General features: G+C 41.3%; 3 protein-coding genes across 3 annotated transcripts; all 3 read right to left on the bottom strand.

The window, feature by feature from the left end:
• Window positions 1-47449: 47449 nt before the first annotated feature.
• LOC108037361 (AT-rich binding protein) lies at window positions 47450-48066 on the bottom strand. Its single transcript, XM_017113912.2, is given in 4 exon segments — window positions 47450-47773; window positions 47775-47907; window positions 47952-48042; window positions 48045-48066. Coding segments are annotated over 4 exon segments (570 nt in total).
• Window positions 48067-52705: 4639 nt separating this feature from the next.
• On the bottom strand, window positions 52706-53431 carry LOC123037518. The gene is made up of 4 exons (XM_044458574.1): window positions 53326-53431; window positions 52997-53115; window positions 52860-52941; window positions 52706-52800 (listed from the first exon to the last, which is right to left on the bottom strand). Exons 1-4 carry the CDS (start codon window positions 53429-53431, stop codon window positions 52706-52708), a joined length of 402 nt encoding a protein of 133 aa, XP_044314509.1.
• Window positions 53432-69942: 16511 nt separating this feature from the next.
• LOC108037360 lies at window positions 69943-71482 on the bottom strand. The gene is made up of 3 exons (XM_017113911.2): window positions 71181-71482; window positions 70343-70503; window positions 69943-70204 (listed from the first exon to the last, which is right to left on the bottom strand). The coding sequence occupies exons 1-3, from the start codon at window positions 71272-71274 to the stop codon at window positions 70142-70144; spliced, it is 318 nt and encodes a 105-aa protein (XP_016969400.2). The 5' UTR covers window positions 71275-71482; the 3' UTR covers window positions 69943-70141.
• Between the last annotated feature and the right edge of the window lie 607 nt (window positions 71483-72089).

Genomic DNA, 72089 nt, shown 5'->3' with positions numbered 1-72089 from the left:
CAGCACATTCGATTCGCATTAATCTTCATTTGTTTTAGAATAGACTGGCGCTGCTGGTCGGGTCCGCTGCTCCCCTCCCCCGGCATCCCCCTTCCTTGGCCGCCCTCCTGGCGAGCTGCTCCTTGCTGCAAAAAGGACAAATACAAATCTAAAGCAGAAATGTCTGCGGAATCGATGGACGACGACATGGTCGAAGGAGGAGATGGGGAGCTGGGAAAACGCAACGAACAGAAAGCCATAGGTCATAAATTAGATTTTCCATTAAGCATATAAAAGCACCTTTTGGTTATCCTCAAATGCGTTCGCCCTCCCCATGCCCCCCAATACCCCCCTCACCTCCCGGCCGACAAAAGGCGAAATCCAACTTTGCTGCAGAATCGAAGAAAAGCATTGAATAAACGAGTGAGCTGGCATGCGACAAGCGGCAGCAGGCAGCCTAAGATTGTCCGCAGGAGGTGCTCCTGCCTCGAACCTCCTCCATCTCACCTCGTTCTCCGCCGGATGCCCTTTCCTAGTCGAAGCTGTTAGCCGGAGTCGCAGCCGGAGAAAGGCCACACAGGAAAAAAACAATAGTAATTATATAGAAATTTAAAAAATATAACGTTTACGGTTCCAATAACCAAAAGAATTTGTTATTTTAAGTTACATTTTAAAATGTATTTATTAACATTCAGAAAAATATTTCTTTATTGTCAAATCATTATTTTTAGACTTTTGACCTTTTAAGAATTTTAAGCTTTATATCTAAATAAAAATGAGCCTTTTCTTTGTGTTGTTAAAATAAATTCCTAAGAAAACAACTCAAAGAAATAAAATGAATACCACAGTTACAATAAAATACAAAAAGAAAAGTCAGACGATATTTTCTTTAACAGGAAAAAGAGGGAAAAGAAAATTTCTAAGAAGAAGCAACACCATTTAAAGGCCCCAAACCAAACAGTCGATGATAAGATACAACACACCTTTTTTTTTTCTGTGCAGTGGCAGTGGCAAAGGCAGCCATATTGAATGGATTTGCACAAACGTGCTGAAAAAACTTTTGCTGACACAAAGGATGCAAAAAGGTGAAAGACGCAGCGCAGTTTCCCCCAAGGAAACTTGGACAAAGTAAATTTAATGCAATATTTTTACATACCTATACATACAGTCGCTTGAAGTTGGCAATAAGGGAATTTTTCGCACTTTTCTTTTGCGCAGACTTATTGATGCGAATTAGTTTAATCAGTGCTTGGCGCTCCATTGAAATCCCGTTAACGTAATGGGCCTTTTCGGCAGGCCATAAAAAGTCATATAAACATTTCAATTAACGAGTCGCCCACGTCCCAGTTGGCCACGTTTCATCCACGACATCCACGAATCCCCATACTCATTCCCATCCTTTATCCACCTCCATATCCTACCTGACAGGCATCGACGAATGAGCCGTGGCTTTGATAAATTGAAGGCAATACCAGACTATGCCGGCCATCAGCAGTTAGTGAGCCATCCCCAGAAATCAGAGAATCGCAGCTAGCCCGTTGCTCGTTTCAATTCATGCCATTGCCTGGCTAATTTAGTGAGGAAATGGACACGAGGGCGCCGAAAACTGGGGGATCGAAGGACTCCAGGACACCGACGACGACACAAAAGTGTCGTATTCAAGGTCATAAAACGTGCGTCATGGCCGGTAATCAAAGCATGAAATTAATTTCCAATTGATTTTGGCCCCAGTCGCCGGGCCAATCGCTGCAGGAAGTTGACCAGCGGAAGTGCGAAACGATAAACAGCAACGGCAGTCGGGGTCGAAAGGAAGCCACCCAAAAACGGGTGACATCCTTCAAAGGACCAAAGAGCGAAGGAGCAGCTGGTGCAGCCTGGCCGGGCAATGAATAGTGGGTGGCTGGCCGGGAATGTGCTGAGGGGGCATTAAACGATCAGGCATTTAATGACACCCGGTCAGCCATTGATTTGCCAAATACATGTTCGAAGTACGAAGGACTCTCGCCACCCAGTTCTCAAGGGGATGAGGTGGTGGTGGGAGGGGAACCACTGGTGACGACTTGGACTCCGTTTGAGTCAACACAGCCGCAGGGATTGTCAATACCAAAAAGCCGGTCGAGCATGGCACATAGTTCACCAGCGAGGGCTGACACACTTTAATTTGAGCTGAGCTACATTTATTGTTCCCAAATTACCAGACAGTCTCAAGGGAAATTTAAATGTGTTTTTTTGAATTTTTATAAATTATAAATCAATGAAACACAACTTTTAAAAGTTTTTTCGCCGTAGCTCGGTCAAAATAAGACGCACATCCGAAAGACTGATCCCTATTGATTTGGCGTTCCAAATTGTGAGGATTTAGTTAAAATTTAATTAAAAAATCTAAAAAGAATTCAAACTTTTTTTTAGGTATATCTCTTGATGACTATTTTATTTGATTTACTTTCTTAAAACAAATATAAGAAGCATTTCCATAACAAGTTCCGTAGAATATCGCTTGCAAGAAACATATTTCTTATATATGTTAAGGGGAGGCCTTACAGTAAATTCCAAGATTTTATTTTTATTGGTTTTATTTGTATTGATTCTAGAAAACATATACAGTGCCGGTTTTATTTTGCAAAACTAAATATTTGATTTTGGCTTCATGTTTTGACTTTCATGTATTTATTTTGAGGAATTTATGTATGTTTTGCCAACTTGTTGTTGTTGGAAGGTGTATTTTTTCGAAAATGGAGTTTAATTATAATTTTGTGTTTTTGTTTGGTGAACTCAGGGAGCTGCCCTCGCTCGGCCGTAAAACTGGAGACCAATAGCGCAGAGTCAGAGGCTGGCATTTTTGGGAGGCGCCATGACCATCAATATGAGCGGAATGCGAGGTGAGGGGCGGATGGACGGCAGATGGCCAACTGACAGACCGTGCTCCTCCGCCCCAAAAACTGCTGCTCTGCATCTCCATCTCCATCGCCATCGCCAGCGCCATCTCCATTTTCGTTTTCATTTCTCAGGCCTAGACCACAAAGCGCAAACAACTGAAGCGGGGCATTTAATGTCGCTCTGGCTGTCATCGCCAAAATCGAATAACCAAAAACAGAAAAGGCAAAAAGGAGCAGGCAAAAAAGAAAAAGGCCAAGTAGTGGAAATGGTCGGAATGGCAGGCAAAACGAAAGCGAGTGCCTGACGAAAAAATATGCACAGCATCCTTGACGTTTGTTCGCTCGTTGACGCCCAAGCTGCTGCAGCATGGGGCAGCTGATGTTGTCCCGTTCCCGCTTTTCCTCACGCTTTTCCTCCCGCTTTTCCCTGCCTTTCCTCCACCGCCACCGCCTCCGCTGCCACAACCACCAGCGGTCCGCTCCCCAGAGCTGTCACTGTCGCTGTGGCTCAGGCATAGGCTGTTGCTTGTGCTCAACTAGCCACTCAGAAAAACGAACATTATGCTAACAATAAATAAAGAATATTAATACAATGTAAGATTGTGTTTTATTAAATTTTTGACCTTTAATAGACCTCTTCAAAGAAAATCAAACTTCAAACTGCAGTTCCAAGCCATTATTAAACATTTAGATCAAATTAGTTATATTTATTTAAATAAAATTCTTTACCTAGAGCCATCCCGAGCAATAGTTTGTTCAAGACATATTCAATTTTCCGACAATGAAAATTAAAAATGAAATGTATCATATTTTGTAACATTTAGCTTTGGCCAAGCTTAAACGAAAAACAAATAATTTATTCAAAACAAATTCAAATCCTTTAATTGATTCAATTTAATTAAATTTTGCTATTTAAGAGGTATTTAAAAATATAATCGTTTTATAGTTAAAAGTTGTATTTCCCCTTCAGCTTTTTATAGGAATTAAAACTGACTTTCAAAATTCATGAGCAATTCTTTTTTAAGTGTGGACTCTGGCCGAGATGTGTTCATGTCTAATGTCGAAATGGTTAGTTTCACTTTTTGCGTCAGAAATCGTAAAATTGGATATAAAATTTTACGAGCGTGTGGCTGGGCCTCGTCCCGAATCCCGAATCCCCAGTCAGCAGACCCCGATCCCCAGTCCCCAATCCCCAATCCCGACTTCCGAATCTCGAGTGTTCTGTTAGCTCTCTCGTCCTGCGTGGGCCTCACACAGATACGAATTTTCACACACAGAGGAGCACAGGGGGAAATTTGTCCTGCAAACGGCCGACTGTTTTTGGTCACGGCACAAATTTTGACGCTTGACTAGCAGTGGCAGCTGAAGCTGAAGCCCGAGTTGAAGTGGCAGAAGCAGCCAAAGACGAAAACCGACGACGGCACTTTGTTTGCGGCTATAAATCATTTATGCAAGTTGCTCTGCCTGTTTGCGTTGAAATAAAAATTTAACAGAAATTTGTTTAGCAATTTTGCTGGTTAAAAATTTAGTAGCCACTGGCTTGGACGCCCCTCCGTCTTGGTGCTTGCCTTTTGTTCGAACTTTGAATTGTTGCATTGAGATGGGCTATAATATGCAATAATCTCACATCACACACACACACAGCTGGGGAAACCCCTGCGGAATCGGGGCAACCAGCCAGCTCCGGCAGGATACATATGTCTATATGTATATTCATGAGCAATATATTTTATAAGCATCATTGTGCATATTGGATAAAAATAAGCTTAAAATACAAAAATATTCCCTCGCAGGCAGAAGGCAGCAGGCAGCAGGCAAGTAAAAGCAATCAGACGCCTAGCCAGCCAGTTTGCTCCCCCGTCCGACCATTTTTCTTCTATGAGAACTTCACCATTGTGGGAAATGCTGTGCAGGGCCTCAAACATCCTTTTCCCAGCCGAAACCGAATACGGAATACCCAGAGAGAGAGGAAGGATGTGCCGAGTTTGGAATGTGTTTGTAAGTCTATTGTAACAGCAATATAAGTGCGAGGATGTGGGGGCGACTAAGAGCTCCAAGTCTACAGAAGCACCAGCAGCAACAAAATATTTACAAAATTGTAATGGAATATCAACAGATCATAAAATCATGCACATTTTATTTGTCGTAGTCGTAAAATGTAAAAAAACATCTACCCACCCAACACACACACACACTCGCCAAAAACACCCACTTGGAAATCCTGGCTGGGAATGGATAAAGTATATTGAAAATAAAATGAAAATATTTTATGTGCATTACAATGGCAGCGTGTGGCAATATCTCGAATACAAGTACAAGTAGGACGGATAGAAAATTGTGGCATTTATTAAATGGCTTTGGCTTTGGCTTTGGCTCTAGATGTGCCTTTTCCTTCCCTTTTCATCCGACTCGGCTTATTTCATTTTACTACCGCTCAGGGCGGGCTGCTTAGCTGCATTATCCTGCGGATGCCACGCCCCCTTTCACGGCAATTACTTGATTGGGCGGAATACAGAGCCGAGCTTTAAATTGAATTAGGAAAAGTGCAGTACGGTGCAGGGGAATAAGACGAAAATAAAATCCAAGCCACAACATAAGATGTACACGGAGAATAATATTGCCATTCTACATATTTTGTACCTGTTTAAGCCTTAATAATATTATATTATTAGATAAAACATTTGTAGTTAAAAGAAAGATAGCATTTTGGTATTTTATAAAATATTTTTAAAGATAAAAATTATCGAAATTTGTTATCCAATATGTGAAATTGGTATAAAAGGAGTTACTTGAGTTAGTAAAATTGGTAATATCTAAACTTTGTGAATAAATATTCTTAGTGTAGCAATACTGACGCAATAACAGACAGGGGCCGAACGACTTTAACAAGTGTCGCCTTTCGAAACTTTTTAGTTAATTTCCGATCTTAGCGAAGAATTTGTAAGCATCAGCCACGCCCAGTTTCTGGACAGCATCAAAATCACTTGGGTGCTCGCAGTTAACGAGAAAATGTCTGGCAAACACTTAAACTTTTACGATGAGATGCAGTCAACACGGGCCGCACAGTGGTCTAAATGGAAGAACCTTATCCTAGTTCTTAAATATATTACTGGATGGCCTAGATGGGTATCACAAAAATCAAGAATAAAAGTAGAAGTCTAGTTTATTTAAAGTTTGTTTCTACTAGCATAGTCCAGAAATAGTTTTAATTACATATAAACAAAGTTAAGCAATAAAACCCACTCCAAACATTCATGTGAATGCAAATGCTTAACCCCCATTTTATCATGATTTTTATGTAGGATAATCAAAATTAAAAGAGAGATATACAAACGTAGCTCATTTATAATCCAGAAACAATCTTCTGTGAAAATCTCATAAAAATTGGTTTTATAGTTTAGACAACCATTTCAGAAACACATAAACAGTTTAACATTTATATACCTATACTTATCTTAATAAGTGCATAGATGGCTTAAATGAAATTCCGATATGAAAATCTGGTTGTAACCATTCAAACGACACTTTGACTGATGTTGATTGATTGCCTAACATAATGGGTTGCAGGTGCATTTATATGCGGCGTGGTCGATGGACTGTAAAATGTGAACACTAATCCATCGCATCGCTGATTCAATGACAATTGATTGGTGAACAAGAGGCGTCATGAGGGAAATCAATTTAGTGGGAATACATGTTAAGCAGCCAGTCGCCATTAGCAGTTAACAAAGTATCGAACACCGAAAGGGATTTATACAAATTAGGTTCCTTAATAAGGAAGGTAAAATGAGGGTAATATATCCAGATCATGCTGCGATATGACATCAATTACGTTAACCGCAGATAGTAAATTATGCATTAAACGTAATTCGAGTCCAAGTGCGGCACCACAGTTCGTTTTTCATTTGCTGGCCCGACACCTTTTTAACCAGTTTCCATTCAGGAATACTCCCTGTCATAAAACCGTTGGCCCAGAGAGTGAGTTGACGGCTTGAAGAAGCTTTCAGAGGCTTATCCCAAACCAAAACTATTAACTGAATGCTAATTATTGGCAGCACCTGAGCTGGACGTGTCGAGTGTCCCAGGCAAAAGGATAAACCTATTTTTAGGCCATTGTCAGAACTGACAATTTCACTTTAGTGCCCGTTTTATGTGCGGCCACGCCAAAGAAAACAAAACCTGGACAAGTGCAGAAACGGAAACCTACGTAATTGAACACGACTGACACTAAAAATAACCAACGGGCCAACTAACCGAGTAACCAGGCTTTCGACCAGCTCGAAAACATCAAGCAGAACGCCAGCTAAAAAAGCGATAAAAAGGAGATAAAATGTCCAAAAATCCGGGAGTGAGAGATAGAGGACAGAGACTATCCCCCCCCGATTCCCCGATCTGGTCCGATACTGTAGTTATGGCCACAACGCAACTGAAGTAAATAGTCTTGTTTTATGGTTTATTTAAAAGTCAGCCGCCGGGTGGCCAGCAAAGCGATAAACAAGCAAGTCACTCCCAGCTAGACTCGACTTTACTCCACTCCGTTTGACAATTGAACACTCGGAGCCGGTTGACCTGCAATTCCAGCCAGGAAGAGCAGCCGGACCAACCAACCTGCCGAACGCCTGTCAGACAGTTTCCTCTGCCCCTCTGCCCCTCTGCTCCAAAAGCCAAAAATTCATTTGCCCGAAATTACAAATTACGGCACTTGCAGCCACTGCCACTATCGTCGGGCCATGGCTCAGACACCTCAGACAGACAGACTCTGAACGTTCACAGGGAGAAAATTTACATCACAAACTGGGCCACTAAATACGGTTCAAACTTCTATCCCCAGACTAACCACAGAAAATATTTACTGCCAAATATATGGATTACTCTAATTTAGACTTTATTTCAGGGAATTGATTTTAAACTGACTGAGGAGAATGAGGGGGAGATTTACTTAAAGAACTAGGCCACTATATGACTTAATCTTCTCCTTTCAGACTGGCCACAGAAAGTATGTATGGATAATTTTTAACTGAAACTAAAAATTAACTCTTAATATAGGAATATCCCAAGTGAGCTTAAGTCCTCCTCTTGCTATAGTTCATAAAACTCACTTTTAGCTTAAAGTTTTAACTATAAGATAGCATTATATAGTGCTAATAAAAATAATAATGATAAGTGAAGCGTTTTAAATATAGCTCAAGCTATCCTAACAGTCTGACTTATTATAAGTGAAACTTTTTTCTGATATTTAATACTCGTTTTTCTCCCTGTTTGTTAGTGATTGTGGGTTTGGGGGAGAAGAACGCACTGAGAGCGGTAGTTGGCAAGCAACTATTAACTCAACAAGCATAAAATGAAGCAGTCCCAGTCGAAGAGGATGCCCAGGTCTGATTGCGGTGGGTTGGCTTGTCCCCGGTTGATTTCTGGGGGCAAAGGTCACAGCTTTGGGGGCGACGGCGACTGAGCCGGCAAATAAGCCGACAGGAGCGGCAGATATCGCTGACGGGCGACCCAGTGACAGGAGCCAGGAGATCAGGGTGCAGACAACTGGAGAAAACTGGAGCCAATGCCAGGGTTATTACATTTGCATGCGGACACCCTCTGCCGGCAGCCAACTTACTTTGGCCCATATTTCAAAACTGTCGACACAAAGTGCGGGTGTTTGAAAAAAAAAAAAAATACAAAAAGTGGAGAAGGCAAGGCAAGCGCACAAGTCAAAAGGAGGCGCAATTATGACAAAAGTATGCCTGGCATAAATTTCCCAACAACCTCGTTTCGCACTTGTTAGTGCTGGTGTTGATGCTGATGCTGATGGCCTTGCGCCAGCGCCACCCAAAACCACTCCAGGCCACCCAGCGCCACCCACTCGAGGATGTTGTTATGACATTTGTTTGCTGCTAAATAAAGCGAGGCATTAAAGTTAATGACGCCCGGGCAGGTTGCTTAAAGTGCCAACCACCCGCGGCCAGCCACCATATATATATATATATATATACACACACTTAACCCACAACCGCCGGGCAGGAAAGACACTCACCCAAAGGCACCCCGTGGGCGTGGCACCACCCACTGGCAGGGCGGAAATTAGAAATTAAGTCGCGCGCTGTTTGAATATAAATTTAATTAATGTTACACAAATGCTTAAAAGCTGTAGTTTGTTTGCCCTAGACCGCCGACACGACAGCTCCACTAGCACCACTAGCACCACCCAGCAGCAACAACAACAACAACAGTGGCATAACAACAACAACAACAGTGGCATAACAACAACAGCTACTGGGGACCCACCAGCAGTCAACTCTGACAGGCAACAGCACGCGCCTTCCGCCTTCCGTTTTCCATTTTCCATTTTCCGCCCGGGTTCTGTGAACTTTGGACGCTGTTTAATAGTTTTCAAACGCTTGTCTAACTGACGCCTTCCGTCACTAATATGTAACCGCAGGGCGAGGGTCGATCCACCAATTAGGCTGGCAAAAAAACGGAATTAGTACAGCCCAGCTACAAAATATAACCACAAACGGCATATTGTGTTACATTAAATATAAGTTTATACTTCAAAAATTATTTTATGTTAATTATAAGGCTTTTAAATTGCATTTTAGTTTTGGACAATACAAATATAAATAGTAATTAATATCAATTTTACAGCTATTGGCATAAGTTTTACTTTAATTAAACAATGACCAAGATAAAACTGAAATAAGAAGTTTCTCTCGTGATTTGCCTTTCTTAAACCAATCTTTAAAATTAGAAATACTCTGATTACCTTAATCAGAAATTAGATAAATGCACTAAAATTCAGTAAGATTTATTGAGTAATGTGAAGTTTCAAGAAACTTGACGCCAATTAAGGATTATTTGAAATATTGCAAGCTGGTGAAATACGACGATTGTTTACTCAGGCCCAATTATCTGCAAAGCTTTCCTTGAAACCCTAGAAATGCATTACATTCAATTATGCATATCGTTTTCATTATGATGTATTCTTTGGCCGCAATATGTAAACCTGGAAAGTTAATGGGACAACCCTCTGCCAATTTGGACGGACTCCCAGGGAAAACCCCATCGGAGTGGTCATCGCATTTCGGGAGTTGTGTGGGAAATGGGGAAGATAGAGTGGGTTTATTTGTACTGAACTTCCGTTTGCGTCATGTGTAAGTTGCTCCACCTCCCGCTGATGCAGTTCATTAATTATTTGGCCGAAAGACCAGCGGGTTGTCACTGCTAGTCGCTTTTCCTACTCTCGATTTTCTCCTTTTTTCACAGTTTTTCCCTGGCTCAGTTGTTCGTGTGTGTGAATCGCTTTGGCCAGCGCAAAGTCGCTTAATTAGTTTCAGTTGAAGTTTATTATTAGCGCAAACTTTGACATCGATAACAACGTAAAGTCATTAGCATTTACAGCCACAGTTAGTCACAGTCACTTTTGGTAGTTCTTCTTCAGCGGGGAGTGATAGACTGGGGATTGGTAATGGGAGTGGAAATGGAAATGGGAGTGGATGTGAATGTGGATGTATATCGGAGCTGTTGGCCACTACACGACAAAGCTTTCAATGCCACTTGCTGTTTCTTCGCCCAACTTTGCATACAATCCAAATTACATTTCAGTTTCTGCCCGCTGCACTCCGCAGATTTCAGCCATTTGCATCTTACAACAGGACGCCGCTGGCCCGCAGAGCGTTTCATTAGATTCCGATCTGGATCCGGATTTGGATTCGGATTCGGACGCTATATGTCGTCCTCCCCTCCCCTCCCCTCCCTTCCTCTTTCTCCCCAGAGCGGTGTCATTAAATCATGCTAAATGTCAGTGACTGTTGCCGTCACTCCGAGTTGCGCTGCGCCAATTGCCACGGGCGTAGCATGCACCGACACCCTGGTACCCACGCTTCGGATGCGGATTCTGATTCTGCTGCGGTTTCAAATGCAAATAGCAGTCGCGCAACAGCATTTCCATGGAATTAGTTAACGTTTACCATCGCCATGTTGCTGTTGTAGCCGACGACAATAACCACTAGGCACACCTAGAGAATTTTAGTGCTACGAAGGCAAAAAAAAATTATCCAATCTAAAAATATTTGCAAAATGGCAATCCTTTCTAAAAACTATGACTATGATTAAAATACATTTTTTTGACTCAAATACTAAACTGTTTCTTGTTATTTATTTATTTATCTTAAATATGCCATACTATTTGAATTTTTAATTGCATTTGTAATAATTGGTCTTAGTTTTTCAAAACATCGTTGAAGATAACACATTTTATTAGAGATTTAGTGAGTATAATAAAATATGCTTAAGTCTCGTTCGAATTTAAAGGCTGCAAATAAAGACAAAATATAAAGTAACTTGATCTTGATTCGTTGACAAGTAAAGGACTAATTTGTAAAACTGGGAAAACAACTTTTCCCAACACATTCCAGGGAAAGCTTTTAACGTGTTAAATGACACTCGTGAACCAAAAAGCTCTTAAAAGGATTTAAGTAAGGAAAAGTTTAAAGCTTGTAAATAAATAATGTTTGGAAAATTAGGGGATGTACTTTTTGGCAACTATTAACATTCCAATCTAGTACAACAAAATATATATTTAGAGGCCAACTCAAATCTGTCCAGAGTTTTTTAAGTGGAGACGAGTCCTCGGCTGCATGTCGCCGCTGTAAGCCGGACAACAAATTGACAGTGTTAAATTAATTTGAAAATACATGCAAGTGCTTGATGGTCCGCCGTTGCTGTATTTCAACTGCCTGCTCAATTTCTGGGCCACTTCCATAGGTGGATCCGCAGCAATGTGGGCCAGAGCAGACTAACTGGCAGGCCCTGATGTCAGTTAGATGCTTTCCACTGATTTTAATTAATTCATCTGTCAAATGAGATTAGTTTTATGGTTTACATTGTACACACGGACGGGCACACATGGAAATGGCAATACTGTTGGTAGCTGGCTTGTGGCTTTTGTGTTTTGGGTTTTTGGTTATTTGGTCAGACGGATTGTATGGGAACCTCTGATCCTAGGGTTTTCCGTTTTTGAGACCGCCTTATTGGATTTCCATAAAAATGGCTTTAATTAACGACTAATTGATGTGTGACTAGGCTATCGCTCCATTTGGCTAACAAGCTGCAAATGTCACTAATAAAGTTTCACCGAACAAACACAATCCCCTTGAGGCCAGTTTTGGGGGTCAGGTGCCCTTGTCCCGAAACTGCATTTCAGCAGGCCCATTAATGAGCTATAATAATTCAATAAGCTGAAGGCAATATAAATTAACCTGTTGCTGTGCGTTGTTGTTTCGCCCATTCAATTCGTACCACCCCCTTCCCACCCCCTGGTAAAATACACAAATTTCATTTTGACATGCATTGCAGACCACCTACACACACACACACACACACACACGACCGGGTAAATATCCAGTACGACCGCAAATTTCGGCCCAGGGAGATAGCCATGGGTATTTATACACAGTCATATGGCCCATTAGCCACAGATTTTGTAAATTATGTCAATAATTCAATACAGATATGCCAGCGCCGCTGACATTTGTCAACCACCCATCCTGCACGACCCACCAGCCACCCACACAAAACCACCCACCGCCCACCACCCCTCGCTTTTCCTTAACGACAGAAGCAGCCGTAGTCGTGTCAAATTTGTGCGCCGCTCATTGTTAATCGCTGGGCCATAAGCCCGAAAACAATTAAGTTAATCAAATGCAATTGAGCAATGTCATTTATGATTGTTCTGCCACTTGCCCTCGCCGGGAAGCGATCCCTTTCCTCTTATTATCCCCATATCTTGTCGAAGGATATAGAGCTTCTACTATTCAGTTTGTAACGTAACTTGGCTAGTTTGAAAACTACAAGGGGAATTATTATTCTATATTAATTTTAGTGTCATATACTTGCTTACATAAAAATACTTAATATCTTTTCAAATTTAAGAAACTAACATTTTCTATGATTTATTGATTTCCTATTATTGATTTACTGGTGCAAAAAGTATTTACGTCCAATTATAAGAGCAGTAATTCATTTTAAGTTTAATTATATTGAATTTTATGACTTTAGGGTTAAATTAATCATACAAATTTTTAGTTTGTCTTAGTCTAACCAAAAATTCAATTCGTATTAAATCTATTAAAGACATCAAGAGTTTCTCCTTAATTAATTGTTAAAAGTAAATCATACAAAACTGGGTATTTATAAATTTCTGGAAAATCCCATCTGTTAATTGCTGAAGCACCTTGTTGACTTTGGGCGAAACTCAGGTGAGCCTGCGAATAATTCTGCTTAACGAGATCATACACACTTCGGTATGCAGGATATACATTTACCATCTTGTTTATTTATGCCAGCAAGCTGAACTATGAATGCTGCCCGGAGTTTCTGGCTGCTCTTGTTATTAATAGGATTGTCAATCGCAAATTGTGGCTCTGTCTCTGTGCTAGATTCCCCATATACTTGAAAGGCCCTGGATTCGGCTGGGTACCAGGTCTTTTGAGCCCCGTCGTCGGCGCCATCATCATCATCAAGAACATTGTCAGCATTGTTGTTCCCAGCTCGATTTTCGGGGGCCTGCTGTTGCCAGGCTTTGGCGTTGTGGCTGAAAATTATTATAGCGGTTATTATTCACAGTCAATTACATTGCCACACAAACACAAGGGAATCCGGAGAAGGAGGAGGGCAATCCGGAGACGGAGGCGGAGACATAGAAGTCTTGTGAAACCCGGAGGGTAGATGCCAAAGGAACCGCAGCAATCGCGTGGCCGTCGGTAGGACAGCGAGTGACGTTTTGACAGGCACCACTATCCATTGTATTGTACATAATGACAATTATAATGGCAACCACAATTATGGATGCCAGTCGATTAATAACGCCAACTCGACTCCCGATTCCTGGCTGCCGCTCCCGGCATCTCAACTGCGCTAAATAGCGACGACAAAGCACGGCCAATTTATGGCTTCTGCCGCCTGGAGAAAATATTTTCAAGTGTATTAATATTGTCCCAGTTTGTGAGGTTGCTCAGCCAGGAGGTGTGGAAATAGAGCTCAATCTTCTGTCAATTTTACCTTACTTAATTTCGCATTTCGTGTGACGCAAATGGGGTGAAAGATGGGCTCCAGCTTATCACTTCTGGGATTTGGGTTAAGCTTGGAGAGATTTTAAGTCATGTCCATTAACAATTCATAATGATTGTATTTATTTCACTGTAATTGATGGAGATATTAAACTAACACTGTATTTTACTAAAAGTTAAATTATGGAAAACGAGAGTCGGATTTGTAATACCCTTGCAGTCACACTGAAAATGAGGGCAGCGTGTACTTATTTATATGACAGCTATTCACTATAGTAAGCTTAAGGGCTATATCCGAAATGATATAAAATATACGCATAATTCACTAAAACAACCCAATTTAGCAAATTTCACACAGCCCCAAAAAAAATGGAAATAATCAAACAGCAAATGGAAACCGATATCATAGCTTATTTCTGACCAACATTGTAAAGCCCTCTGCAAGGGTATACAAATTATTAAATCAAATTATTGGCCAACATTTTGCTGGTAATTTTTAACATTAAAAGCCCGCATTCACATTAGGAAATTTATTTTACGAGCAAAAATGTGTAAAGTGATTTAAGTCCCTCGTAATACATATCCTTTCAGCGCACAGCAAAAAGTTTGATTGATGGCGAGTGGCTAAAAGTTCACTTAATTGGACTTTAAAGTTTAAACTGTTTTCCATTCATCAGCGAATTAGGGTGAAGATCTAATTTCGAATATATTGTGCAGCTTTAAAGTTGAATTGATTTATAAGCGCACTGAAGTGCCCAGTGTCTTGTTTGTTGCGATAAAGTCGCCATCGCAACGGGCAGCTCAAAGCTATCGACGTAATTTCAATGGCAATTATTTTAATAGATATTTCAGGGGATTACATCTCCATCATCAGGACCCAAAACTTTCTGTGCCGTTTCGTTCCCATTGTGGCTGATTATTTATTTCGCCGAAACATTTCTTGAGCGACAGGCGAGCTTAAGTTGTAGCTGAGGACTTTGAGTTCGCATTGCTGATGTAGATGTTGCTGCTGCTGTTGTTGCTGCTGCTGCTGTTGTTGTTGCTGTTGCTGCTGCTGCTGTTGAGCGCCAAATCGTTAGCGCATTTTAATTAAACTCTAAATTAGTCATTTTCATTGCCTTTTGGCACAAAGTAAAAGTGCCCTTCCGCTTTCTCCGCGGCATCCCTTTTTGCCATCAGTTGGTCCTTGCAATTCGTTTGAAAGAGTGAAGATGGCGCCGCATTGCGTGTATGTGTGTATCTGTGTGCGTATCTGTGTTTGCCCTCCTTGTATTTGTATGTTTATTGCTGCGCTTTTGCTGCTGCTGCTGCTGCTGCTGATTCCGCTGCTGCCGCTGGTACTGCTTCTGCATTTTCATTTTCATTTATTTCAGACGACAGATTCCATGGCGGGCTCTTGAGTCTCGCAACTAAATTAAGGTTAAGATTGCAAATAAAATGTATTACCCAGCTCCGAACCCCCGGCTCACGCCTCATTTGAAATGCATAAACAACTTACAAAGCAAAAAGTTCAACGACTGTCGCCATTTATCTCTTTTAGCTTGTCTCCTTGTCTAATGACACGCCCACTGGCAGGGGAGGGGAAATTGGGCGGTTTCATGGAAATTCATGGCAAGTCAGCGCCGGAGACCGCAATTTAAGCCTAAATGCTGTGCGTTTAAATAACATCCAGCCAACGGCTGCGGACATGCACTGGAGCTCCGTCAAATTCAAGACAAACCAAAGAGCAAATTTGCCGCCGGGCCAAAACTCTTGGCCGCTCCCCACTCCCCACTCTGCTATCCCGCCCAGATATCCAGTATATGTGTATCTCTCTGGCTGCCAGATGCTGTCAGCACGCCCCGGGCCCAGACCAATGCGGCGTATGCGCAATGTGAGCCCCCCTCTCAACGGCAAATGGCAATGGGAAGCTGCAAAACTGCAACTGCAACTGCAGGCTACTAAATTTAACTACAGTTAAATAAATTCCCTGAAATTAGTAATATTTATGTTACATTATTACACCGACGGCGACTACAAATAGGAGTGAAGGGGCGAAGAGTTAGTGGGGCACAAGAGCAGTAACAAAGGAACGGCGTCGTGCGGTTAAGTAACCGCTCTTTATCTCTTTCAATAACAAGTCCAACGACAACAGCAGCCACATCAGCAGCAGCAACTAGAACCAGAACTATGCGGTGCTACTATCCCCATCGTTGCCATTGTTGTGCCCCTGCTGGAACTGGGTACTCCTCTGCCGACACGAATGAATGACATAATGGTGGAAGACCACAATTTCAAAAGCATACTTAACAAATATTACGAAATACTACGGAGAAAAGTGCACGCAACAAAAGAATAACAGATCAAGCCAAAGAATCGCAGACGGGCGACATGGTTGCGGGTAAAGAGATGCACAGCAGCAGCATCACCAGCAACAACAACAGCAACAGCAGCAACAGCAGCAACATCAGCAGCAGCAACAACCGCCTAGGTGAGCTAGACAAAAAGCGCAAAACAATGCAAACGACACGCAGTGGACAAGAGGCCACAATAGACTTTTGAGGACCAGAGGTCCGGAGATGTTGGCGTGAGTTCATTGCTCGTGAAGAATGGCATTTCTCCAAAATTCATTCTCACGACTCCTCAGGAAATACCTTTTAAAGTTAATGCTCGTACTGAAAAGAATGAAAAATCATTTTCATTATAATTTAAGAATAGTTAATTTACTTCCTTAAAGAAAATCTAAAAAAATAAATCACTATTAGTCGCAAAAAAAAAAAACTTAAAACTTATACAACTTAATTGATCAGAAATAATTAGATTTAATAATAATTTAAAATATTTGATAATTCATTTAAAATTACTGAAAATGGAAGTTAATAAAGTTAATCAAAATAGATATAAAATATATTGAATAGCATAGACTCTCAAGCTATTCCAAAGATCAGATATTTTATATCAAGTGTATTACCCACAATTTAACGTTTCCTTTTCCGATCACGAAAGGTGAGTTTCCTTCCGCAGCCATCTCCAATCCGAAGCGGGACAATGGAGTAACTGTTGCTGTTGCTGCATTAAATAATAATCATAATAAGTAATGTGGGGAGACAACGCTCTCGGCCTGTAACAAAGTGGGGTAAAGTTGATGAGAAGGTGGGTGGTGCAGCGGACAACGGACAACGGACAACGGACAACGGACGGTACTCAGGCCAGCTAAACGTCATGCAAAGTGCGGCAAAAGGACACTACAGGATGCCAGCGCTGATGTTACACTTCCTGGTTGCTGGCAGCCAGTCAGAGTGGCAGCCAGGACCTGCCTGTTCATTTGCCAGCCGCCTTTGTTGCTGCGAAAATACCTTATAGTTGCATGTAGCTGTTGTCGCAGTTGTGTGTGTAGTGTCTCCACTCATCACCGCTGTTGTTCTCAGGCTCGACTTCAGCTTCTGGCCAGGTTCTCATCCCCATTCTCATCGTCGTCCTCGTTCTCGTCCTCATCCTTTTGCCTGTCATCGTGGCGCGACCCCTTGTTAAATCCTTTACCAGGCTCTGCATTGTTGCTCACTTTTTGCCTGCCAGCCGAGCCATTGTTCATATAGACAAGTTGGCCTGGCCCGGCGTGGCCCGCACTGTCTTCTAATAGCTTACCCCCTGCACAGAAAACAATAATTTATTTAGTGAAAGTATACAAGGAAAAGGAGCTTTTTCAAAAATACAAGCTAGCATTATTATGTTTTCCAGTTCCCTAGCAATACTATCTTTTAAAAAAATATTCAAAATGTTTCCGTATTGAAAAAATATTAGATCTTTCTTGTGTAAATAATTTTCTTCCCAATGAAAAAGGTCATGTGAATTTGTTTAGTATTTTAATGATTAGAATTGAACTATATCTTGAATCATACGCTTTTTTATGCTTAAAAAATCTAATCAATGGTTTTAAATAAATAATAGATTTTTATAGTTGCAATGTTAAGTGTTGATTTCTGATTGGAAACAAGTAAGTAAGTAAAAGAGAGGACGCGAAACTTAAAACAACATGTCCAAAATACATTTGCTTAATAGAGAGCCTGTAATATCCATTTACCATCCCATTTTTCTCTGTGTATTGTATAGCTCTGTGCGGTTTATATTCGCACAGGTAGTAGCTTTTGCACAGGAGCAGCGGTAACAATACCTTGGCACACATTTCGCATCCGCCTTTACCGTATTAAGCTCAAATGATTTAATGAGCATGTTTTACCCAAAATGTAGTAATTGTCACGTATTACGTGCTCAGCCTGAAGATTGCGCATGCAGAGCTGACAAATAGCTAAATCTTTGGACTGCTCGGCTGCCTATTCGCCTGGTTTTTCAGCTCGGCGCAAGCCAACAACTCGAAATATGTGTATTTGCATATGTAATTTTATGGTAATACTCGTTAAAAATATATATATATAAGTATATCTGCGTATCCCCGTTTGTGGGTAAACAAACAGGGCCAAGTACGTGGGCTTAGTCGAGTTAGTTGTTCGCATACAGCATTCTGCATATGGGAGCATAAAGCTCAGCATACTTACCCGGCTTCATCTTGTTCTTCGTTTCGGTTCCCATGCTCCCACAAAAATCCAAATTAGAACTCTGGGAGCAGCACGTGGCAGAGATGTGGTGATGGCAGCTACTCCTGCTGCCACTGTTGTTGTGGCAAAACTCTTGACGAAACAAATTTTCATGTTGAGTGCATAAAAACTCTAAAAAATTCATATAAAACCGAAGAACGCACTTTACACGCTCTTCCGCAGACCCCCTCATGCTCATAACATAGATACAAATAACCACAAAGGGAGAAGCGATGACGTCCACGTCTGAGTGACATGTAATAAAAACGAAACAATATTGTATGATAAAGTATACGCCCAGTGGGCAAACAGTTCCACTCACACACACACACACACATGCAGCAGGGACATGTGTATATGAAAACTGAATTAAACGAACTACGAATGGGAAATAATAACAGCAGCAGCAGAAGCAGCATCACCAGTTCCAACAACAAAGCCCAACTGAAGAACAAGACAAGCAATAGCGGCACAAGACAAAAGATAATGGCAGTAGCAAAAAAGCAAGAAAAAAAAATAAAAAGTCGACCAAGAAGGGTCAGCAAAAGCAGCAGCATCAAGCGAAAAGTAGCAACAACATGAATTCGCAGCGTAAACAGGAAGCACACAATGGAGTCAACTCTCAACTGTCGTCGGGGTCACCAACGAGCAACGACCAAACAGGGCGAACAACAACAATGATTGCAGGTCTTTCGGTCGGTCACTTAACAGTTCTGCTTCACTTTTGAGCTGCTTTCGTTACGTTGCTACTGCCTTTGCCAGCAAGCAGCATACTTTATTTGATGGTCATAACTTTTTCATTAGAACAAAAATATATATTCGAGCACAATATGTCCCGCAGCGCCGTAAACTATAAGTATATAAATAAGTACGGCTCCACGAGTGCCACAAGCAGTTCATATAGAGCTCTCCCCCCCACACACCACACACTCATACTATATGTATGTTTGGATGTTATGAGTGCCGGTCGGGCATTGTGTTTACTGTGGGCTGTAAGGGTCCTGAACAACAGGAGCAGTATTGCCGGGTTGTCATACTTTTTGGATGACCATAAAAGTCGCTGTGAAGTAGGACGCTTTACGCTGCTCGGCGGAGTCTGACCCACGGCTCAAAGCCCAGCGCGCCGGGCGATGAAAGTTTAAGTTTAACTCCAAGTCGCCCACAGGGGAGCGAGCATGGGCGCTAAAAGTCTTGAGAGCCAAACGAGTTTAAAGATAAACAAAGATGCACAAGCCTGCCCCTTTTGCCCGCCAACCATCTCCTCGCAGGCTATTCTTAAAGTCGCTCTTCACGAATCGGATCAAGCTGAGACAGTGGGATAAATTCTGCTTAAGTAGTAATGGGCTTAGAGTAGGACCAATGTGAAGATTGTCGGGATTGCAATAAAAAATAGTGCACATAAAAGCAATAGAAAGTTTGGCAGAATTAATGACTACAATGAAGTCTAAAGGGGTATAATTCATTGCGCTTTCAAGGCTCTAAAATTGATAACAAGAGGAAATAATATACCTTCGAAGCCCCTTAGTTCATTTGAATTATCACAAATGGACAAAATTGTATGCCCTATTGCTGCTTAAATGAAAATACAAAATTACAAACGAATATTTAAGATTTTTAATTGAAATTCATGAATGCGGTTTTGCGAATGGCAAGACAGTCAAATAACACTTGTTGTAATGGAACTTTGTCACATGGCAGCGATGCCTTTATCCAGCGAGCCAGGCGATTCTTAATTATTCCAATACCAATTGCCGATTCCACCATCGTTCTCTTGTTCAATCCTCTGACTGTTGGCTTTACGTCGATAGGGCATGCAATTTTCAGATTAAACAGCAACTAAGGGAAAATGTCTTGTGCTAACGCTGCAGTGGCATGCAACATCGCTGCCGCTTTCCCGTTTTCCCGTCCGCCCACTTTTCCACTCCCCAGGTGAGCTGCAGGAACATCTAAGCGGCACATTCCGTTGCATGGGGAACTTTTTGCATTCGAATATCAAAATCAACAACCAGTTTTGTTGTCAGCCCTCGCTGCTGTTTCATACAACGTATAAGGACCATCGCTACATACAGCCATCTTCAAAATAATAAAAGTGTGTGCTTGAACTGGCTTATCAAGCGTATTTAATAGATCTCGAAATCATATTGAAATCCTAGAATAGACGGACTGTCATGGCAATTGGATGTAAGGGCTGTTCAAAATTAAAAAAAAAAAAAACAAATATTAAAAGTCTAGGAACTTAAGCCATAAACAATAATCCAAAAAAAAAACATTGCAGCAAACAAAAATTGTATTCTATAAATACAGGGCACTTAAAGAAAAACTTATATAAAAAATCTATAATTAGTGGGCTATAAAATAAGAAAAAAAATTACTTTTAAAGAAAAAATTGAAAATTCTAAAACAAAATAGAGTAATAAATAAGAAGGTCCTAATTATTTGAGTTGTATATTTCCAGACATGCTGTTATTATTTTGAACCCTGCTGTGTGTGCCGCATTTCCCTGTGTCTCTGCAATCGGCTTGTATTTGCTTGTTGATGCTGTAAAGCCAAGGAAACTTTTGTCCTCAGTTGCCCAAATAAGACTGTGTACACAATGTGGAAAGCGGGTGGATGGGTGGCTTGGGTGGTTTCTTGGCTTGGCGGATGGGTTGATGGGTGCAAACACAAGTGTACAAACACTCGTGGCGAAAGATTGTCCTGGGAAATACAGACATCGTCTCTGTCTCCGTCTCCGACTCCGACTCCAAGTCCTGCGACTCGGCGCAAGTCGCATATAGTTGAATGCCCCAGAGGGAGCTTACAAAACTATTATGCTCTCGCGCAGCAGTGCCAAACCGAAACAACAACTAGAACCAGAACTAGCAGTGCAACAACAAAGGCAACCACAACAAGTGTACTAATAACGCCAGAAACAACAATGCCATACCGCCCGACAACGACAACGACAACGAAAACATGGCCATAACGGTGGTAGGTAGTAACTAAAGAAACTGGAAACAGAAACAGGGACTCGCATATCAGCTTACAAATGCAATGAGAAACTGCAAATGCAAAATATCAGCGCGACTGCAGCCCAAGGATATGATATGGAAGGAGTGAGGTCCTGGACCAGGTGGGTGGTGGGCAGAAGCTTCAACTGTCCGCTTAAACCGAGGGGAGCAAACACACTCAGAGACACACACCAAACAACATACACACACACACACACACACACACTCACGTGGAGAAGACAAAAAGTCAGAGTACTACAAAAATCAAGCCCTAAGTATACCCTCAAGATATTTTTTCAGCTTGTACTTTTTAATTTGGTTGTTTTGTTTGTCATTCCCGGTTTTGTTTATTGTTTTTGTTGCATATGCTGCTGGGCGCTGTTACTTTGTAGTTGACAAATACATTCATATGGCTGTATGACTAGCATGGATTTGCTGAAATGGACATGAAAATGAGAAATACGTTCAACGAACCAGCAAAGCGGCTAAGCACAAAACAGTGTGGAAAATGTGGGAAATGCAGCAGGATTTGACGGAACGGCAGGGGGTCCAAGCCTTATCTTTACGCTTAATGCCGTCTCACTGACAAGAAAGTATCCGGGAACGTCTGGGCCAGGCTTCATCTGCAGTTACGCATTCAAAACTCATCAGCGACAATGCAACAGCGTCATCAGTCTGAGTTCTCAACAGCATTTCTGCATTTCTGGCTATGTCAGGCGGTGGCATTCGTATTGTTTCCCGTCCCAGACCAATTCTATTTTTATCCGCCTCTGTCCCCTGGAAATTCTGGCATTCAGGCAACTGCATTCCATCAAGCCTGATTAATGCCCATTTGACGCACAACGCTGCGTATACTTAATAATGTGCAAAATGTATAGCGAACGAGAATCACTATTCCCAAGTAAAGTTCCAATCGAACGTTGATAGATCCTATAAAATATTTTTTAATTAATGTTAACAAAAAAATGTAAGCTGAAATGCTTTTGTGTTAAAATAAAAGTTTAAATTTTGTAAAAATAATTTAAGTAATGCATAATGAAATCATTGATTTTATTAATTAACAAGGGCAATTCCAATTTTAAAATGCGAGTGAGGGAACTTTACTGTTGTTGTTTTGCATTAAGCTTGTCCTGCAATAACTGTAATATATCCCTAACAAGATACCGAGATGAAGAGTTTTTCCGCAGGGGGATAAACAGCTCTCGCTGCTCAGTCAACTTTTCGGATTTTCCCTTTTTTTAGGGTCGGCAAGCTAAGTAGAAAATATTACGTATACGCACTGTTATGCTTTTCGTCCAAGACAAATAAGGGGGCGAACAGAAATCACAATGTGCATTGTGTTATATGGCACACAAAAATTGTATTTCCATCGGAGCAGGGGCTTGTGCATGTGCGTGTCGTTATTAGAGTCAAAATTGTATGACATACAAGTTGAGGCCAAATGCACGCATAAACAGGGAAGATTAGGGCAGGGGCGGAATCAAAAAAATTTAGGTTTGACAGGGGTTTTTTAAAAATATTTTTTAAAATGATTTCGAAAACGTAATATTACCAATGATATTATCTAATTTCTCTAAATTTTTTAATTAACTTGAATGTCTGAAACAAATATATAATAAATTATTACAAATTATAAAACAAATTCAAACATTAAATGCGGGATTTGGTAATTCTATATATATGCTATTACACCAATCCAATTCTGGAAAATGTAAAAACCAAATTCACCTTTGATTTTTGTAGTTTGCTGCATGTACTCTAAAATATTTCGTGATAATTAGCTTACCATTAAATATTGCAAGACCCTTTCAAAGCTCTTCATCTTCCCATCAACTTCTGGGGGGACTTGAGCCCCATTTTCTTGAGCCCGCCACTGGACTACGAGTGTTTAGGGGGTTGGGTAGCCAAAAGACAAGACAAGGCCATGGACAGCCAACAGAACAAAAATCTCATATCTAATGGATGTGCTCGCTCATGTGTGCGTGTGGCTCTGCAGGCATCACGTAATCATTGCACAACTAAAAGGCAGCCATTATTATTTGAATGAGAATGCGAATGCGAGTGCGAGTGCGAGTGTGTTGGGAGCGTAACAGAAAATTACAAGCAAAAGATGTTGGCATTTACGATAAAAGCCCTGGTAATGTTCTCCTTACGACACACACACACAAAGTCCCTAAGCCGGTCCGATTTGGCTCTGCTTGTTAGCCGAGTTTCAAGCAACCAGCTACCAACTTCCAGCTTACAGCTCCCAGCTACAGGTTACCATTTGGTGGGGGAAACATACTCCCTTTGAATCTGGACGATTTTTCAATACTGCGAAACAAACACGTACACATGCGTGTGTAATTGCTCTTTGTCTGCATTTGTCTGCAATTAATTTCGTTAATGAATGCATAATCGCATTTTTGTGCACGCCTCGAAGCCATTTGGGCCCGCGGCTGTCTGAAATTATTGCAAAAGAATTCAAATGAAAATAAATTTACGTAAAGGAAAAACTCATTAAAATGAGCCCAGACGTAAGGAGGAAGAAGGAAAAAAAATAACAACTCCCAACTGAGAGCTCCCTGCATATGTACACACACAAATATGTGCATTATTTTATTTCATTCGTTTGTTTGTTTTCGCTCCGTTCCGTTTCGCTTTTTTCCGATTTGATTATTACTTTTTTTTTTCGCAGGCGTACGAATAATGAATTTAATGAACCATTAAGATGCTTGCCCAGTGATAAATTTCAATGCGGCGCATAAATTAAATGGACCCTGGAACCGGCAACTTTTGATTGGAACTCCCAGTCGACAGTCTCCATTTTCACGTTTCAATATTTGTGTTTGCCTGACGCACACTCTCGTGTGAAATATATTTTTAAACTCTGGGGGCCAGCAGCCACGTGTTTGAATTTTTTAATTTTGATAATTGCACCACAAATAAGCGCCACCCTCTGCGCCCGAACTTTTTGCCAACTTTTAAATGCGACTTAAGTCTGCAACTTGCTGCTGCTGCTGCTGCTGCTGCTGCTATTACTGCTGCTGCTGCAGGGGCAACAATAAGTCGAGCAAATTTTTTTTGACAAATTGCTGCAACAATATATTTTACTTTTTTCCCCTTGGTTATTCGCTCTGGCTTTGGGCGTAACAAAAGTGTTTTACATGCCAACAGATTCATGGTATTTACACGCACGCAGCATTAATGTCGCAGCTTCCCAGGCACCACCCCACTGTATTTTGCACATGGAAGTCTCACGTTGTCTGTTTGTCTGGGTCTGTGGTAAAACTTTTCCTTACATGCAAATACAAGGGCCCGAGGGAGGAGGGCGGGCGGGGGGCGTTTGGGGGGCAGCCTGTATTTGTTCAACCCCTCCTTAGCGCTCCCCCTTTTTACGCCCATAACAAACTCTGTACATTTTGCATTGCATACTTTTCAGGTTGCGTGTGTGAAAAAAGAAGAAAAACGAATTTTTAAGCTGCTTTAATGCGTTCGGTGCGTACGGCGAAGGTACGGGGGGCGGGCAGGGAGGGGGTAAAAAATGGGGAAAGAGGTAGGGGATTGCGGTCGCCAGAGCTAACGTGAGCCACCTTAGCCAAGTTCAAGCCGTTGAAAGTGCTTTTAAAGTCGCAATTTACATAAACAAAGAAAGAGGCGCATGTCGACTAGGGGATACCTCATACATGGAGGAACGAAAAAATTATCAACTATATGGTTGTTATTTCCAGTTCTTGATTTGTGATACATTTTATGGGGTTTTTAAAATGAGTTTTATTTTTAATAACCATATGATATAATGTTCAAAAAAGAACTTATTAATATTAGCATTGTTCCAAAATTTATTTTAAAAGTAATTATCTTATCAAAGACGTTCTATCCGACCAAATATTTTTATTTGTTTCACCTTTAAATATCTTTTCTTTTTACCTTTTTATGTTTTTATCAAGAATGTATATAATATTTTTTTTAACTTTTATTATTTTCAGTGAACCAATTTTTCAAGTGCCAGTCTAATACACCCACTTAAACTTTGGGAATTAAAATGAATAAATAAATAAGAATAAAAGCAAAAGTTGCCAACTCAACTTTAATTACATTCTGCACTCCTGTGTGCTGGTGTATGGGTTTTTAGTGAGTGTGTTCTCGGCATTTTCAAGTCAATGCTTATTTAGACGCTTTCATTGTTACTGCCCTGGCAATAAAGTACGTGAAGCAGGCAAACCAACGAACAAATAAGCACCGAAAAAATGTAAGCAGGCCCACTCGCTTTTATATTGTTACAAATACACAGTTGGGTACAAAATATTAATAGCAGTTGTATTGTTAAGTTTTACGACATTTAAAAAATCACAACAGTAAATTTAGTTTTTAATTATAATTTTAATATCAAGCAATGACTTAGTGAATGTGTATAACAACTTAAAAAGTGGCTTACCTGTTAAAAGTATTTTATATTTTTTTTTGCTGTGCGGTACTATAATTTTGAGCCAAGTTGTGTGCATATAGTGGCTGACTCTTACTCTTTCTGGCTGCCACCTTCGTAATGACTTCATTCAAATGCCAACCAACTTGAAATGCCAAATGAAATAACTTCTGCCGGGTAGCACAAGCAGCAGCAGAGGCAGCAGTGGAGGCATGCTGCAACAACAAGCTGAGTTATGAGTTGGCATATGACTTTCATTTTGAAAACCCACACACACACTCTAGAAACGCACACACTCAAGCATACACACACACACACAGAGGCAGAAGCGGAAGCGGATGAGATGGAAACGTTGTTGCTATTTGCAAGAGCAGGGACCAAAGTCAAAGTCGGAGCGGAACAGCGTTCACACATAAAGTGTGAGCCTGCTGCTGAGTCCATATCCTTGTCCAGGACCCCCCATTCCACCCCCTCTCCTCCCCTTAACCATCATTCTCTGCCCGCAAATGTTTGCATTTTTGCACATTTCTCCTGTCTCATTATGCTAAATACATTTGCATTGTTTGCCCGTTGTTTTTCTAGCTCTTTTGATGCATATGTGTTGCCTCTGCTGTCCTGCCACGCCCCCTTCTGCCCTCGACCTTCCCTCCCCAGTGGTAGTGCGTGCCCCCCGCCTTGACTTTATAGTTGTTTGCTTCCGCTTTTGGTTATTACGCATTCATGTCTTGCCAAGTGCGCTTCAGAAGTTTGCGCCAGTAGACGTTTGCGAAAGTATATGTGTGCTGGCTAAAAAGTCAAAAGCAGCAAATGCCAGATTTTCAGCATCGCACACACATAACACACAGTTGCCATTGCAGCTCAGTCGGTTCGGTTTTGCATATGAAGTGCCGACTCAACAATCGAAAATTTGCGCAACAGACTCGCTAAGTGGGAGCCAAACTGTAGCATACTTTCCAGTCAAGTTTATGCAGTGCCATTGCCAGTGGCTTAATGAGGCACAGCGGCATCTGGCTTTAACCCATCAAATACCGCTCTCAAAACAATGGACGATAATCACAAACACTTCATAGAGTTGCTGTATGTATGTTGTATACTTACCTAAATATTTAAAAAATATTTAAACTTTGCGAAAATAGAAACATTGAGCATTTTAATACATTTCATTTCCTTTTAAATCTTTTATCTTGTTATTTGGGAAACTTTTATTAATTAATGACAAAAAAAAAACATAAATTCTTAGATTCGATTTTTGATAATACCAGTTTGCTGAAATAGAAACGTTGAGGCCCATTTCCTTTATATTGATTCATTTTAGCTTTTTGTCTTTCAATCTCTATTTATATATAAACCTTTAAACAAGCTCCTTTAATAATACAACGTATGATAGTATCGCTAGTATAACTTTAACTTAACTTTTAACTATTTTGTAAACTAGCCTCAGAAAATGGGTTAAAATAAGACTGTCAAACGGCAAAGGAACGGACCAAGGACAGACAGCAAAAAGATGAGGGGTTTGAAAAGGACACTGAAGGACACTGGGCAACCGCACAAACGCAGGCAAATTAAAAGCGCCCAGGCCACAACTGCACCTCTCTGTCTCTTCCGTTTTCTCGTTATCATCTATGACTTTGTAAAAGGCTAATTTATGCATTACAGTTATAAGGGCAAGCCAGAAATTTTTAAGCCACACACACACACACTATAACACGTGGCTCCATTTTCCAGACAATGGTGGCAGAGCGGCTTTTGGGGGGACATTGGCATTAGCCAGGACAATCTACATAACAATAAGCGACGATTAAAAGCTTTACGGCTTCAGCACAGCCCACTTCACATGCCCTCCGCACATTATCTATTAAAAATTTATAGCCAGACAACAGAAATGCCGCCGAAATGTCGGCGCCTGCCTGCAGCCAAAATTCGGAGCCGAAGCCGAAGCCAAACAAAAGCCAACAAGTATGCACAAATTTAAAATGCTGTCCCCAAAAAAAAAAGGAATACGAGGCAGCAACAACAACAACAGCATCAAAAACAACTAACACAACGACCAAGCGATACGACAACAGCCGAAAAACCAAACGCAAGAAAATTTCAAATAAAATTCACAAGCATGAAAGCGCCATTACACACAGGCCACGAAAACAGGGCTAAAGCCCAAAAAAAACCCACAGAAAGCAGCAAAACCAAACCGAAGCAGGGACAAACAAAAAAAAACGAAAACAAAACAGCTTCTAATAATTTTTAATGAAATTCCAAATAAACACGTAAAAGCCAATGAATGTCATTTCAAAAAGGTAAAAGCTTACCGCCAGGATCCAACTCTCCGGGTCGAAGGAGCAACAAGGTGTGCCCAACGAGGATGTGCGATGCTTTCCCGTTTGAATAACACTCACGGCAGCAACACCAACAGCAACAGCAATGGCAGCAGCAACAGCAACAGCAGCAGCAACAGCAACAACAGCAACACACCAGCAACATCAGCAACAGCAATTGCTGGCGGGCAGCTCAGGGCAAATGGAGTGGCATTCCACCAGAATTTCGAGAGGTGGGGAAATTTCGAAAAATGGTATGGAGTGGGTGTGGCGGGTAGACAAAAAGCGAAACAAGCGCCACAACAACGGCCAACAAAATTTATTAGTCCGCACAATTTGACTACTTTTAGGCGCAACAACCGCAGGACAGCGCAGGACACAGGCTCCCTCTGTCCTGGCAGCCTGAAAATATGTTTAGTCCTGGCCGAAAAAACCCAAAAACAAAGGGGGACCAATAACGGTCACAGCAGCAACATCAGCAGCAGCAGCAGCAGCAGCAGCACTAGAACCACCAGCAACAACAGCTCCGGCATACAAATACACAAATTTATGGCGCAAACTGGAGAAATATTGTCAAGGAAGGAAGGGAAGGGGGGGGGGGTGGGGGTAGGGAGCCCAAGACAAACAAGTGGACTTCAAGGCGCGTTAAAGCAAGTTGAAATTTATTAATTTTGTGATAAGGTAAACAACTGGCAGCGGGACCCAGCATTCAAGCTCCAAACCCATGTAAATAGGGAAAACAAAAATTCTAATTTAAGTTGCGCCACAGTTGCAGGAACTCCCATTAAACTTTTACGTGCGGTCGGCACTGCCGAGATTCTCACAGGAATCTATAATCTGAGTAGATATTTCATGGATTATAAACATTGTTCGAAAAGTGCGAAATGTTTAACCGTTAAATAACAAAAGCGGAGTTAAGTCAAGTGATTAATTTGTATAGACGCAGATACAAAAAATCTTAGACTTATAAAGATTGTGCTCTAACCCAACAAATATTATGACGCTTTTTAAGAGATTTATAAAACTTCAACAGAAAATATAATAGTTTTTATTTGATCGCTTTAATAAGACATGTAATAACATTTAGTTAAATGTGTTTTTTTTGTAACAATTTAAATTAAATCCAAAAACTGAAAAAAGTTCGATAAAACGATAAAAACTTAAGCATAAAGCAATGAATACTGTTCCACTATGCAAAAATGTAAGTGATTCACAAAAAAAAGAGACAGACTTTTCCGAATTTCATAACGTGAACCAACTTTCTGCACCCATTAAGTAATGCGAACAAATTTATTGACTTGTCCTGGCTGGGGAGACTTAATGCCAAAGTTTCACCGCTGCCTGCATGCGTTTTTGCGTCGCTTTTAAATGTGTTTGGGCCTCGGCGGTTACGTTGGCGGCTTGGCGGTGGGAAAAGTTTTTCATATTTAATTTGAGGGCCACCCACGCCGCCCCCGCAGAGTTTTCCACGCGGCCGTACACAGCGGAAAACACACAGCGGCTCAGACGCACTTTTTGAAAGGTGTTTGACCGGCAATAAGTCAATTTTGTGTACATTTTATTCACGCGCGGGGAGTTGTGGGTGGTGGTGGGTGGTGGTGGGTGGTGCTAGGTGGCTTATGGGTGGTTTGTGGGTGGTGGAGCGGATTGGCGTCTCACTCGCCACTCCAGGGAGTTGGCCACCAAAAATTCAATGATTAATGTGCGTTGGTGGAGCCGTTGAAGTGGGCGTGCTGTGAATGGGTTGGTCCCAGCCAAAAAGGTGGGCTTCAGCGCTCCTGTTCTGTTCGGTTTTGTTCTGTTCCCGCTCCCAAATAACCAAAAGCAACAACGACGCTCAGTGACCTCAGCGAATTTCCAAAAGTTTATTAATTTATTGGATTCATGAAGTCATTCGGCATTATGCGTGGGGAATCGCATTTCCAGCCAACGATTTGGGGTTGGGTTATGGCAAGTTGGTTATTTACTTGGCCAAAGTATTAAATTTTATTGGCTTTGTGTGGCAAGGCTGTGGAGCGCGGATGATTGGGCAATTCTATTTTAAAGGCTTAGAAGCCCGATGTAGTTTCCATTCGGTTCAGAGCATAATATCTCATTGCCTGCAACGGGAGGAGGGCATAAAAGCGATTAGATTTCTGTCGTTCCATCGACTCCCCTTATGGCGCATCAAAAATAATTGCATTCAACTGTGCACACAAGTATTTGTGGGCGAGATTTTGAAGAAATGTTGAATTGACGCAATGTCAATAAAATTAAGCCGATTAATTTGCACAAAAACATACAAGCAAAATTAAGCTTATACAAATTCCTAGAACAAATGATTGAATACCTTAAGTAAAATGAAAACAATGAAAGGCTAGTAAAATGTGATTTGCACGCCTTGGAAAAAAACAATTTGTATATTATATTGACCACTTTGTGTGTTTTAATCACAATAAAACTTTACATTATGGCAACTACTTGTTGTTTTAGAAAGAAAAACAAAACATTGTGTTGGTATAGCCGAAATTACAACAAAATTTCCAACACCAATTAAACTATAATTGTTATGATAGTCACAGTTAAGTCTTCTAATTATTTAATTTTAGTATGATTTATCAAAAACAGCTTTGAATACGGTTACAATATTTTTGGATCAATATTTTTTGGATCATCTGTATTTTTTTTTATTTGTTAAAATCAATAAGTATTTATCCTGCATTTTTTATCAATATAAAAACCATGCAATAGGTTTTAAATTTGTATTTCTTCGTTCAGAACGGTGAAATAAATTAATCCATATTAATTAGCTAATACTTTGAGAAGCAAGAGCGTTGCATTTCTGCTGGCTGTTGTTTGTCACGGAATAAAAGTGGGTCTCCATCCACACTTATTTAATTTGCATCGCCATGTCAGCGGAATCTACAAATGCAACTGCATTTTGCCTGCGTGCTGATGTGCGTGCTTTGTGCATTGAATTGGCAAAGCGCAGTGGCTATTACACGGCAATTATTTAATTAATTAAAACTAGCCAATAGCGTATGTAAATAAATGCTGAAACAAAAACACAGATAAAAGGTAATTAACTAATCAAAACACAAAATAGAGCCCACAATGCACGCACACACTCACTTCACTCACACCTGCGATCCGGAGTCCTTACATCCTTTTGGCCCTTATTCCTGCGCCTGTGTGGGCCAAAACTAATCAATGCACACACGTGCAAGCCCGGGGTAGATTTAATTTTCGCTTTGGCATGCACATCACATGCGAGGCAGCCAGCCAATGCCAATCGGCTTAAACACATTTGCCAATACACGAGATAAACAAGCAAACAGCCAAAAAATAAAAAAATAAATAAACAACAACAAAACAGCATGGGCAAAAAAAATGAAAATTTACGTAGCATTTTAATAGGTAAAGTTTTCCCTTTAATGTTTATTGGGCTTGTTTGTTGTTGCTGCGGGTTTGCTTTCTCCCTTTCTTTTTCGAATTTTTCTCCTATATATGTTGCGTTTTTATACCCTTGCAGAGGGTATTATAATTTTGGTCAAAAGTGTGCAACGCAGTGAAGGAGACATCTCCGACCCTATAAAGTATATATATTCTTGATCAGGATCACCTCCTGAGTTGATATAGCCATGTCCGTCTGTCCGTCTGTCCGTCTGTCCGTCTGTCCGTCTGTCCGTCTGTCTGTCCGTCTGTCTGTTTCTACGCGAACTAGTCTCTCAGTTTTAAAGATATCGAATTGAAACTTTGCACACACCCTTCTTTCCTTTGCACGCAGTATATAAGTCGGAACGGCCGGGATCGGCCGACTATATCCTATAGCTGCCATATAACTGAACGATCGGAAATGCCATAACTTTGGTGTTTGTAAAGTTAGGAAGTTGGGATTTTCTATGGGTTTTGTATTTGGCTAATCAATCCGACATGCCGAATTTCATAAGGATCGGCCGACTATATCCTATAGCTGCCATATAACTGATTGATCGGAAATGCCATAACTTTGGTGTTTGTAAAGTTAGGAAGTCGGCATTTTCTATGGGTGTTATATTTGGCCAGCCAATCCGACCTACCAAATTTCATAAGGATCGGCCGATTATATCCTATAGCTGCCATATAACTGAACGATTGGAAATGTCATAACTTTGGTGTTTTTAAAGTTAGGAAGTTGGGATTTTTTATGAGTATTAAGAATGCATCATATGAATAATTTTGGAGAATATAATTTACAGAGTATTCTGCAAGGGTATATCAACTTCGGCTCCGCCCGAAGTTAGCTTTCCTTTCTTGTTGGTTTTATTTTTGCCGCATTTCATTAAATAAAACTTTGCCCACAGCAGCAGCACTGGAGACGAGCTAGTTGTAGAATTTAATAGCTGCAGCAGCAGCAGTAGCAGCAGCACCCCAGTTAGTTACAACCTGTGCCACGACCCCAAAAGGGGGTGGCTTGGTTGTCGCCTGCATAAAACACACCCAGAGCCGAGCTGAAGCTGAAACTGAAGCAGCAGCAAAAAAAAAAAAAAAAAAAAACTAAATAAAATGCCATCAAAAGTGCCAACCTTGAGCACTTGGTTATTAAAATGCATTCAACCAAAATCTAAAAACTACAAAACTAAAAAACGACCACGATGCCGCTACTGCTGCTGCTGCTGCTGCTTCTGCTGCTAAAAACTAAACAACTTTTCCAGGGTGGGAAAAGTGAGGAGCAGAGATTGAGATGGAGATGGAGAAGTGACTGCAGCTATTTGGCCATTGTTGGCAGCCGCCGGGGGGCGTGTTGCGCCCACAATTTTGTCGTTACACTTTCTAGGTGCCTTCCTTTTTTTCACAATTTCTCCGCTCTGTTCTTTTTTTTTCCCTCTTTATTTTTAACCAGCGGGCGCCTTGCGAAAAATAATTAATTTGCATAATCCTTTGTAGCACTTTGCTTCATTCATGCCCGGCACGTTGGCTTGCTCCTTCGCTACTTCGCTGCAGCGAAGCTCTGGCCGAGCTCTGCGAAATTCTGCAATGCAAATTACCTTAAGTGCGGGCCACACAACACATCGTCCCGCAAAAAGAAAGCTGCGGAAGGGGCGGGCGGGGGGCGGGGGGCTTTTGGGAAAGCCGTACAGGCAGGGGCTGCACTGTACATGGCACTAAACAACCTCAAATCCTCATAGATCTTAAGTTATGTACACACACACATTTCCCACGAAGGTGGCAGTGCGTTTAGCTCAGCGAAGGCTGCAGCTGTCTTCTCTCATGTCGCGACTCGGGCTGGCAAATGTGTAAAAAGCACCTGCTGCAAGTTATTTAACCAGGCCCTGGAACCAGTCTGGTAGCTGCACTGCTCCTCCTTTTGGCCAAGATGCGGGTGGCAATGGCAAGCCGAAAGCTGAAAGCTGAAAGCTGAAAGCTGCGGATGCCTGCCTGCCTGGCTGCCTGCACTTCATCACACAAGTCGCCAACAAGTGCCTACAAGCACATGGAAGAAGCTGGACCAGCACTGCACTACCAAAAATTAGATTTTTACGGCTTATTTAAGTTGGTTAAGTCATGTTTACAGAACAAAGAGTGCAACTTAATTCAAAAAAACTTTACCCTGGCAAAAGCCAGTTTATCTTTTTTATAAAAAAATATTCAAATATTAAGTAGATAGTTTTGAAATTTTAAATTTGTGTTAATGACATAAACCGAGAAAGTTTTCTTTTTGCTATAACTTATGGAGGGATGATCTAAAGATTTTATATAGGACAAATGGTTACATAAGCTCATTAAAAAATATATTTAAGTCGACTTAAAAACGATTATTATTTTTAATATTCAGTTCTTTTAGTAACTTGTTTACAAACTTATTACTTTAAAATTAAAAGTACAGGTAAATGTTTTTGATAAGCTAATGCCATGTACTTTATTTAAACCTTTAAATTTATTATTATTATTATTAAAAAATCTTCAAAAATATCATATATTAAAATATAAATTTTATTTAGTCTATTTTATTTGCATGTGAAAACATTTTAAGAGGTTTTTAATGTTCAATAACAACAATAATTAAATTACATTTACTCGTATTTAACTCATTTATTTTTTACCCGTGGAGTACAGATACGAATTATATACAGATGGTTATCTTAAACTGTACAGTCAGACAAAAAATTCGTGTTGTGTAAAAAAGTGGGACCCGGAACTTGAGTGCCAAGACTTGGCCATGGCCCTTGAGGCAACAGCCAAACACTTGGCTTCAACATTTGGTTAACACGATATTTCTTGCCGCCTCTGATTTCTGCAGCGCTCCATCTCCATCTTGGCTTTCATCTCCCAGTTCTCATCTCGCAACTTGGTTCTTGGCCCGCTGCAACTGCAGCTCCGGGCACATCAATTTGGCTCAGGATCTCAAGATGAGCGAATGCCTGGGCAAATTAGTGCAGCGTCAAGCGGCGGTGGAAATTTGTCCGCTGTCAGTTTTGCAGCCCGAGCTGGCCTCTGATTTATGCCCCACTTTGCGGAGTGGCCAGCACGTAGCAAACAAAAAAGGATGATGGGGATGGGGGTATGGGGGGAAATGTTGGACAGTCAGCCTCCAATTGTGTTCGCTGTTTTGGCTCGGCCAGTGTCCACTGTCCACTGTCCACCGTCCAGGTTACATAACTCACTCGCCCGCTGACGACCTGGGGGCATTCTCAGATTCTCGGCGGTCGACTTGCTCAATTTGCCATATATAACACGGGCGCCTTGCTCTTCATTTTGTGTGCTGTTCTTAACTATTTTTCAAACAAAAAAAGGTGAACGGAGGGGTGGGGGTAGGGGAGGTTCTCCTTAAGTAATGAAGCAAGCGCTGGCAGTTTTGTGGGCGCTGCTTCATTTAGTATGCCAGGTAACATAGCCCCCTCTCTTTCGCCGGCCATCTAGCCGTCTCTTTCTTCAGCTGGCTGGCTGGCTGGTTCGTAGACCTGGGCAGTATAAAATTTATGCTATAATACCGTTTGTCCTTGCTCCCACCCTTCCACCCCCTCCCCTCGGCTTTTCTCCTGGTTCCCGGGTCCCCGGGAAAGTAAAGTAAGTATTTTTGGGTATTTGCATAAATTTTCTTAAGTGCATCAGGCAGTAAATTGCAATCGATGTTGTTGTTGCCGCCTGCCCGGCATGCTGCTGTTGTTGGTATTTTCCTTTGGCCCTCCTGATGCACGCTCTTTGCATTTCTTCCTTGCTTTTTTTTTTTTTTAGTTCTTTTTTGTTGTTTTTCAGCCGGCTGCAAATTATATAGCACACTTTCCACACCTGGACAGGCCGACGTCGACATCGCTGGCCACGGCAACAACTCAACGCCGACCCGGCTGCCACGCCCCTTTCGCCCCATGGTCCTTACCTTCAGCTACTTCCGGACTAACTCACACAGAGGCAGTCTCTCCAACACACACACACAGCCACCTTCGACATGAGCCTTGGTGTCTGGCAAATTGTTTTCAAGGAACATGCAAAGCGCAAGTATTTAATTAATTTTTGCATATTTTATCTGTTTGAATTTGCTGAAGCATGTTCGAGTGCTCCGTCTCGCCTGTAAGCTGGCTATCTTGACTCTGGGCCAGCGTTGAAATGCTTAAGCCATTGATTGCATCTAAAGTGGCGCTATTTATACGTTCGGCTTCATTTAAATAAATTTTAAATAAAGCACAGCCAAGCGGAGCCCGTTGAGTGGTGGCCATTGCGGTGTTTCCACAATTTAAGAGACAACAAGGGCAAAATCAATTAAGAAGGTGGCAAAAGTTGAAAAGTTATTATAAAGGGTAAGTTGGCAATTGTTAGTTGCGGCGCGATACCTTATAAATGGGGGTTAATATAGTTTCTATACTTAATAATACGAATCAATATGTTATAGAAAAGTCACAATTTAACACTAATCAATCTGATTTACACCAAAACCCTGAAAAAATTAGGTCTTAATAGGGGTCTATTCCATAGATTGTCACAAAAACAACAAATCTTATTTATGCCAAAAGTTTTTTACTGATTATTTACTCAAAAGTCCTTATTTCTGTCCAAAAATCAAAGTTTTGGCCAACAAAATGTAATGAAATATTTTTTTGTGTCCCGTTTCCCAATCTTAGCTCATCAACTGTCAAATAAAATGGCCAACGAGTACTTTAATTAGAAACATATTTGAGGCAATCGATCTTTAATTAAAGCACTTTGACACACCAAATATGTGATAACAAATTAAGTTAACAACTTTCAGTAAAAAACATACATCTATGTTTACTTTATGGAATGTTGTTCAATGATCAAACAATTAAACAAATGGGAGAGACAAATATCAATAAATAATAATTTCAATAAATCCACATGGGCCAGAAAATGCAGCAAATTTTTGCCAATGATTCCCAGGCGATGCGTTCTGATTCTTGTTTATATAAAAATAAAGAAACACATATTTAGTATACGTAGGGAAACACATTTGGAGTGAGGTTGAAATCTATTTCCAAACGAATATAAGCTGCGGCTTATAAATTTTATAAAGTTGCTCCTGAGGTAAGCCAAATCAGAGTAGTTTCGTGTGTTGGTTGCTGGCAAACTTTGTCGGTCAGGCAGATACATGGGCCACAACCTATATACCAGGCCGTATTTACAGCGGAGGGTAGTGTGTGCTATATATACCAGTGCCATATCTATATACATATATAATATATCGGGACTACCCATTTCATAAATTGTCTTGCAGAAAATGCGTCTCCTTCTCTGCCCTCTTGTTCTTGCTTTGCTTTGTTCGAAAATCAATTATGCTGTCATTGTCATGCTTTTGACCCCATGCCAATGCCATCTCGATCCTGGCCCCACGTTTCCCCGCCTTTCGATGAACGGACCTCAACTGTTATCACACCTAACGCTGTTTAAAAACACGTTGCTCAAACATTGACTGTTGATGCCCTCCCACTTTCGGCCCCTTTGGAAAAGCCAGGGTTTCCCGCTATCCGCTTTTCCGATGATGATGATGTGGGGGCTAGCGTGCAGCGCTCCCCGTTTTACGTGCCCATAATGGACCCTCATCAGTCTCATTATTTATGCGACGTGCGGTTTCTTTGGATTTTGTTAGATTAAAAAGTGCCTGAGGGTTTTGTTGAGTGGCCAGAGCGTCACTGTGGTCACAGCCCGAGTGTATAGTGTGTGTGTGTGTGTGTGTGTGTGCATAAAGGTCTAAAGGTAAAGCAGGTCAGTCAGGCCGGTCAGGTATTGTCGTTCTGCGAGGACAGGGAAACCGGCCAACAACCAAGAACTGGCCGTGGCCCTGCTTGTTTACGACCTTAGCACGCGCCCCTTTCACCTCACTGACTATTTGTTAAATTTACAAAATGGACAGGACAGACGGTTCGATTGGGGGATACCCTCTGAAGGGATCACCAGAGGACAAGGGGTGTTAATTCCTTATAGATTCTCGAGCAAATTGTTGTTAAAATTGTTAAAAGGGGAAAAGGTAAAACGGGCATGTCCAAGGCAACTTCGCTTCATTTTACTTTATCATTAAATATTTACGACTTAAAAAGATTATCATAGTGTTAAGATAAAATCAGAGTACTCTGCCAATTAAATGAATAATAAAGTGAAGAGCATTTTCGCCTTGGGGATTAAATGTTGAGAATGAACATGGGATTACACAAATTAAATTCGAAAATGGGTTTTAAGCCTTGTTAGGATATTATACCCTTTGTTTAATAAAATTAATATTAAATTGAACAGAACAAGACAGACAGATAATCAGCTTAAGTTGTATTTCAAATTAATTGGAAATCAAAAGCAAAATAAATTTGTTTCGGCTATCGTTTTAGATCCATCAAATCAAAGTTGCATAAACACCAGTATAAATTTTATTTTTTGACTACATTTTTTATTTAAATCTAAATTTATCGCTGCAGCAAAGCTCTTTTTCTCTCTAAACACTAATTAAATCAGCGTGCGCACTAAAACAATCAATCCGAGTCCACCCCGAAATCCGAAGTTGGCTATCCAGAGTAATGGGCCATAAACACAGTATGCGGGGTCCGGCTAAAAGATTGGCATTAGTAATGCGTTTCCTCTTTTTTTTTAGATATATATATATATACCACCGACAGGCTGCCGACTGCGAAGTGGAGCTGGTGTTCAAAGATTAATGCGACAGCCATTGAATATTTATTAGTTGTTACTTTGCATATAATTTGTGGGCCAGGCCCAGTTGGCCGAACTGCCATTGATTTGCTTGCAGGGGCACATTTAAATGTGGAACCTGTCAGGCCGTTGACTCTGCGGTTTTAATTTGTCAGAGTGCGCTAATACGAAATTAATTTGCCGGGATAACCAGGACAGGACAGCCAAGACACTTGTATATTTTGCGGGGCAAGACAAATGGCGTCTGTTGCTGAAATATTAAAAATTTCTCTTCGTGCGAAGTTGCTGTGGCTGGCGTTTTTTTTCTTTTTTTGTTGGACTGGAGCTGGTGCTGGCGCTGTGTAGAAGCAATTACATTAAATAAAACAATAACAAAGAGAGTGTAAAGCGGACGAACAAACAAACAAACAAACAAACAAACCGTCGGGCAAACAAAAGGCAAACCCAAACACACATGCTGGCTGAAAGGCAGAGCGGCAAGACAAATTGTTGCAGCAGCTGCATGTTGTGCCAATAAACAAAGCCAAAAGCACAACACAAAAGGGGGAATCAAAACCAAATTAAATAAAATAAAATAAAGCAAACAAGGCAAACCAAATAATACGAATATTGCATTAGTTTTAGTGAAGAAAGGCCTGGGGCACAGTTTCGTATCTAGTTGGGTGTGGAGTTGCAGTTCAAGTTAGTGAGTTGCACAAGATGCGGCTCTGGGGCGTCTGGGCAGCGGCTAAAAGCATTAACCGCACTGACAGCCCAACAACCGACAAGCTGGTAGCACACACGAATCCAAACAGGACGAAGAACCCAGGACACCAGGACACAGGACACCCCCACAGCCACACTCACACATGCACTTGACTGCATCGGCGGTCCAAAGCTGGTGACACGCTTCTACATCGGCGACAACATGCTGCCACAGGAGCAAAAGGAGCGAAAGGAGCAACAGCATCCGGATCGGGATTGCCATTGCCTGCCTGCCTGCCCCAAAGCAAAATGTTTTTACACTTAAAGACAAAACCAGAGATTCGCCCCCAAACACACAGCTTTCATCTTGTCGTAGGTTGGGCGCGAAAATCCTCCGCCCAGCTTTTCAGTTACCCAGCTTTTTGGTCTGGACTCCCAACATTGAAACGTTTGCGGCTGCGGTTTGTACTTTTTGGTCTTTGAAGCTATGCAGCTCAGTGGGTGGTTGGGTGGTTGGGTCGGTGCTGGGTGGTGGGTGTTGGGTGGTGGGTGGTCGGTGCCGGAGTGGCCAAGTCCTCGGCAAGCTGTTGTCGCTTTCATCCTCATCCTGGCATTGCATTGACAGAAGATTAGTGTGAAGCAACAATGTGAAAACAGCGCTGCAAGGGTGCCCCACATACTGACACACTGATCAAAATACAGCATAGCAAGTACATAAATACATTAAATAAATACAAAAATGTATTCCTTCTTAGAAACTTATCCAATATGCAACCATTTTTAACGATTTAGATGATAAAATAAAAACATTAAGCTTTCATTAATTGTTTTACAATGAAATCTATTGTAATTGTAATTGTTATCTTGACCGTTGCAAAAATTGTATTTTAATATTTATTTATGTTATTTATTTTCTGTTGCAACTAGTTTAACTTGTTTAATTACCAATGACCCTGGTCCATATAAACTTCTGAAGCTCTGATTTTGGTGAACGATAATTAGTACTTTGCTTAAAATGAATATTATTTTCCTCAGTGCATACGCGCAGACAGTTGCAGTTGGGCGAGAAAACGGATGACAGACCCAGGAACTGGGGGCGAAGACATTTTTATTGCGGTGCGTTTGCTTTTTAAGTTGTTCCGAATTGCATTTGCCAGTGTCGCTGCTGCTACTGCCACTACCACTGCCACTGCTGCTGGGCAGGCCCCGCTCAAAGATTACATAATTTAACGAAATTTAATAAACATCAACACCAACTGTGCCGGCGTCCTTTGTGCGAAAGACTTGAACCATGGTCAGAAGCTACACGCAGCGAGGTTAAAGGTTGAAGCTGCAGCTGCAGCTAAAGCTTTATTAAATTTCACGCACGCCACGCTCGCTGGCGAACCTGAAAATAAATGCACATGCTGGGAAAATGGAAAGCTAGCACTCCACCAGCGATTTTCCAGCTGCTGCTGCTGCTGGTGACTGTTGCTGGCGAATAGGGTGCAAAATGTTTTCACATCTGCATATAAATTCCTCTCATTTTTGTTCGCACTCCGACAGGCGGCAGGCAGCTTACACACGCTGGTTGCGCCCCCCCCCCCTACCCCTCTCCACCCACTACATCCCGCACCGCCACCACTGTTCTGTTGCCAATATTTGCATTTGCATTCTATTCCACTTCTTTTTTTATACTAACAGCCATTGTCGCCTCCCGTACTCTTACACTGTTTACATAAACATTTTTTTTTTTTCGACACAAAAACATTTCGCTGCACAAATTTACATTTAAATTAAATTTTAAGTGCATTTTCAAATAAACTAAGTTGCTGGCAAAGGAGCGAGGGTGAGGGTGAGTTTGGTGGGGCAATCAAAACTCAATGCGTGCACTTTGCGTTCACGCTCCTGTGATATTCGCATAAGTCCGAAGTGGGCGGTTTTTGGTGGAGTGGGCGTGGCGGCACTCCTGTCAACGACAGGTTACGGGTTAAATGCCAGCAACATGGCCAACATGGTCGCAGACCAAGGTGCGAGTATTATATGGGAGGGCCTAACAACACCGCCGTCACATGGCCATATTGATTGTTATCAATTTTGGTTATTACATGGCCAAGCGCTTGCCATTTTCATGGCGATTTTTCACTTGTTCAGTTTTTCAGCCATGTCCACTGCAGCTGGGAGTATGTATATTGTGTGGACTGAAAAGGTAAATGTATTCCATAGACCATTAGAAAATCGATTCTGCAATCCTGTGTGATCTCACAAAACTTATGCCTCCCAAGACAGTAAATAAATTAGCAAATATTAAAGACACTTTAGAGCCAGGGACGAGAAGACGATCGTTGGTGTTTATTGGGTTAGAAGAAACATGTACGGCCAAAGGGAAAATTCACACCCCAAGCTGAAGTTTGACTCCAGTTTCTGTGTCTGTTTCGGTTTAGTTTCAGTTTCTCCAGTTTCACAACTGGTCCCAAATGAGGATTCGGGGTGCAAGTGAAAGAAGCCAAATAAAACATTACTGGGCAAAGTTTCTCTATGCATTTTTGATTGTTCTCAATTGTTTTGGCAATTGTTTGCAGGGTATACCACGGTCCATTACCCTCCTCTGCTGCAAAATGTTTTTCATTTCGGTTTTGCATGGAATTTCGAGCTTGTTTCTATTTATTTGCCTGTTTTCGGTGCTTGTGTTTTTCGTTATATTTTTGGGCAATGGCTAAATACGTGCATCGAAAGATTTATGTTTTTGATTTTTATTGAAGGCGAGTGCATCGATTATACTAACAGCAAATTGAACTAATAAACGAGATTTATAAATAAATGCTTGCCGCATGTATGTAGATATTTATTTTTCGTATATCGCCAAGCCCGCAAAAACCAAACTAAGCCGGCAAATATATTCAAAGCAAATAAGCAACCCAACATCAGATGTGCATTTGAACATGTTTCTATCTTTCCAAAATATGCTTTCTGCACTGGTATTCATTATATATTTGGCCTGCCAAAAACAGAACTTCGGCCAAGCCCACAACAATATTTATATCTTATATTTTAAAATGAACAGAAATTGTTATAACCATTTTTGTAATCTGAAACGTATGAATTTAATTAGAAAAGCCATGAAGAATATTTCTTTTTATCTTGGAATAGTTTAATGGCTCGAACAAAATGTTATATAAACAGGAAAAACTTATGTCTTAGATTTTTTCTCCGTGCATTTACCAAAAGTTGCAATTCGAAGTGGTGAGCTTATAGGACGCATTTTTTCATTTATTGCTTAATTTTAATGTGGCTGGGTAAATAAACAAGATGATGAAAAAGTAAAACAGCAGAAGCCACGAGTTCACAACGCTGGAGGGACAAACGAAAATTAATGACAAAATTTAATGGACACTTGTACGGACCACGCCCCCTCACCCACACACACACACCCACACATACGCAGCCGCCCCTTTTTCTGCCGCTGAGAGTGCGTGGATATGTTTACACACACTTATGCAGTGGTACACTCCGGCAATGAAGTTTACTTATACAGTTAAGTACGCGTCGTATTTAATGGAGCGAAATTGCATGACGGCACAGCGTGAGCTACAACAGCAACAACAACAACAACTGCGCTGGGTGAAAAACAAACAACAAACGTTAAGACTGTTTGACGGCAGCCGCTGGTGAAGCACCCTACTGCACTTTGGCAGCACGACAAACTCAATAACGTCTCGAGGTTGCCGCCGAAGTTGAAGTTGCGGCTCGAGTGGCACGCTGATTAGCTACCGGTTATCCCGGCGAATAAGTTGTGATATACTATAAGTATTACCCCAGGTCTCGATCTCGATCCCGACCCCGTTGACGGCACAGTTGAAGTGGCTGTGGATTTAGCATGTTGTAATATGCCACCATTTCACTGCCAGCCAAACTGAAACACGGTGAAAAATGTATCACCAGAGATTCTAATATACTTTTGTTTATCAGAGATAAGTGAATGTAAAACCATTTTTTAACATTTGACACTTTTATATCGTACTATTTATAAAACCTAATTATCCCTTTTAAGATCAAAATGTGTTTATTTTAAAATCCCTTTAAATAAATTCATAACTTTCACATACAAGTATTTATTTTTTGCCGGGCTAAGTTCGTGTTTTGAATGAAGTCATTCAGTGACAAATTCAAAAATTCTTATATAAGTTTTTTCTACCTCTTTTAATTAAAATTTGTTACGATTAAAAATTTAAGTTTTATATTAATCCTATTCCATTTAAGTATTCCAAGGTTTATTAAGATAATGCCACGAAAAAAATTAATGCAGATCTTATATGGTTTTTTTTATGTGCAACCTCTTAATTGCGCCGAATGCTTTCAGGCCGGGACTCATCACCATCACCAGATGCAGTGCAAAATATAATGCCCCTTAAAAATCTGCCTTACTTCCCTGAGTTGCCAACTCCGCCACTCTGGCATTCCGGCATTCTGGCATTTTGGGATTCTGGCACTCGTGGCAGCCTGAAGAAGCCGCTTGGTGCAAAGGAACTTTCAGCTCATTAACTTAAAAACTTGCGGAGCTCTCGAGCTGGATCTTAGGATTTGGCTGAATGCAGAACATGCATGACAAAGCCGCCCCAAGATGAACCGAGCCGGGCTGTTCTGTGTAGAGCACTCAAAAAAAAAAAAAAATACCGCAGCATTTTTAATTTACTACAGAAATTACAAGCGAGCTGTTAGCTGCGAGCTGCGTGAGAAAAAGTATTTTTCTTGAAAGCCGAAGTAAAACATCGGGGACGAGGGGCAGGGATGAAAATATAAATAAATAAAGCGAGGTCGAATGCAGCAAGCAGCAAGCAGCACTCTCGTTCGTCCTCTTCTCAAACATTTCGCCCAGTCAGTCAAGTCACTTTGTCATTCCGAGTGGAGCGGCAGCATCAACAGCATCCTGCATCCTGCATCCACCAGCCTGTAGCCTGTGGCCCCTTCCACATTCATATCCACATACACATACACATTCACACACATTTGCATGACGTCAGGAGTCGAAGGAGGCGGACTACAGGATGTGCCACTGGTTGTGGAGCTGCAGTTTTTGCCGCCGCCAGAGTTCTTCATTCCCATTTTTTGCTCGCCGGCGTCGTGGCTCTTGTTGGTTTTATGCTGGCAGCGTGTATATTTAATTAAAACAGGATTAATCTAGCAGAAACAATACTTCACTAAATGCAGCAGCAGCAGGAGCACGAGGAGCATGAACAAACTGCGCTGCCTGTGGTCCACGACTCCGGCTTTAGCTCCATTTCCAGTTTCGGCTTCAGCTCCGGCCTGTGGCTTGGCTAACAGACTCGTTGGCTTGCCAGGCAGGCGGATTGGGTGGCGGTGTGGGGTGGACTGGCGGAAAAGCTGGGAAAACGGGGGAAAAGGGGGGAAAAGCCGGGGTCCGGAGGGTTATGAAGGCGGTGCTGGGGCTAACCTGGCTGCCAGATTCGGCCGAGCTTAACACAAACAATGGCGTTAACTGCTCATGCTCAGCCTCGCTCACTCACACACACACACTGCAGGAAAACAACACAACCTCGAGCAAGGATCATATTTAATATTTATTTGACGTTGTACAACTCGTTTTTGTTGCCTAAATATTTAAACTTCAATAGAGACAATATTTTTCAAATAAATTTACAACAATTTTAATGGTAATAGTCATGTATTTAATTACAATAATTTCTTGTTTTTGCGAAAAGTCAATTAAAACAATTAAAAATATAAAAATTAAATTGACTAATAAAATCAATAAATAACCTCATACCTTAAGATATTTTAAATACATTTTTAAATAAATTGGCAAGATAATGTTCAGACACAGAAACACTGGTCACCGCATGCCACTTGGCCTTAGGTCTCAAATATTCCGAACAATATTACAATAGTTAAATTGCCAGTATAGTCAAATTCTTGGACAAAAAAAAATTGTTTAAAATAAATATATGTAAAATGTATGTGATGAACAGAATAGTTTTCTCGCCATGTACACTCACACTCACTCGACGGCTTTAATGCACTACGGGCCCCAAAAAGTATGCTACGCTTTTTGATACGTTATGCAGATCCTTGGCAGAGCGCCGCCGACAGCTTAGCAGCGCGCTTTCAATCATTCAACTTCAGCTTTTGGCTTCAGCTCCACAACGACTCTGACTACGACTCGTAGTGCTCCTCCGACTTGGGGCTGCGTTGCCAATCAAGGAAATTGCGTGCTCACATGTTAAACGGGGCGGATGAGGGGTGCCAAAACAGGACAAATGGGAGCGAAAGAAAAACAGCAGCGTGGGCGAAACGCTTTTCGGCCATTTACTATCGACTTTAATTAATATTTACCTCCCAGTGCTTGCTTTCAGCTTTCAGCAGTGACTATTAGCCGGTGCAAACAGTTTTAACAGCTTTTGCGGATGTTTTGACTTTTAGTCCATCGGCCACATCAAAAACTTGACTCGACCTCAAGCGCAAGTCAAACGGAGGGCAAATAAACAAAATATATGCCAAAGCGGTAGCAAATTTCATCGCTCGCCCAATATTATTTCTTTTTTAATATTTTGTCCAACGCAAAGAAAACAACTAGCGCAGAGGGAGATTGAAATCCAAGAGCCGAAAACGAATACCCAGAGCCAAGAACCAGAACAAGAGCCGATTCTAGCAAAAATCCACACCAGGAAGTGCTATACACAGGCAATGCCAACAGCAACATCAGCAGCAGCAACAGCAACAAAAACAACAACAAGAACAACGGCAACATGAGCCGAAATTGTAGTTGTACAAACACGTCAGCTTTTAAATTACTTGGCCTAAAGGTAAATTGAGCGGAAGTTAAAATGTTGGAAAAACAGCACGAAAAGAGAAAAAACCAAAAACACGGGGAGGTGGTCGGTGGGTGGTTCATGGGCGGTTCATGGGGGTGGTGTGTAACGGAATACAGTGCCAGTTAAGTGGGGAAAAAGGGAAAGGCGGTGTCCATGCCAACAACAACAACAACAACAAAAAACAGCAACAACAAGAGCCAGTCCAGAGTTCGTGGAGTGAAAGGCGGCACACGGCAAATTTGCCGGGAGTAAACGCAAGAATAATAACAACCGAAAGCAAGTTTTTCGGCTCAAGTTGTTGTTGGCATCGCCGGTGCTGCTATGAAATTCAGTGGCATACAGAACGTAATTTCAACTAAACGAACCGACAAACAAAAACAAACAAACAAACAAACGAACAGCAACGAAATATTATTTTAGCTGGCTTGCATCCTTCCTGCAGCCTTGCGGCCAACAGGAGATTCCCCTACCTACCAACACCTACACTTACACCTACACCTACACCTACATCTCCGCATTCATATGCCGGCGGGATAAGTTGGCGAAATTGTGCAATAATAAAATATTTGCAATGTACTCGAAACGCGGCGGCGGCGGCGGCAACAACAGCGACTGCTACTGCGACAGCGGGCTGGCAACTGCATTTTCATAAAGTGCAGCTCATAATAAAGCCGTGGGTGGGTGGTCCACATAAAAAGCACAAATAAATATGAGCAGCAGCCAACGGGAGCAGCAGCAGCAACAAGCCGAACCAAAACAAACAACAATGGCAAGACCGAACAGCAGGAACAGCAGGAACAGGAGGGCCAAAACAAAACAATACAAAGGCGATGGCGGTGGCAGTGGCAAAAAAATATAATAAAGCCCGCGAAAATATTTGCAGCGGGCATTGAGAAATGTTGCGCAATAAAAATTGCATTTTTATGCTGATGTTTGAATTTCGCATGCAAATGAAAAACGAACAGTGCCAACCGAAAAATAACAGTCACAATTCGTTGGCCATCGAAAGGCTCGACCATTGCGTTACCCGATATCGCGATCAACACTATCTAATTCGATAAAAAACCATTTCCCGGAAAATGGCACAACGATATCGGTAACATTTTTTTATCTCAATGTTTTCATGGCAAACAATCAAATGTTTATCCTTTTTGAACCATCGCATTTATCAATCATGATAAAGCTAACGCACTTTGAAAAAATTATGCAAATTGGACAAAACAAATTTAGAATATATAGTCTTAAAAGTTTTTATTTAAAAGATAATTTTATTATATTTCAATTCTCTGAAGTATTGTCAAGCAAAATTAATATTTAAAGTGACTATTCCCCATTTAAAGTATATACGTAACCTATTAATAAAAACAAAATTGTCTTAAATATTTTACTTAAATCTATATAAATAGTATCTTTTTATGAGAAAAGATAGCAAATAAGTAATGCACTTGGAGTTTTTCTTTGCATTCAGCTATCGAATTGAATGGCACTATTCTCAATTGCAGTTTGGCTGCCAAATGGAGTGGATTTAATATGCTTTTGATACCCTCTGACTGCCGTGTAGCATAGACAACAAAATGGTCTGGAAATAAAAGGGGCCGGGCTAGGATTCTCGGGGCAGGAAGTGGCGCTACCGCTGCCGTTGCCTTTCCCGCTCTTCCCTCATCCGCTTTCCCGGCTTTTCCCGCTTTCCCCCGTCTTTCTTCGCGGCTTAGCTGAGACTTTGCGCCCACGCTCCACGTGTTTATGACTTTGAATTGCAACTTCATCCGCCGTGTGGGCCAGCGTTGCCTTTAGCTGTTGCTGCAGTTGTTGCTACTATTCCTGTTCCTGTTGCTGTTGCTGTTGTTGTTGTTGTTGCCGCTGCCGTGTGCCGTTCGCTGTCGGTTGCAATGATGGCGGCGCATAGCGCGCATTGTGACGCGAAATGGCGTCGAGTTGAATAATCCAACATGGCGTTTTGCCGCCGACGCCGAGAGCTCACTAGCTGCACTAGTATTTGTGTTTGGCGCTGTGTTTATGTGCGCTGTGTTGTCTGTTTCCGGCAGCCGGATAAAAAACTTGGCGTTAAAGTGTTAATACTTTGAGTTTTGAGAGCGGACTGGCAGGACATGCAAATGCTGTCGGGGGTCAGAGTTCGGTCGCCGGGGCCCCATATATACACATATATAGAGGGGTTCCATGGAGCGACAGCTTCGACGCTGTTTCCCCTCGACGCTGACACTTGTTCAATTCAAATAGCACGCCAGAGCCACGACATTGATGTCCTGGCACGGCATTCCGCCGCTTTTCCGCTTTTCGGGCCTAGCTCCGTCCGGAATTTGTAGCGTGCCCCGGCGAGCCGCATTTATGTTATCTTTAATTTTTCACAACGAAATTGGCCGTGGGAGTGCAGTTCGAATTGCCAGACAACAAGCATATTTATTTATATTGCCACGCCGCTCGACCCCAATGCGAACTGTCATGAAGGAAGAGGGCGGCCGAGGCACTTCAGTCGCCGTGCCATGGGAGAAATTGGGAGGTCCTTCGTGTCCTCTGCAGGCAGAAGATCAAGTTGGAGCTGACTAATGGAAGGGAACACTCAGAGACGATGTCAATTAAAAGGAACCTGCAAAAAAATTAAAGAAAATATAAGTTTTCTTACTTGAGCTTTTCACTAACAGGACGTCCAAGTTTATATGCCTCTACAAATGTTTTTTATGCTTATTCGTTACACTGTCTTTGGATAAGACCTTTAAATTCAATTTTAATAAAATCTGAAACCGAAATAATAAATCAAAACCATTAAAAACAAAAAAAATAATGGAAAACTTAATCAGTTCACTTACAAAATTGGATTTAAACCACTTATCATCGCAGATATATTTATTAAGCAGAAAATAAGTATTTAATTAAACCAATACTAATATGATGCTGATCAATAATAATCACCATACAGGGGACCAATTAAGCAGTTTCCTTTTTCTTTGTCGGTTTATCGCTGATTGGCCGGTGTAAATTTCAGTTTTACTTAAAAATTAATTATCAGTCGGCTGGGATCGGCTTGTTGATTTTGCCAGCCATCCAACCAACCAGCCTGCCCGACGGATGGACGGCTCGGTCATGTCACATTAAGCATACGCACTGTGTGCGCAGCGCATAACTGCCGGCCAGCCAAGCAATCAAGCGAACTGCCACTAAAGCCCCGCATCCTCCGCACAAATCCCTCCCAGGCAGCCGACAAACCAATTCCAGAGTCCAGCAAACAACTTGCCAGTCTGCAACAGCAAAAGCAAAAGCAGCAAAAGCGAGTGAAAAAAAAAACTCGCGAATTGTCAGGCTGGCGTTTAAAACCAGTTCGCATCAATTTAAGCGGACATATGCTTAACTTTACTTGCGGTGATTTTTCAACTTGGCCCGCAGAGTTGCAGTTTGCAGGTAGTCAGTTACCTGAATCCCCATCCTACTCTTTTCAACCAGGGGAAAAGGAAGAGGGGAAAAAAGAGTCTGGCTGGAGTGCTTTGCACATTGACAGCGTTAATTAACTTTTAATTTAATTTCGCGTAAATGAGTTTTTACTGTCAGCGCGCGTTGCTTTATTTAAGCTGACAAAAAACGCAATTTGCAATGCAAGAGTTTTTTGAGGGGGCAAGCGATCGAGCGAGCATGCTTTTAAGCGCGGTTTTCAAATGTGGCTGCGATGTCGTCAGCCAGTGTCAATTTATGCCGCCAAAGTGAAAATCCAAACTGAAAGATTTATGCAGGCGACACACAGACGCACAAGCACCAACACACATACATATTTTATTTATATTTTTCGCTGGCAAAATGTGATTTATACGAAAAATCTCAGCAACAACACACACACACACACACTTCCAGTGTGTGCGTGTGAAATATTTTGCAGCGTTTGAGCTTTTTAAATTCAATTTCCAGAGTCGCCAATGCCGTTGCCGTTGCCGTTGCAGTTGCAGTTGCAGATGCAGATGCATGGCCAGATTCAGATGCCGATGGCCATGTCGATGTGATGTCGAGGCCAGCCGTTGCATAAATAAGCGCTTTAGACCACTGTGCAAAAGTGTGTGTGTGTTGGGGGGGTTCGAGTGGAGTAGAGTAGAGAGTTTCGGCCGCACAGAAGGTGTGTGTTTTATTAATTGCCAGCGCCAATGCCGCAGTCGCCACAGCAGCCGCGGCCAAGAGAAATATGCGAGCAATGCACGCATGCGGTTCCCTCAGTTTCCCCTCTGCTTCCCCCCCTCTTTCGCCGACATTTCCCCAGTTTTTACCCACTTTTTACTCCACTTCCGAGTGGCCGGTCGCACGTTATATCGTTAATGAAAACTGATTCTAGTGTCATTAACGTTGCGAGCTCTCCAGACCGATTCGAGTGCACCGCGAGCAGTATCTGTCGGCGTCCTTGGGGCAATACTGGCCACCACTTCGACCTGACACCTCTCCCCCTCTTACCCCTCCTCACTCCCCCCTCCCCCACACTGCCATCTTCACATTCACACCATCACCAGCGGGCATGACGAGTCATTTAAACTGATGCGTCGCCAACTGAGTGAGCAACTGATTGCGTCCTGCCACTCTGCAGTCTGCTGTCTGCAGTCTGCAGTCTGCAGCCTCCTTCGACCCCCTCCCCCTCCCCCGTCGACATTGTCCTTCTCGTTACTGAACCCGCTGACGACTTAATGACAGTCATACAAAATACGACAACGGTGCGAAAATTGCAAGGCTTACCAACAACGCCGCTCCCGATGATTACCTTTTAATGCAAATATAAAAAAATGAAAGAACAACATAAAGCGATCAGATGGAAGTGAGTCGATGCAAAAATACACTTAACAATATAAGGAAATTAGCATTTATGCATATTTAGCTCATTCATATTTTATGAAATGTTATTATGTCTTTAGAAGATTGTTTAACTTTGCCAGACGTTTAAAAAAAGATCTGCAAAAAAACAAATGACCAAAAATTTAAAGAGTATAAGCAAAGAATTTCATAATTTAATTGATGGTACTTAATAATATATTAATTGTAACTTTCATGAAACAATAAAGCTTGAATTAAGAAAAGCTTTTTCAAAAAACATTAATTGGCAGGCGTTAGAATAAATAAGTATTGTCCTTAAGCGATATCAACCTCTTGTTTTTAGATAAATATGTTTACCATCAAACCAACATGACAATTTAATCACCATATTTGGATCATGAATGTTTGATCAATGATTGTTTGAACCATCCTTTTTGATTTGATTGACAAGTGCAAGCCGCTTGCTTTGGTCGGACACGCCCCGTAAAGCGTAGGGTATAATCAAAAGCGATGGCAGGAGCAAAAACAAAGGCAACCGTCCGACAAGCTGAAAAAAAAAACAAAAAATAAAAGCAAAAAAAGACAAAAAATAATACAAGAAACGCAGAGAGGCCCGAAGGGGAATGGCGGCATCGGGGATCTGGACAGAGCTTCACTGCGACGGCATGGCATGTGTAAATGACGCTTAAAATTGAAAAATTAAATGAGAAATTATTATGTGTGGCAGCGGGACGAAGGAGCGAGGCATCCGGACAGGGTATGGGCATCCTGCCTGCCCGGTGGGACATGTGCGTTAATGTGCGAGTGTGAGACGGCGCTGTGTCATTAAATTAATTTGTCAAATATGTATAAAATAATAAATTACCTTTTTGTCAGTTACTCGTTTATTAATTTGTACATGGCAACAACTTTTCGGCGCTGTGCGGAAAAAAAAAGGGCGAAAGGAAAAACAGGACGCGGCAGTGTCCAGAAGTCAACTAGCATAAAAAATTATGATGTGTAAAAAGTAAACACACACGCGGCAACAAAAAAAAAAAAAAAAACAACGAAAAGCGGTGTGAAAGTGTGGTGGTGTGATGGAAAATGGGATAAATTGGACAAATTGCCTGGCTGCTCATCGTGTATCGTTTAATAGAAACTGCCGACCCACCGCGATATACACGTCACATGTTTTCGGGGCATTTTTATTTCACAGCTCTGGCCGAAAGTTGAATGATTTATGATTTATTCAATGCAGAGGCCAAAACGATGAAAACGAAGCGGCTTGTGTGACTCTCTGTCTGTTAAATTATTTTTTAATGTGTCTATTAAAAAATACAACAGCTGCATCAACAACTGCAGGAACAACTAGTTCAACCGGATGACTATATGGTGCCTGGAATCGAGTGGCGCTTTTAATTCAGGTCGGGGATTTGGCGCTGGCATTAACATGGAACCAATATAAATGGCATGCCAAATTGTAGTGGATGAACAAATTTGCCGCTTCATATGCGAGCGGCAATAAAAACTTGTAGAGCCAAAGCCAAATGCGATTTGGTGGGGCATTTGTTTTAAATTACCCTGGCGTGTAAGTGATGAACTGGTGTTGTCTGTGTTTTCGGTCCGGCCAGTGTAACAGCAAATTGAGCAGTTGGCATAAAACAACAAATAAGCTGAGCCCATTTTGCCTTTTTTTTTTTTTTGTATTTTTCGACCCTACCGCCAACCCCACAAAAAAAAAAAAAAAAATAAGTAGAGCATTGAACTCGCTATCGTCAGGGGATTTCCCGTCAAAAAAAAAATCCATGATGAGTCATAAAACTATTGCAGTTACGAGTATTTGGAGTAGATTGCACAGCCGGCGATACAAAGATACTTTTGGGCTAAGGTGGCCGCACTCGAAATAAATAGTTCCTTAAGCGGGCAGGAGGCGATTGCAATTCAGGCCAAAGCTCCGCTAATACCAACTGATCCAGTACTTATCATAAATTCGAGTAGGTGAAGCGGCGATTTTCCTGCTTGCGGACTTAAGAACTCTGAAAATAAAAGCGAGAAGTAGGAAACTATGTATTGTTTCGCTAAAGTTCACATAAAAGAATAACATAAACTCATAGTAAAATCATAAAATAAAATTTTATTTTATTATGAAAATCGTCTCGGTACTCGATAGCGATCATCAGGAGACATGTCCACTTGATAATAGCTAAACACAACAAAAGAGAAAACTAAATAAAGCACTTAAAGGAGAAACAAAAATGTTACATTTTATGTATAAATAAATATGAAAATAACTTACTCAAAGGGATGATTAACCAGTGAATAAAGAATACGCCTATGCCGCTGAAAATTATAGATGAGCAAACCAGACAGCGCACACCCTGTTAAAAATAAGGATGTCATAGATTTCAAAAAGATAAAACAAATGAAAATAACCTTCAAAACTCCAATTAAAAGCAAAGAACCAGATAAAATAAAGTTGGCTCCACAAATACAACCAATTACGAGAACTGCGATTGGCAGGTTTTGTTTCCTTGCGAACTCCATAATAAATGCTAGGACAAATTATATTTCAATTTAAATACAAATTAATAATACCATATACTGGAAAACATGGAATATTTATAAGCTACTTTTATGTTGCTGGATTATTAACTAATATTTCTCGAATGTTTCACATTAAAGCAATCCGATTTTACTTATAATGACAAGTTATTAGTAAATTCCAGTTCAAGGTATTTTTATTTTCTTTCAGATATACTTACGAATGAAAATGAATCCAATGACTATATTAAGGCCTGCCCAGAAAATACAAGCCATATATTTAGTACAACAGTTCAGTCGTCTTAATAAATCCCGATTCTTGCACATTTTATTTACAAATAATATCCTTTTACACAGATTTTGACATAAAAGGAAAATAATCATGTTTTTTGTCTTTTAAGCTTAACAGGTATAAAGAGTGTTGTGTTTATAACCTACACGGTTTTATTTTTATATAAATCTGGCTTCACCAAAAATAGATTAAAATCTGACCATAAATATTCTCACACAAATTCGATTTGATAGTGGCATATTTCTAAATAATTGTATTTTGACACACCAAAACTCTGCATTTCAATCTTGGTTTGAATTAGTTGTTCCATTTTTCGGCATATTTTTGAAAATGTATTTTTCATAAAGGTGCCCAAAACTGCCACTCAAAGTGGTATATTTCTAAATAATTGTGTTTAGATTCTCCAAAAATCTGTGTTTAAATCTTCATTTACACTTTTAGGTCGATTTTTCGTCGTTTTTCTAAGGTAACAAATTCCAAATTTTCGAAAAATGGCTTTGGAGAAAAGTGTCGAAAAACTTCACTTCTAAGCCAATAACTTTTCTTACAGAAATCCAATTTCAAAGTGGCTTTCTTCTGAACGATTGTGGCTTAATTCACTAAAAATTAATTAATTTCGTGGTTTAATTTGCCCAAAAATATTAAAATCTAAAAACTAATTGGTGCTTGTTACAAAGTAATAAATTACCATACAAATGTGAGGCCTTGATACATTTCCCCCCGTAATGGCATTGGTAAAAGCAAGCAAATAATGTCAATCAATTACTGCATTAAACTTTCCCCATTTAGTTTTTCCGTTGAAGCGTGAAAAGTGAACAGAGTGACGCAGTGCAAACACCTAAACCCTTCCATTCCGTCCACATGTTAACTAATCAAATAACTGAAGCGACACGAAAATACCCAAATGTGGTCTTGTCAATGGTTTCGGCCGCCGGCGCTGACAGTGTCCAAATCCAATGCAAACAAAAGTGCAAATGAGTTCGAGAGTGCGACTCTAAAATGTTTGCCCAAGCCAAAATGTTAATGGTAATGACAGCTCCGAGAATCCGTTAACGAAGTACTGGCACGTTTTCCCGGTTCCCCGGTTCCACAATTCCCCCATTCCCCGATTCCCATCCCGATCCCGATTTTCCAGGCTCTGGTGAGCCCTCCTCTGTGATCCCCGTCACCTGTCTATTACAATTTCCATCAGTGTGCATCAGCGCACCCAAAGGCCAACAAATGCCATTAAAAATTGCCACGTGAAATGTTTTCAAAAGCCATCGAGTCGGGTGTTGGGTAGCAGCTGACATCCGTATCCTTCTTTCACCTTAGTAAATTAAAATATTTACGGGTAGATCTGCATGTATCCCAATTATACGCGACCCAAAATATGATAGTTAGATGGTCAGACCGAAAAACCGAAACCAAACTGAAAACCGCACCAAGAAGACAAGCCCGGCTAAATTCCATAATTAAGCTTGTATGCATGTCCTCGTCGTTCTCGTTGTCCTCGACGTCGTCCTTTTTGCGTGCATGTGATGTATTAATTTAGAGAAAACCACCGCCCCCCCAACTCTCATAAGCCCGACAAAAACAACTACCACATGGTCGACAATGAAAACCGGCAACCGGCAACGGCCACAATTACACCTACAGGAAGGTAGAGAGTACAGGACAATGGCAGGACTCCGGGATGAGGTGGGTTTTTTGGGGGGTCTCTCAGAGCAGCAACAGCAAAACTATTTCACAGCTAAAAATGCTATTATGCGTTTATATTAACACGGATGTGCCGCACACACACACCCTGACAACCGACACCCACTATATAGTAAGGTCCTGGAGCACGGACACGTAGAAAGGTAGCCAGCATACATTAGCAGGCACGTAGGATGCAAACTAACTGTGCCATTGGACCAGAAATAGTATCAGCGATACGAATCATATGCCGCATCGCCGAAAACGCAGACCAAGCCCAGACCAGGTCCCCTCGCAGGATACACACCATTTATCCTCTTCCTCTTCCCACACACACACATATAGCCACCCGATCCGGTGGAGCGTCCTCCCATGCAATGCGACTTGGTTGCACACGGGCATGTGGATAACCATCTGCGGGGGCCGACCCAGCAGAAATTGATAGCCCAGAAGAACTGGTTTCACCAGAAGGCCAAATGAAATACATAAAACGAGCCCATTTCAGCAGGTAATCTATAATTATATACCCAAAAAAGCTTGCAAAAGGCAGTGTTTTTCTTTATTTCTGATAAACAAAAATTTTAAATATCTGAAGTAAATATTCCATAATTATACATTTGCTGGCACATGTGATAATGGGCCTGACAAGCTTTAAATTTGCCTCATTTGTCTTTATTTTATGAACAGAATCACAAATAAGTCCATAATTACAGAGGATTTAATAATGAAACATTTTTCGTTTTTTTAATACACTTATTTAAGCAAATGATTTTCCATATTTATAGGGGAAAATTAATGCTTTTTATTATACCCTTGCAGAGGGTATTATAATTTTGGTCAAAAGTGTGCAACGCAGTGAAGGAGACATCTCCGACCCTATAAAGTATATATATTCTTGATCAGGATCACCTCCTGAGTTGATATAGCCATGTCCGTCTGTCCGTCTGTCCGTCTGTCCGTCTGTCCGTCTTTCTGTCCGTCTGTCTGTCCGTCTGTCTGTTTCTACGCGAACTAGTCTCTCAGTTTTAAAGATATCGAATTGAAACTTTGCACACACCCTTCTTTCCTTTGCACGCAGTATATAAGTCGGAACGGCCGGGATCGGCCGACTATATCCTATAGCTGCCATATAACTGATTGATCGGAAATGCCATAACTCTGCTGTTTGTTAAGTTAGGAAGTTGGGACTTTCTATGGGTTTTATATTTGGCCAATCAATCCGACGTACAAAATTTCATAAGGATCGGCCGACTATATCCTATAGCTGCTATATAACTGATTGATCGGAAATGCCATAACTTTGGTGTTTCTTAAGTTAGAAAGTTGGGATTCTCTATGGGTTTTATTTTTGCCCAATCAATCCGACATATCAAATTTCATAAGGATCGGCCGACTATATCCTATAGCTGCCATATAACTGATTGATCGGAAATGAAATAACTTTGGTGTTTGTAAAGTTAGAAAGTTGGGATTTCCTATGGGTTTTATTTTTGGCCAATTAATCCGACCTACCAAATTTCATATAGATCGGCCGACTATATCCTGTAACTGCCATATAACTGAACGATTGGAAATGCCATAACCTTGGTGTTTTTAAAGTTAGGAAGCTGGGATTTTTTTATGAGTATTAAGAATGCATCATATGAATAGTTTTAAAGAATATAATTTGCAGAATATTCTGCAAGGGTATTTCAACTTCGGCTCCGCCCGAAGTTAGCTTTCCTTTCTTGTTTCATATAAAATCGTAAGGATGATAATGTGAGAATACTTTATTTTATATGATTTTATTTATAAATTTGAATTTTATTTTTGAAATGCGTTCACCAAAAAGGGCAATGCTCTCAGCTGAATAACAAATATTTGTTATATATATATTTGTATATTGTTCAGATAAATGTAAATGGATTCAGATAAGAATTAATATTTCTAAATAGTTTAATATAGTTGCGACCAAGAAACTTATAAAAGGTCCCTCGCAGCATGCAAGTTTCGTCACACGCTAAACAGTTGGCAAGTATTAGAAGGACTGAGTTGGGTGACGCGTGGATCGGGAATCGGGGGTTGGGGAATGGGGATTGGGTTGGACTGGGATTTGGGTACGAATACTTCGGAGAGGGTCTGGTTGAAGCCATAGGTGGAGATGTATCCTTTGTGCCTGCACGGAGCGCTGGCAAAAGTTAGTTACGAGTGCGAACAATGATATTACGTAAAATATTTTGAAACTGCTGCCGTAGTCGACCTGCTCTCAGTTTCGCTGTTTTTGGTTGTGTGTGAGTCTGTGGCTGTGGGTGTGTGTGTGTGTGTGTGTGTGTGTGTGTGTGTGTGTGTGTGTGTGGGTGTTACGTGGGCTGATACGTGGGCGTTCGAAGGGAGGTGGGGCGTGGCCGAGGGAGTTTCTGCGGCCATGTGGCATGTGACAGCAAAACGCTACTGACTCCGGCTCCACCTTTGCCGTAATTGTGTCGCACATGACCCCTTTAGTTGGAGGATGGCACCCTTTTCGGAACTCGTAGAAGGACAATGAGTGGGGCTGAGTGCAATAACCACAATTTCAGATTGAGATGGAGCCATCCCCATCCCGATCCCGATCCCCATCCCCATTCCCCGCACCCATTCCTTTTCTACTCTGCTAGCCTAAGCGTAAGCTCATTACGTTTTGGCTTTGTTTTGGACTAATTAAATTTGAATGACTATTTTCACTTAAAAACTTTTTGCCCCCAGTGGTTGGGTTTTGCTCCTCCGTTTGTTTTTGTTTTTGTCCTTATTTTTGTTTTTGTATTTGGCGGTGGCGGTGGCGTTGGCGTTGGCGTTGGCGCCAGGTTTTGTTCAAATGTTGCTGGGGTTGGCTGTTGGCTTTTGGCTGAAACTCTTGAGTGAGCCATAAACAATGTGGCTGGCAGCCTGGCTAAAAACCCAAAACGCACACCCCAAAATGCCAAAGTGTCGCACGGGTGTCACACAAAATATTAGAAATGATACTTAACCACAGAATTGCAGAGCTTTCGCTTTTGGATCGAGTGGGTGGGAGTTAATTGTTTGTGGGCCAACCGTTTTGGCCCCCTTTTCCGTATCCGAAATGCCAAAACTGTGAAATTAGCAGCAGCGCCAAATGGCAACCGGAAACGGGCCGCACGCCGGATATAAGCAACACTGGGTGCACCCAAAATGAGGGCTATGATTTTCCCGGGGGGAATTGACAGCGACAACAGGGCGAGCCGTGCCAAAAACTCTTTTCAATTAAAATCGAAATTGTTCGGTTGGCTGACCTCAAATACATTTTATGATTTTATTAGCCGACCAATAGATGAATTCGCGTATTTAAAACTTAATGCAATCGCATTCACATTTGCTTTCTGCCTTTTCAATTGCGGCCATAAATAGCCCGGGGGATAAAGGATATTAATGGATTTTGTTTCAGCCGGCCGGCTAGCCATAATATCTGTATGTTTAAATGCAAACCGAAATGAAATTAATAATAAGGAATAAAGCCACGGACAAACGAAGCATAAATAAATAAAACCCACGAACGTGCGTCTCCGGGATCCCAGAATCCCGGAATCCCGGAAAACCCCGACTGATGGACTCCGGCAAGGGCGTGGCTGAAAATCAATAACAACAAAATGTGGTTCGTCTGACCAGCAAAAGCGACAACTACCACACAAAAACGCAACTTGATTGTTGTGCACAAAAATTTAATTGTGCTCAATTGAAATGAAATCAAATGAAATTTGCGTGCAATTGTGTCTATTGTTCCAGTTACTGCTGTTTGGCACCGTAATATCAATATCTAGAATTAGCTAAAGTGCCGACAAGAAAAATTATAGTGTATAAAGGAACCCTCAAAAAATAGTATCATTTATAAATTAAATGTGCTTTAAAACGTTGCAAGTTCCAACAAAAAACTAAATATAATAAAACGTTCATACAAATTTATTCAACTTATGGCTTGAAATACTTTTTAATTAAACACATTATAATAATGATAATACACATTTCAATTTAAAGTGACTACTAAGTAATAAGAATGTGCAACTAGATGAGTATCCAGTTGCAGTTCTTAATGGAATCAAAGTTTAGTTTTACATTTTTGAACAAAAAGGATCTAAGTAAGCCGAATAATTCCGAAAGATGAATAGCAAACAGCAAACAATGAACATTATAGCTACCACACACATGCGAATATCCACTACCAAATTTTCCGATTGCAATCATTTTGGATGAGTACTTCTATCTTTCAACGATGCCAGCCCAATCGATTAGAATGAATTTGTGGTTTTCCTCCATGGCATTAAGCTCAACCTTCGGCTGTTCCACCAATTTAATATCCGTCATTCTTTTCCCTTTAAAAACCGAGCACGTGGAGCCGTGTTGCTGCTGTCGGCCTTGTTTTTTTTTGGGATTTTTGGGATGGTGGGATAGACCGCAGTGCTGGCGGCAACATCCAACTCGTTACCAAAAAGCTAAACCGTGCAAAATCAAATAAAAAGCTATGGTAATTGGCTGTCGGTTGTTAAATTTTACAATCATTTTCCACCGTTGCGATGCGTTGCGTTGCGTTGCGTTTGGTTGCCTTGCCCGTTTTGTGGTTGAACTAGGGAAAGTTTGTTTTTGACAAACTAAAGCAATGCGAGTGTGACTGTGTGTGGCTCTGTGTGTATGGGTAAATACATAATGCGGCACGTAAATGCGCATTAACAGGCGTAGCGGGCACTCACACAGATAGAAACGGCAGACAGGCCATGCCAATATCAATATCCGTGGGTATGATTAAAATGAAATATGAACATTAACCGCATTTGTTTAAATATACATCGAAACCGCACACACTGCGTGCAAATACTCACACCCCGAAAACACTATGGGTATAAAGGCTTAACTAGGGGACTGCGGCTATTTGGCTGCGTTGAGATAATAGACAAACACACAGAACTGCGGACAAGAACATTTAATAATGAAATTGAATTTACAATTATTTTTGTTTTGTTTGCCAACGCACACATAGACGTGCTCAAACAATGGCAGCTCACGTGTGTGTGTAAGTGTATGTTAGTGTGTGTGTGTGTGTGCAAGGATGTGCGCTTATGTGGGCGGAATAAATATTTGATTTGCATTTAAAGCTGCATACATCAAAGCAACTTCCCCCGTCAGCGTCGGTTTATGGTTAAAATTTAATTAAAATCCCTTTGTTTGCCCTGGCTGCGGTGACCAATTACATAATAATTAATGCTAGATTAATGCTGCCAACTCCTAGCCGAGAACAATGCAATCAATCTTCATGGCTGCCCCCGTCAAATAAAGTAATCCAATGCTCAATTAACGCAGACAGTAAAATCTTAAGTAATTGCAATAAAACAGACTACCCTCGAGTACATATTTTATAAAGTCCCTTTTTCTGGAGATTCGCGCCTCCTGCGCGATCTGCCCAAAAACCAAAAAAAAAAATAAAATAAGAAAGCTGGGGAAAAAAATGCCATAAAATCAACGCCAAGGCAGCGACAGGATGACGACGAGGTAAGTCAGCCAGGACTTTCTGGCTGAAGAGTCAAAGCGAATTTCGGCGCGGCCACCCCCATTTTCGCCAGTTGGCCAAAATGAAGAGCTTTCACATGTCTGGCACATAAAAATGGAGCGTTGTTAAACGCACCGCTGGGAAAACGCGAAAAGCGGAAGATGATGCCCCCCGACCGGAAACCGGAAGAAGACGGTGGCGCAAATGTCGCGGCCCAAGTTCCTGGTGTCAGTGTCTCAAAAAAACAAAAAAAAAAAAAAAAAAAAAAACACCGGCAGCAGCATCACATCAGCAACAGCGGCATCAAAAATTGCTTATGTTTTCATAAAATGAAGCGCAAACAATTTTTTGACTGAAAAGCATAATAAAAACAAAAATACAACAACAAGGGGCCGGGGCTGCTAAGCAAAAATCCCCACTCTCTTGAAATTTTGAGAGGCTGTAATCTGATTTTATTATAATTTTGATTTTGCTTTCTTTTCATAAATTTTATAACAAACCCCGAGTAGGTCGTATGCAGAAAAAAACACCGAGAATAAAACGAATGAATGAAAAAAAAAAAATCGAGAATCAACAAGGAGAATTGAGCCCAAATAAAAACAAAGCTTGCGCGTGCTACCCAACAACCACGAGCAATAATCATAATAGCAACAGCAGTGCGGTCGCCGAGTGAGGTTAACTAAGGTTAGTGGGTGGTTAGTGGGTGGCAGTGGGCGGCAGTGGGTGGTTAAAGGTGTTAGGGGCGGGGGCGAGGCGAGGCGAAGCGGCATTGTCTGCCTGATCCCTGCTTCCCTACATTTTTGGCGGCTCCCAAGCAGGCGTAAAATAATAAACGCGAAATAAAGTGGAGGCCCACAAACAGGAACACGCACACCCACAGATGCCCACACACATGTGGTAAGTGTACACCGCGGAAAACATTAATAAATAAACCACACTTAAATCTACATGTTTTGTAATACAATTAATTTCAGACCAAACAAATTTAAAATCTACATCCAGCCATTTAAACAGATTTAAAATGTAGTTAAAAAGAAACAATAAAGCAAGTTCTATTAAACTTTTAATTATTATTATTTATAAAAGAGTTTTGAATAAATATGTCTAAATGATAATGAGTATTGATTACAAATGAATGTAATTTCAACCATATTATTTTTTTAAAAGACCACCCAACAAAAGCAGGACTATTTTTATTCTGCTCAGTTAATCACTTTATTTTATCTCAATATTTATTATTGCGGATAAGACAATACCTTTTATTAGATCTTTATAAAATATGATTGGTTAGGTGCAACATTTTGTTTCTATGTAGAAATAGTGGAAAAAAAGGTTTTAAGTAAATTGGACAGAACTTATTTTGATGTTTAGATCAATTTTTAATTAATTAAAAATTTAATTAGCTTAAAAAATATTCTCAGAAATTTTGTTATTGCACCTATAATAAAAAAGTTAACATTTTTTTTTTTTCCTGTGCATATATGTGTGCGGGCACTAAGCCATGGATACACGTGGAGCCAAGATGGCGACGTCGAGGGCCTTTGGCAACTCGCAACTGTGTCTTTGGCCTGCTCAACGAAGCGTTTACACTGATTTTCGCTTTCAGTCAATTTTAAAGACAACTTGAAGCCGCATAACCAACCAACACCATCAGTAGAGTGGCAGAAGCAGCAGAAGTAGCAGCAGCAGCAGCAGCCCATTTCCCTCCTGTTACATTTTTAATGAGATTAAAATAGGCTCACACAGTGCCAACAACATGGAAACAACAAGCAACATTCTCACACACACATTCACAATGCAAAGGTGTTTCGTACTTTATGGCAATTTGGGGACTTGTACCGAATTTTTTGCTTTCTAACCCCACTTCGCCCCCCCCCCTGTGTTTTTAAAGAGTTGCCTAAAAGGTTTAAGAGATTTGACGTTTTCGGTCATGCGGCGGCGACCTTATCCTTCTGCCACCTTCGAAAATGGCCCCCATGTCCTCCCGGCCACTCATTAATCTACAACGCATTAATTTCTCCGCCGCAAAATCCAATCTAAATTACATAAATCAACAAGCCGTAACGAAGGCTGCTGTGGGTGGTGTCCTTCCTCGTTCCTCCCTACGGTAATTGGGTCACTTGTATGCTAAAAAGCAGCGAACTGTTGCATGCAAAGTACATGCAACATCAAGGAGGGGGGCTGAAAACCGGTGATGGGGGGAGTGGGTAGGGGGTTGCCATGGGGTGGAAAATGCGATGCAATCTAACAGCTACTTTGTCAAGCAGCAGCTGCAACAGAAATTGCAGCCGAGCATTGCATTGCAACTACATTTCGATTGGGAGCTTCGATTGCTGCCGGGATGGCGATGGCGATGGCAATGGCATCTCCCCCGTCAGATTTGTGCGGCCTAATTAATTAATTGAAATTCATGAATTGCACATGCGACTGGCGCTTGAAGAATGGCAGACGTCGCAGCACTCAGCCGGGCGTTTAATTCGAGCTGACAACGATCCCACAGCCGATGCTGCATATTAATTGCAATCAAAGCTCAATGGACCCGTCCATTCCCCACACTTCTCCCCATCGTGTCGCTTAAACGTTTAAAAACTAAAGGGAAACGAAGCGGGGAAATGGGTGAAAAAAGCCGCAGCGAAAGCCGATTAGGCACTCGGGCGTGTTTTAATTTATTAATGGGAATTGGAATTCATCGAGCTGAGTTTTTTTCCCAATCCCTGATCCCGATAGCTACAAATCCAAGGCGGCCATTTGACCTACTGCCGCCGCCGCCGCCGCCGCCGCTCACCTGCGGCTTATCTGAGCGACGCGTAATTTTGATTATTAAGTGCCACTTAATTTAGTGGGCGTGTGCACTGGGTTGCTGGGTTGCTGGGGGCCTTATTCCCCAGTCAAAACCAAAACGATTCGAAATATTGAAATTGAAATTGTCAACGTGTGGCGAGCGGTGCGCGCGGTGAACTTAAACCAATCGAACTGGTTAGCGCCAAAGTGGATTGATATCTGGATATCTGGTTTTAGTTTTCCCAAACCGCCCGTGGCGGTCATTTGGGAAATGCCGGTAGCCGTCTGACCATTGATTAAGAAATTCATGATATATTTGTGTCAGATAAGGCCAGCGAAAGGTTTCCATTTTCGATTTAGTGCGAGTGGGCAAGAAAAAGTAAGTCCATCAAATATTTACATATTCCACATGCCACATTGCAATGGCAGGTGAAACGTGGGCAGGATCGCCACATAAATCAGGTTGGAAAAATGCTGGGAAAAAATAATATTGAGAGGCTTTGCTAAAAAAATAAAAAAAAGCAAAATCGAAATATTAATTTACCCAGGAGAAAACTTTCAGCCAGCAAATTACTCAACTCGACTCAAGTTGCGGCTTTCGAGTGCATAATTAAGAGCAGTTTAGTTGAATGTTTTTGACTCTTGTTGAATAGTAGAATAATATGAAAATAGCTGCAAGTATTTAATTAAAACATTCAAAGGCAATAATTAATAAACTTGAATTGTTCTCGATTTCTGGATGGGAGGGTAAGTGAAAGGTCAAGATAAACTTTATGACAGCAGCCCAATTTCCAGCAAAGCTTACATAAGCCAACTCAAAGGGGGTTAACAGGGGGGTGGTGGCGGGGAAAACTGTTGGCCTAGTCAGTTGAAAATGTTTGAAAAACATTATGGATCGACTCATTATTTCTATAGCAGCAGCAACATTTGTATTTTTCTTTTTTTGGGGATTTTCGAACTTCTCTCTGCTTGGCTTTCTCTCTCTTTTTATTTTAAATCGCTAACAGAGGCGAATATCGTAAGTTTCGAAGGCCAATTTAAGAGCATGCCAAGTTTAAGAGCATGCGCTTTCGAGTTCGAAAATAGCTGTTCACGAAGCAGGCTGACTTTCGGGGGGACGTACTGAGGTACTCTGCTGTATATATGTATATATGTGTCGGCATGTGCGAAAATCGCGGATGTAGGCCAATGGGTAGACGACGACGAGGACGACGGCGACGACAAATACACGAGCAGCACAAGAGCGCGGCATAGTATGCCACACAAATGCTGAATAGTTGCGGAAGGTTATGAATTTCCGTGAGAAATTACTACAAGTAATATGTGAGTGTTATATGGGCATGTGCATTGGGAGGGGGGATGTGGGGGTGGCTTTGGTATGGCTAAATGTTGGTAGGATTCGCCTCCTGTGTGCATGTGTGTGTGTCTCTGTGTGTGTTCGGCCACGTGAGGCGTTATTCGCCAGTGAGTGTGCTCATGTGTGCAGGCCGATAACAATGTTGCACTTGCTAATGCATTAATTTTAATGCACTTTCGGCTCGAAACTAGCTCTCAGCGCTCCGCTCTCGGCTAACTTAATTACTTGAATGCACCGCAAACTCACCAAGTCACAGGGTTATCCATCTTGCTTCCGATACGGCGCCTTATCCTTTAAATAATGGCATAGTGGCCATGCAACCAGCTCGTCATTATCGCTTTTCCCCAACGCTTTTGTCTCGAAAAGCTGGGGCGAAGAAGACCCGAAGGCAATGGCCAAAGAATCCTTTGCTCCTTTTGCCGCCTGACACTTTTGTGACATTGTGCAAATGAATAATTGTGCTTTTCTTTGCTTTGCTGGCGACCACAACAACTGCACATCCGTTCCACATCGCTCGCTCAATGTCTCCCCATCATCATCATCGGCATTGTTATGATCATCATCGCGTTCATTGTCGTCCTAGTTGGCGAAAGGCACGTTGCTCATTCGCCCGGCCATCGGCCAATGCCTTCTCCTCCACCATCACCATCATCATCATCATCATCATCGTCCTGTTCATCACCATTGGGGACAAAATGTCCTGTTCTAGCCGGCCTGCTGTTCCACCATCACCGTCCGACCGCTACAAAACAAGCAGCTAAACAGTCGCTTAGCCCAGCCAGCCTGACTACTGACCCCTTTTCAATGGACATCCGTTGGATTTAGCCCTGTCTCCACGTCGGCACTTTGAAAAAAAGCGGCATATCGAGTGAAAAAAAAAACCCAAGGAAATGCCATTCTTACAAATGTTACTTGCAATTTTGATTATATGGTATAATCCATGCTTTTAGCTGTTGCAAACTGTTTTATTTTTGGATTATCCGCAATTCTGCATGCATGTGGCGAAATAAAAACAAAACACTGCCATAAAACAATTGCTTTTTAGTAATTTGTGAAATAATATATATGATTTAATAACTTCAAGGCACTTTCTCTGACAATAGTTTAAGAATACAACTACATTTTGAAAAATATTAACTTGCTTTTCCTAGTTTAATTATTCCCTTAAAATCTCTATTTTAGCTTTTTTAATTAAAAGATTGCTTTGAATTTAAAACTTAGATGGCAAAAAGGATTATACTCATCCCCCTTTTTGGTGAAATTGGAACTATTGTCATTTTCTCCGAGTGCACTATCGCCACTTGGCCAACGTTCAGCGTCCGAGTCGCCACTGTTTGCCATTCATTTTGTTTCTGTTTGCGCTTTGATTGACGGAGGACTGTGAGCTGGCGAGCTGGCGAGCTGGTGGGCTGAGAGCTGCATGTCCTTGCGCTTGTCCTTTCGGAAAACCAATGCCATTGCGCTGCCCCAGCATTATTAATGATTTTTCCAAAGTTTTCGCTACATTTTATGCTACATCTTCTGGCCCGTTGGGCTCTCCACTTTCTGTTTGGTGTTGCCGTATTGTGCCGTATTGTTGATTGCTCTTTTATCTCGTCTCCGTCAATTTCGTTGCGTTATATTGCTGTGTTCCATTTGACTTTGGGTTTTGAATTTCCGCCAGCTCCCACGGGTTCATTTCCCGCCAGCTTCCACAATTCAGCTCCATCTGCCCCGATTTTCAGCTTCGGCTACTGTTTCAGTTTCAGTTTCTGTTGCTGTTTCTGTTGCTTTTGCTTTTTCTGTTGCTGTTGGATCGGTGTTTGGCCAGCGTATTACGCTTATTTGCCCGGTTTCGGTTTCGGTTTCCGCCGACCAACATGGCTGCCGCTCTTTGCATCCTTGCTGTTGCAACTTCCGCTTCCGCTTTTTTGTCCGGCTCCCGCTCGCCATTTCCTCCTAGATAAATACTTGTCAATCAGTTATTAATTGCTTTTCAAATTTATTGAATTTGCGGTTGCTTGCACTTTGGCTTTGCTTTCTTCTCCATCGCTTTTTGTGGCCCTACAGTGATTGGCAGAAAATGTTGGGCATCGGGCTTTTTTGTCCTGCTGCTCTCCTACATTTTCTGCATGTCAACCCAAGGTTCATTAAGCTGCATTTTTCAGCAATTTGCAACCAAAAGCCGGAGTCAATTCGATGGCATTCTACGCATTTAGTATTGAAGAAATTTGCAACAAAGCCTTTGCCAAAAGAGTGGCCGGTAATGGAAATAGAATGCCTCACAAGCCAATACAAGTATCTAAATGTACAAAGTGAAGAGATATTGGGAAATAATTGATTGCGACTATGGGAGAACAAAATTGATCATTCTAAATGTGAGTGGGTTTCCCAAAGGATTTTTCATTACCCAGAATAACTTGATGAGAGGAGAAGACTCGGAATAACTTGATGTGAAAGGGGGTTTCATATATTTCAGATAATTGTACCTAGGGAGAAGGGCTGGTTAGCATTCAAAATATTTTAGATAATTTATAGTGTCTTTTTAGATTTAATTACCTGTTTTTACATGTTTATATTTTAAGAGTATTCTTGAGCAATATAAATTAAGTAGATCTTTTAATATAAATTAGTATTTGTTATAAATACTTGATTAAAATAACGATTTGTTGTAATTTCTCAAGTTAAGCAACATTCAAATCATCCCACCAAAATTACACAGAAAGTTTAACGAATTAGCTTACTTAAATTCTTTTCTATTCATAAATTTGTACAATTGCTCCTAATCTATGAAGTTGCCCTAAATTGAAATACTAAATCTTAACCAAAAAACTCTATTAACCTTAAAGAAATCTTTTAGATCGTAAATTTTCTTTGCCATTATCCCACATTCACCGCTCTCATTTGGTAAAGCAATATGTAAAGCTATTTGCCACTCTGCCAGCCATTTGTTTGGGTGCCTTTCATTTCGCAGGCTTTTGCCGTTCTGATGGCGCTCGTTAATTGCATTTTCCTTGGCCAGGTGATAGACATGCCGCGAACTGAAGTGACTGCAACTCCGGCAGTGTTCCCGATGCGAACTGATGTGCGATGTGCGATGTGATGCGATGCTAGGCATTGCGATGCGGTGAGGACAAGGACAAGACATTCGGTTTTGTCAGTTGCGACAGTTGGAACAAAGCGATATTTAACCAAGGTGACAGGTGGAAAGCGGGTAGAAACCGGAACAGTGTGCGTGAAAGGTATATGGCCGCAGAACAACAAACATCGGAGCGACAACAACGAAATGCAATTAGCAAATAGATGTGGCTAGGCGGTGCCTGTGTTTCACGCTCTGTCTCCCTCTCTTAACCCCTTTGTTTCATTAAATCCACTGCAATGTTTAATAAAATGCAGACAAAATAGTTTTTAAAAACAAGACTGCCAGGCAGTGGAAACAATGTGTTCCACATTTTATGCTCTGAAGTAGAATGGTCTGCAGCAAACATCGGCAGCACATATGTATCCATGCAATGGACTCTGCGCCTCACTAACTTCAATTGCTCTGGCGAAGGCATACTATATGTAGAGTAGAAAGCCACAACTTTCCCATAGTCACCCCCATATAGAAGCCCATATAGTCCATGGTTTGTCTTACTTTTGTTTCGCCTTTTATGGCATATGCAGATGGCCTCGTTGCATCTATAGTTGCGTGGCTGTTGTTGCTGCTGCTGTTGTTGCTGCTGCTCCTCTTGTTGCTGTTCGCGCATCTGGCAACATCTTGTTGAGCTGTCAAAATATGCTTGTTAACAACATTTGTTGCACCGCAGCAACAACATCGACGACGGCGGCAGCACCAGCACCAGCAGCAACAATGCAAACATAGTGAGCCAAGTCTGAAGACTAAACACTGAGCACTAAAGACTAAAGCCGTTGGAGTTGTGCAGCTGCTTTGGCCTAAACATGTTTGCTGAAGCTGCTGCTGCTACCCATTTAATTTCTGACAGCTAGAAACATTTTTAGTTTAAAAGCGACAAAAATAATCATGAAAATTGCCGTTTTTCTGGCTTTATCTCGGGGTAAACTTTCCATAAATAGCCAACATGCAGAGGGCCATGAGGATGTGTATGCAGGAGTGGGGGCGATGGCGATGGCGATGTAGACGCCTTGGGCGTGCGTTTGTCTAATAGATCAGCATCAGCGGCAACAGAGGCGAGCTGCAGCTCAAATGTGTTTTCAGGCCATTTATCATCTGCTGCCCGCTGTCTGCAATTTCAGCGGCGATTCGTTCATGTTGCAGCAACAGCAATAGCAACAGCAAGAGCAACAGCAACAGCAACAGCAACAGCAACGGCAGCAACATCAAGAGCTGAGCTGCTGCCTCCAGCCTCGGCTTGAAATTCGAGCAGCGTGCGCGCACAAGGTGTCTACTTTTCAACGCCCCAGCCAGCCAGAGAGCTCTAGACCTCCGGTCCGAAAAACCAACCGAACCCACTTGCAACTCCTTTGCAGATCCGAGAGCAACCACTAACTGGTCTGCCTGCCCCAATGCCTGGTCAGCCCCGGAGTCTGCCTCATTTACACTGAAATTATTCCGCATAAATCATCTTAATGTTGCGTGATTTTTAGACGGCCTTTTAGCGTCTCCCGAATGTCACTTAAAATCTGGCACATTAAAGTCAGCACACACAAAACAGGAGGCGAGGGCTGTTTCAACACCAGATACGAGCATAAATCAAAATTAAATAACAGGGAATGAACTCAACAACGCTGGGCGGCTATTGTGTAATGGAAACCCTTGTTGGCAAAAGTAAGAGAATTTAAACATTGAACAAGCAAAAGTTTATCTACGAAAACATAAAATTCAACTCTCTGGTAAATATTAAAATGAATAAAGTGAAATGTGTATGCAGGGCAAATGAAGGGTTTCAGGTGTCCAGAGAAACTCTTTGACAGCATTCAAATTGGATGTAAAATAATTTCAAGTATTCATTTCTTTGACCGACTACATATAGTAGTAGGTGTTGCAAGTTCAAACATATTTATGCTTTTAATAGGGCTCCTTGGTAAATAAAAACCCCTGCTCATGGAGTTTGTATTCCCTTTTGATTTTCCTCAGCTGTCTGAAAGGAATTTTTGTAGAATTTGCAACAAACTTGGAGCCTTAGCTTGTGTCAGCGCTGAGCCTTAAATAAAACACTCGCAAACTCAAGGCAGAACCCTCGCCGAGGCAAGCTGTCAAGATTGAGGCTAAACTTTTTATTTTTTATTATGTCTCAGCATCTGTTGCCCGGCGAGACGGGAATACGCACTTAATACATGATTCGTGTACACATTATAATTACAGGCGATGCGGCCCGGCCATAACATTTTGGTTACGGGGCCCAAAACAAAAAGCTACCAAACTGATTTGGCAGATCAAAGCCCACACGCACACAACACATGACGCACTTTGAAGTTGATTTACTTTAGCTTGGAGTTGGCGTTCGCAGGAATCACATCTTTGAGTTCGCAGCACAAATGATACTTTGTTGATGTTTTTCATGTTGCCAGGGGAGACATGTACGGGGGAAATAAAAGCGAAATTTCATTAGAATCAGAGCCATTCAAGGGTTATTGTTCTTGCCAGACAGTTTTATTGGGCTCGACATGGTCGCAACTTACGCCCTCGTTCTTCGGCTTGCAACGGGCCCGCTGCAGGAATCGCATTATCACCGGCGGCATGTGCTCCTTGTACATCGCATAGTGCCGCAGGACGAGGCGGCAGGAGCTGAAGTGCACACACCGTCCTTCGGTCTTCTCGGGCGTCTGGCAGCTGCGTCCCACTTTACAGAAAGAAACAAATTTCAGAAAGTAACAATTGGGTTTTTAGTTCGAAAGCGGAGGTTATATAGAGACTAAATGGCAATCATTTTTTATGGAGCTCTTGAAACTCATACTTTATCATACTAAAACTACTTTTGATTTAATTCCTAGGAGTACTTCTGGTTAACATTAATATTTCTTTTCATCGTAATTTAAGAATTTTATTTTTAAAATGTTAAACAACTTATAAAACTTTGCCAAAAAGGAACAAAATTAGAACTCTATTTACTTTTGCGCACAAAATATAAGCAATAAAACCAAATGGCAAACGAAATAAATACGAATCCCAATTGTCCTTTAAAATTTTAAAAACGAATATTTTTGATCTCTGTTTTTTGAGCAAATAGTAATCTAGCTTTTCATCCAAACTATAAGATATATTTATAATTAAAATCAGATCAGGTGAAACTTTTCTCCAGAACTATATTAATTTTATGTATAAAAGTGGACGTATTTTTGCCAAATTGATTTTTTGCATCAATTGTTTTTCTGCCAAGCCAATCAAATTGGCACAACATATTGAGGAAGTGAGCTTTGCAACAAAGGAGTATACAATCTCACAGAGACATTCCGTTTTTCAATGTATGGATGGATATATATCCATAATCAATGGCTTGCCATCGAAGGCAGGGCTTACGTGTGTGGCCGAATGTCGATGAAAATGGAAGCTGGAGGAGCACGAGGAGCAGGATGACGAAACCGAACGGAATCAATCGAGCTGTGCGCCGCATTCTGAATTTACAATTTCGGGAGCAGTTGTTACGCCGCAGACTTTTCCGGGTAAAAAGATGACGATGCACGGCAATGTGGTGTATATATTAAAGTCGCGTTAAAGTCTTAACAGCTTTAAGCGCCGAAAACTCACTCCGAAGTGGAGAGTGGAATCCAGACTGAGTCTTGGGTCTTGGACTGGGTATCGAACTGGGACCGAGTCTGGTGCTCTGGAGCTCTGGCAGCAGATTGTTGCTCAAGTAAACAGCTTGGGCTTGGGCAACTTTTGATAAGCGAGTGGAAGAAATATGTGGTGCAAAGGGGCGGAATGGAAGGCGCGCTTATCGACGGCGTGCAAAACAAGAGGCCAAAAAAATATGTACATAATATGTAAACACAGATACTCCGATATGCACCCACACACCCACAAAGGGCCAGCCACAGCATCCATAAACACATGTTTGAGGCGGCGCGTACCAGTTTGAACTTATACTTATGTCGGGCGCCTGCCGGGTTGCGTGGGGTTAAACGTTAACGCTAACAAAAGCAAATGGAAATTTATTATACATATACATGTAGATATATTGCAAAGTTCGAAATGAATTCTAGCAGCTGTGGGCACGCTGCGAAAACCCTAGAGTCACCGACTTTATTCATCTCTGCAGCCTGAAAAAACACCAATATATACACAGAGAGAATTAATCGGGACGGAGATCAATTAATATTTATTAGTTTTATTTTAATTACAAATCAAAATTCGGGTTGCTATTAAAGAGTTGAATTAATTAATAAATTATTAACTTGAATTTACCTTAAAATAAAAATCATTTAAAAT

This window comes from Drosophila rhopaloa, unplaced genomic scaffold (genome assembly GCF_018152115.1).
Source record: "Drosophila rhopaloa isolate 14029-0021.01 unplaced genomic scaffold, ASM1815211v1 contig_167, whole genome shotgun sequence".
NCBI lineage: Eukaryota > Metazoa > Arthropoda > Insecta > Diptera > Drosophilidae > Drosophila > Drosophila rhopaloa.
Note: the sequence above shows the minus strand (reverse complement) of the source record. Positions and strands in the feature narration are given on the sequence as shown.

Coding starts and splice junctions, on each gene's coding strand:
- LOC123037518 (XM_044458574.1), bottom strand. CDS start 53,431: ATGTGCAAGAATCGGGATTTATTAAGACGACTGAACTGTTGTACTAAA. Junction 53,116..53,325: donor CATTGGATTCATTTTCATTC/GTAAGTATATCT, acceptor AATTTGTCCTAG/CATTTATTATGGAGTTCGCA. Junction 52,801..52,859: donor CTGGTTAATCATCCCTTTGA/GTAAGTTATTTT, acceptor TTCTCCTTTAAG/TGCTTTATTTAGTTTTCTCT.
- LOC108037360 (XM_017113911.2), bottom strand. CDS start 71,274: ATGCGGCGCACAGCTCGATTGATTCCGTTCGGTTTCGTCATCCTGCTC. Junction 70,504..71,180: donor ATCGACATTCGGCCACACAC/GTAAGCCCTGCC, acceptor CTTTCTGTAAAG/TGGGACGCAGCTGCCAGACG. Junction 70,205..70,342: donor GCAAGCCGAAGAACGAGGGC/GTAAGTTGCGAC, acceptor ACATCAACAAAG/TATCATTTGTGCTGCGAACT.